Source organism: Cottoperca gobio, chromosome 15 (assembly GCF_900634415.1).
Source record: "Cottoperca gobio chromosome 15, fCotGob3.1, whole genome shotgun sequence".
Classification (NCBI taxonomy): domain Eukaryota; kingdom Metazoa; phylum Chordata; class Actinopteri; order Perciformes; family Bovichtidae; genus Cottoperca; species Cottoperca gobio.
In genome coordinates, this window is record NC_041369.1 from 21,571,011 (window position 1) to 21,643,099 (window position 72,089).

A 72,089-nucleotide genomic window follows, 5' to 3' on the forward strand; every position below is an offset into this window, starting at 1 on the left:
AGTGGACAAGGTGGATGTTGGGTTTGGTAAATCTGCATGAAATGTTTCTTGTTGCTCAGTGGGAGAGAGATTACAGAATGAAATAGCATGCTCAAAGTGTCGTAATGGCACTTGGTGAAAGGGCTTATGGACTTAATATGTCTGATGTAATGAGTCATGTATTCAGAAGAGCTCATAATGAATGTCTGATAAGATACCAGAGAGGCGATACGGTGGCTAAATCTCACTTTTATGTCAGTTTGAGCTTTTATGTCTGTTTCATAGGCAGTGCTGGACCAGAGAGGCACATATGAAAACTAAATGTGGTGAATGAGTCCCTTGCTTCTCTTCAATAACTTCCACTGAGATGCTATTGAGCAAAGCACTTACATTATATGTTGCAATGGAAAGCACTAACTGCTCGTTTTAGGGTGAGGGGGGCTCATTTTAATTTCACAGCCACTTATACATTAATTTAAAAGTTGAATTTCAGGCATTAAAGCCAGATGAAGCCAGATTTGTCAAAGGGAAGCGAATATGAACACATGTAAGGTATTTTCTTTATTGTAGCTCAGCAGAGAGAGATTTACTTTAGCTGGAGATGTGGCGGCTCTTTTACTGGAGAAGGAGCTCGAAGTGTGTCATCATGGCACATGGTGTAACAATTAAAACGCTTGTGTGTAAGAATTAAAGTGTATAGAGGCGTCAGACATACAGCTATTGTTCAGCAGAGCCCTCTCCATCATAATGCATCATTCAGCTCAGCACCAAGAGCATTTCTAATTGGTATTTGACCTTGTTAATATCTTAGGTATATGCTTGTAATGGACTGGGAAAAGTGGCATGAGTATAAATACGAGCCGTGTATATTTAGTTAAAAACCATGAATCAATGGAGGCCACCGCAGTTTGTAAATCCACGTCTCAGAACTTCACAAGCCACCGAGGGTAGAATAATGGCAGTTGGTCACCTGCCAACGTTGGCAAACAAGCCACCAGCTTCTTGATTACAAGCCACCAGCCGCAGTGCAAACGTGACCAGCATTGGGAAGGTGGTTGATGGCAATTCCCGAACTTGCCCTGGACCTCAGATTAAGATTGCAATGCATGAAAGCACATGGCCCTGAGGGCAAGTCTAAAAATTCTCATTTAGATCCCGTTGAAATACATTTATGATGGTCTCCAGTCCCTGGAGATGTTTATGATTCAGCATCTGTCGTCGGCCGGCCAGTAAAAAGCACCGAAGGCGATATATCCAAGGTTTAAATTAGAGGCAATCTGCAATTTCACCAAATGTGACTGATATCATGTAGTTGGTATTGTTTTGCTTAGGTACATATTAAATAAAGGGTCAAATATATTATGTATTGATTTTTATCCCACTCTATTTATCAACGTCCCTGCTCTAGTGAAGGCAACATTATCATCTATCCTGTGTTTCCATTCCCTCACCTCATGTCTTTATTCACCAACGGTAATATATTATAAGGAATATCGTTGACATTTACTTGTACATATTATTCAGGAGGGGCTGTGCATGTGTAGTCACTGTAGGTTTTGGCCTGGGTGCCAGAGGGGTAGCCTGTTTCCTCGCCCCGGGCAGTTTTCTGCTGTTTACATTTACTAAACTCCCATGGCCGTTTGGAAACTCTGCTCTCAACCATTTGTTTGCGAAAGCAAAAAGCTTTGGTTTCATGGAGTTACAGACTAAACACAGAATAGTTTTAAAGCTGAGCTACACATTGAATGTTAACCTTTTGAAAGGGTTTGGTTGAGTAATGAAACTGCATCTATCTGCACATTAAAGCACAAACTCTATTCAGTCCAGGACTATTAATCCATGCCTTGACTAAAAAGGACTTTGACCTAAAACTTTCATGTTTCACAATGATTCCAGCCTAAACTCTGCTGCTGAATGGGGGTTTGAATACTGGAATCATTAGCTTACACCTTCTGAATGGGTTCCTTAGCTCTGAACTTTGGCGGACTCCTTTTAGAGGCAACAACAACAACGGAGTGATGTTTCTCTTTTTGAAAGAGCATTCTTCTTTAAGAATGTAGCCTAGCTGCCATCAGGTCGCGAGAGGGTCAATCAGAAGCGTTGACCGCTGGTTCACCGTTTCATTAGTCCTCGCGCTGGACAGGGCCAGGCAGGGGCTCGCGCTAGGGACCATCCAGAGTTCACGCGGCCTGCGGGAGTCGCGAGCCCATTGTCTCGCGGGTCTCTCCCTCTCTCTGGATGGATTATTGTTGTGTAAAGGCAGTTTGAAATTAAAGGGTTAACGTGGGTGAAAATGGGGAATCAAAATAAAGTCCAGGGATTTCATTTGAACAGATGCGATTGTCCGAATTTGAATAGATTTATGTAAAATAAATCCTCATATATCCATTTTCAATTATTGGTAGTGTAGCCTATTGATTAACAGCCAATATGTAGTAGCTGAGGATTCGTCCTAATCGTCCTAGTCTCCTGTTAATGCTGTCTTTGTGAATATTGTCTATGCAGGCCTGATGTTAGCTCGTAGATTAGTGAATGTATATGTTGGATCCCAGTTCTGAGGGCTAACAGTTCAGTGAAGCAGCGTTTTTATACAAACAGCCTTTTAGACCAACTCTCGTATAAGTTCACCTCTCATCCCGAGTTGGGTCTGCGACATAAAGCCATTCAGATGTGGCTTTTCTTTCTTGGGGTCGTTTCACTTTTTCATCTTAGACAGGCTGACCGCCGGCTCACCCCTCCGCCCCCAGCCCGCTGCCGGGTCAAAGCCGAGCTGAGAGCAGCTTTAACCCGGTTTAGACATTAACTGCGACCTCCAGCCCCGCATGGGAACACATGCACCGTCTCGACTGTCCGGTGCGAACACGGAGAAGCTGCTCGGTGTTACTGTAAACTCGGATAACAGATGAGAATGAAACACTGATCTCACATTTGTTCAATCAAAATTGCAGGACTTTTGTTTTTCATCGGGTTTTTTATTCAGGAATTTTTTCTTTCGTTTAATCACAACTCTATAATAACTCTAGAATTAAAAGCAATTAACTAAATCATATAACAGCAAATTGTATTATTTACGAATGAAAATAAAATCTGTTTTATTCACTAAAATAACCTACATTTAAAACATCGTAACATTAAAGTCATGAAGTATAAGAAGTCCAGTTATTTATTTATTTCCAAATGTCCAACATATTGTAGACTATACTAACAGATTATACTATACTACTATTACTATACTGAGATTATATATATTGCACACATCGTATCTATAGCTGTATGTATGTTATCGTGCATGTATCACAGAGCCGGCTGCAGAATATTACCTTGTATTTTCTGCTTAATTATATAATATTGCTTTACTGTATAACATTAAATAAATCGTTCTTCCTTTAGTGGAAACCTACAGAACATTTAGCTCCGTGTGTGAGCAACACGATATAAATTGCCCATACGGAAATATCTGCAAGCAATTAAAAAACCCTGAACATCATTTGGTTAAAGGTTGTTTCACTGTTTTCATTTACCTTTGCGCTTATGGAAGCTGGTGTCCAGCTGTAACTTAAATCAAAAGTTTCTCCTTGTCATAACCTGCTGTTGTATGTATCCCCTCTGCTCCTGTTTACTGCCTGCAGAGCAGTGAGGCTGGCTGTGAGCACAGATCCTCGTAAAGTGCCATAAATCCTGATAACTCAAACTGTGTCTCCATATTCACACACACACCAGCAGGATAGGAAATCATTGTATAACGTCTGACGACACGTTGTATTGCTGAAGTTGCTAAAGTGAAAACTTGCAACCCTCCAGTCTGCAGACAACTAAATCTAAAATGTGCTTTCTGATGCAATACGGTTAAAGCTTCATTTCAATGGCGATTATTGACTATTTAGCCTCATTTAAAATGACTATTATTCATTTTAAGTCGTCCCTAAATGGGAGATTATGATGTCTAAATCGTGAACCCGGTAATCCTCAACATATGGGATACGGTGGTGCCGCTTCAGGAAGTAAAGGATGTACTGTACGCTCACTTAGGAACACATGCTGCTGAAATCATTCTGTTTTATGCTAAAGTCTTCCTACGAAATGTGTTAAAACACAGATATGTTAACTTAAAAAATATATTTAAATAGAATATTTGTTATGACCTATTTCTCCTTCAAAAAACTTGAATATATGTTTAAAAAAAAAAGATGTTTAAACAGCGTTTGATAACCTCAAGTGTGGACAATTTTAGGATTTTATAACAGCACGAACACTAATACCCCCGCATCCCTGAGGAGGTGCATCTTGTATTGAATAGTTGTTTTAATTTAGCAGCAATTTTTTAAAATGATCATCTGATTTTAAAAGCTGAAGATATTAAAACAACAACATCAAAACAAATATATATAATGTGAACCAATGTCTTAACACTGAAACACGCCTTGAATCTCACCACAACGTGTTTAAATGTCCAAATGTTGGAGAGAACGTGAATGTGAAGCCAAAAGTATACCCTCTGAGAGAGGTAATTAGATTATATGTTGGATTACAGGTGGATCTCTGGACACCCCTCACTCACTAAAGCAAAGGCCCTTAGGGAGCCTCCCGAACCACAGCTTTAATTCGGGGAAACACCACCACCACCACCACCTCCTCTACCCCTCCATCTGCCCCCCTGCCCCTTACAGTCATAACTTCATATGTGCCAAATATGGAAACAAAACACACTTACTTGTTCTGTTCTAATCTCGCGTTAAAACACGGATGTTCGTTACTGTAAAATCCCGTTGGAGCGGATCGAAGCCGCACACCGGATCCGTCTCCGGTGTTCCTCTCTGCGACACAAAGAGCATTCTGTTGATTTCGGACAAATATCTGCTACCAATCCCATCTGGCCGCCTGTCGGCTATTCTCTCTGAGTTATATTTTGGGACTTGTCAAACCACCGGCAATAAAACACACTTTATTACCATCACGTGCTCATTTCTTTTTTTTTTTTTTTTCCTGCTCCCACGCGGGTTCATAAATTATTCGGTCCTGCACCGAGAGCCACTTTATTCCATAATGGCGCCAAAGAAAAAACACTTTACTCTCTGGGGTTTGGTGCTGTTGGAGATTAATAAAGTATACGTGTTGTGGTCATTTTAATTTACGCAGAGTGGTTGCATTGTGTTTTATTCCTCTTTTTAATTCTACTTTAAGCCTATTTTTGAAAATTCTCCTTTTTTGATACCAAAGAAAAATCATTTTCTTTGTGTTTCTGGTGTTTTCATTTGAAGGATTTGCCTTCTTGGTATAATTGGGGCTATTGGTTGCTATAGTAATTGACGAAACCTACATTTCTTTCATTTCTAATTGGTGTAAATGTACGTAGATATTATATTTCGTTTGCGTAAAACGGAAAGCCTGCATGCTGTCACCTTGTTGAGACCTCCCTGTGGTTCTCACTGCAGCCCTTTCCTCCAAAACAAGCAGAGACTTAACGCTGTTCGCATTTTCCCGGATGTTTCTGGAATGCTGTTTGGAGCATTTGTTTCCTGCTTTGATTTCCGTAAATGGGGAGCCATAAAACCATAAAGTGGCTCTGTGAAAACACACCGCGGGTCTGTGTGTGTCCTCTGCAGCTCTGCAGGCTGCTCACGTGTCAAAACAATACATTTAACCAAAGGTTACACATAAAGAATAGTCCTACTTCAAATAACTTCATTATAAATGACTAATAAAAGGCACTAGTAATAATAATAATAGTATTATAAATAATGCCAAAAAACGTTTGGAATGTAACTGAATGAAGACTTATTGATTCAGCCATCTGTCTACAAGAGAATACCACGTAAATAACGCACATGTCACTTGTATTCTTCATCATATATAGCTTTTTTACAATGGTTTTTAGTTTTGATGTATTTGTCTCGTTTTCATAAATGTTATAAAATATCCCCAAAATGCTCAGCAGTTAATTTAATTAAGTAATAAATAATAATGCAAAGATTGAGCCGAGTGTTTATCTTTCCTTTCATTAACAAAGTGTCACCGCTGGTTTTAAACCTCAGCCCACTTGGATCCGTGATTTATAACTCTGCTTGGCGTCCTGCCCAATAACGCCTCCGAGCAGCTGGAGCATAAAATCACGTCCAGACCAAATAGAACTGTCCCGGGACAGCAGAGCACGTGAAGCCGGCCCTGTTCGGGGTGCATTCAAGGTAACTGGGAGAAGATAGATCTCATGACCTCCAAGTTGAATGAACTGGAGGGTGAGGGGAGGATGGGGACAAGTCTGCACACTGGGATGAAGCTGAAACACTGATGCTGTTGGACTTTAATCTGTGGCGCCATCTACTGTTTAAAAGATACAGAGCAGCGCGAGCTCCGGCCCGTGTAAAGACCTGCAGCAGGTCCACACTGCACGAGGATCTTCTGAAGATGTTATCACTACTAAAGATGGTGGTAGCAGCATTTGCACGAGGAGCTTTCATCAGCTATGTTTCTATATTGATCGATAGTATTTGGAAATAATTTATTTTATTGTGAAATTTCCTGCTGGGATTAATAAAGTTTCAGTTTCATGCAGAACTGTGATCATGATGCAACTTCTAATCATTAAAAAAAAAAAGAGAGAGAGAGGAGAGAGAGAGAGAGAGAGAGAGAGAGAGAGGGGGAGAGAGAGAGAGAGAGAGAGAGAGACGAGAGAGTGAGAGAGAGAAGAGAGAGGAGAGAGAGAGAGGAGAGAGAGAGGAGAGGAGAGAGAGAGAGAGAGAGAGAGAGAGAGAAGGTGCCGCTTTGATGGAGGTTTTGCTTTTCTGCTGCACTGTGTATCCAGACTGGTGCCGCCCCCTGGTGGCTCATAATAGCAATAGCACTCTTGGCATATATACATTTTTAAATAGGATACAATCACCTAAACAGTTTAACCATTTTACCACTTCAAATTCAAAGCCACAAAATCTAAATGTGACACAAAATACTTATTACATCATATGTTAAATTTGTTATATTCTAATATATTGTAATCCAATAGAAAACTGATTGAAACAGGCTGTATGTGGAACAACAGTCATTAGCAAATTCAAATGTCCTCACATCTTTTGTTGCTTTGTTTTGTTACCTGTATCAGATGATGATGATGGCCAACTGCGTCACTTTAGATAAACTGTGTGAATTCTGGAAAAAAGAAACATGTTATCAGTGAAATGCAATGAAAGAGATCCTAAAATGTGAAAGTTTGTGGATAAACATCAGAGACGAGCCGTTGCTGAAAGACCCTTAATGATTGGTTCAGTAAAAACAGTGAAATCATGCTCTCTGACAAACCTGCACGTTGTTTTCTTCTTTGTAAATGTGCAGCTGCATCTCAAGTCTTTGCACCATCCTGCAGAGACGGAGAGACGGGCGTGTTTTGTAATTTACTGACAGACACAAACGTCTAACTGTCTCTCTCTCAAGCTCCGTTTCTGTCTGTCTGTCTTGTGTCTTTCTGCCTCTGTCTTTTAATTTAATGTTTGTCTCATTCTCTGCGTCACTGTCGCCTTTTGTCTCTTTGTTTCTCTCTCTCTCCCACACATTGACACATAAACACACACACACACACACACACACACACTCTCCCTGCTGCATTGCAGTAGGTTGTAAATACTGAGTGCCAGCTGAGCTTGACTGAGCAGCACCAGTGAAATACTGTCTTTGTTTCTCTCTATCTCTCACACCACGCCTGCTGCCCTTAAAGGGGGGGGGAGAAGAAATGTAAAATTCAAAAAAGGCAGAAAATACTGTGTCTTTGTCTCTCTGACACTTAGACTGCCCTCGTAAAAAAGAGACCGTCAATGAAAACAAAAAACCCAGAGGAAGGGGTTCCCTCTGTCTTCGTGTGTCCATCTGTCCGGCTACGTTTTATGGACGAGAACGAGAAATTTGGTTTCTTTCACAGAGGCCTCGAATGATTTCTAAGATAAAGAAAGCTCAAATGCAAAAGCAAGACATTTTCTTTTCTCACCTCTCTTCTCAGAGGGCAGAGGGTTCGTCATGGCATCTAAATGTCTAAAGTTTGTTGGTGTGGAATCAGAAAAAACACCCTAGTTGTCCTTTTTATTCTTCAGCTAAAGGACACACATGAAGCCACTTTGTGATAAACAATGTGTTGGTGGAATAAACGCCTGCATGGCTATGAAGATACGCACGATAAATACATGCACATGGATGTGTACGTGTCTTCCATTGAGGACTGCTAAGAGCTGCACATTATCAGCATCATACAGACATGAACATTTCTCCACACTGAAGTGTCTGCTTTAGTTTTGCAAACACCTTTAAATGCAGATATGAAGTTGTCTGCTTCAGGCCTGCTGATTGTAACCAAATGCACTTGTGTTATTATACAGAACGAATCATAAAGGCTGGTGTATAATCTGGTAACTCTTTCCAGTTATGACTTAGTTGCAGTATTTGGAAATACAGCAACAGTTAAACAAGAGTCTTGTATCTTCAAATATGCAATATAGTCCTATAGGAATCATGAACATATGCAACTAATGCATCATTACAGTTATAAACTCAGATGTTCTGTATATTTTTTAATCTTGCTTAGTTAGTTAAACATATCTAATATGAACATACAGTTAAATGTTATGTATTCCATGTACATAAATAATGTATTAACTAACTTGAAAAACACATGCATAGTGGAGCAATGGTTGGAAATATCTTCGTTGTAACATCAAAGTGTGTTTGAAAAGTCAAAGCTGAGTGTTGGTACCTGATGGAAGCAGTCTGCTGGACTCCATTTCCTCTGCAGCATCCTGAGAACACAAACAGACAATACATAATAATACATTACACATCAATGCAGATAAAAAGCAAAGTTCACTCAGAAACTGCTGATAAATGCATTTGTCCAAAGAAGTTTGACACAGTCTGCGTAGACAGTCGGAACAGTAAAGAGAAAACATGCAAGAACAAATGTACGTACGCATCTTGCTCCGTCTGAACAGCCATCTTTCTTTCTGTCGGTAATAAACGTTGTTTTGTGTCTAACGTGTGAAATCAAGGGACGTTTGTTCTGCACGTTTAAACATCACAACGTAGCTTCTAACGAATAAATGACATCATGTCTTTATAAATGTTGCAGAAGGATTCAAAAGAATGTAGAGAGACGCCGTCCGGGTGCAGAGGAGCAGCTCTGGGCTACCGAGAGCGCGCGAGGTAAGGAGGCTGCCCGCACGCGCACACATGACCGTCAGCGGCCAATGGCGGGGGGTGTCGGCTCGTAAAATAGTTTTATGACCTGTGTGTGTGTGTGTGTGTGTGTGTGTGTGTGTGTGTGTGTGTGTGTGTGTGTGTGTGTGTGTGTGTGTGTGTGTGTAAATCATGCAGACAGAAATGAAAATGTGTGGCAGCTGCATTCTAGAGAACATTTTATTTCCAAATAAAGCATCACACACTTCTACACAACACACACGCACGCACACACACACACACACACACACACACACACACACACCTTGGTGAATAGATCCTCGGGCTTCTCTCTTGTTTGAAGGCCTCTGATCCACTTTACTGCGCATTTATGTTGCGTGTTTATTTGGTGACTATTTTGTGGACAACGACGAATAAAAGCACTGAAGTCAGAAATGTGTTGGAAGGTACAAACATCACCGTGATGTGTGTCTGATGTGAAGGCTTCAAAGGCAGGAAAGCAAAAGCTTAACCCCTAAACCTTTAAACAACAGAACTAACACAGAAAGAAAAGGTGGGGGGAACATTTGTGCACCAATTAAACAAAAATGCAGTCGACAATTTAAACCACAAATACTCATGTGCGTAATGTAGAAATGGATTCATTACTTTTTATTCTGGATAATAACACATTTTTGTGAGAACCTTTTTTAAATGAATGTAAATTCACAAGACATGCAGTGTATGTCTGCTGCTTCTTTGTTCAGTTCCACACTATCAATAGTATGATTCACATTATTCAGGAGAATAACTTGAAATATTCACAGATTTTAACCCTTTTCCTGGCGAAATTCTCAAATATTTTATTAACAATTATCGAAATAATTACAATTGTTTGGATAGTTTAGGAGCTTATCTCTTATTGTTTGCAGGGATTATTTTCTTACAGCTTTCCTCCTCACTGAGCCGCTTTAATCCGTGTGTGACCACGTGGGGGCAGCGGAAACCTGCTGATATCACTGAGCTACATTATCATCCATCTATAGTCTGTTGCTGTTCCCCTTATGAATACAAGAACGATAAAGAAGTCCAATGTGACATTGTTTTGTCACTTTAACTTTTGATACAGAACATATTGGTTAAAGAAGAATAAGCTTCACAACGATCTGAGGAAGAATAACTCCTGGTTCTCCACATGTTCTATAACTTACTTAAAACCTTTTGTAGAAATAAATACAAACTGTGTTTTTATCACTGAGCTCATCACATGAGTCTTTTATTTGCAGCCTCTGATGGAGGCAAAGCACTAATACATGTGTATGTTGTAGTCCTTTAATAAAAGCTGTTCATTATTCTCTGTCTCTTTACATCTTACTTCTAAAAGAGGTCCGAAAAAGAATATATAAGTATATATTATATATATATATATATATATATATATTCTCTTACATATCTTCACGTCTCATATTCTTTCTGCACGACGGGAAGATTGCCGCAACAACAAAAGGAAATGAAATACGTGTTAAATGAGTGGTGAGAGCATTTCCATGGCTATGATCCCACCAGACACTTAAATAAATGTAGCTTATAGTGATCAGAGCATGCTCAGAAAATCATATTCATTTTATGCACACCTTGAATAAATCACCATTCATTAAGTCCGAATGGTGTTTTGCACTGCATCTTCCTTCTGCACATTAAAGGAGCTGACGTAAAATATTGTAGTGATCACTCATTTCCATTGTTATGACTAGTGGCAGCCATTTTATTTAAACTACCACGATCCACCTGTGCATGTCTGCTGTTTCAGTTAAAGGGAGTCGAATAGGAAGAAGCTTGAAAACAGAAAATCCGAAAGCTTGCTGTGAGATTGTGACTCCTGCATGTGTCACCTGGAAACACACAGAAGCTGTAAAAACCTCTAAAATAAAATGTGTTTCCCCCACTGAAGGTGACACTCAGAGCTCAGCGTGCACGTGCTTTGATATTTTCAAGGATTACTGCATAAAACCAAACCTGGTGTTGGTCGCGGTAATATATCTTCTTTGTTTTTGTTTAGGTCTATGATTTATGATTTGTTTTTTATAGCCATGCAAATCTGTGAGAACAGGAGCAGAAAGATGTGTTGACAACATTTTAATGCCTACATTTGTTAGAAAACTATAATTTATGTTATAGGCTACTTAATCAGCGGTGAAAGAACGTGAGCCTTTTCAACACGCAGGAGTGTTAATGCTTGTTGACAGAACTATTGTCATGCTTTTCTAATTCTGTTATGAGATATTTGTATTTTTAATAAGAAAATGGATAAAATACCTTTTTATATTTAAATACTCTGAGAGAAGAAGGGGTACGTTTTTAATCCAGTTAAACAGAGATTAGACAGATTGTGTCAGTGTGCCGGTGACTGCGGAGAAAGCTTTATTTTGAAGGGGAGAGTGGAAGTAGAATAACACACCCATCTGACTGCGGTAAGATGCAAGATGCAGCATTTATATCCAATGTTTCCACATGTGAACGATTGTGGATTTGTTTCTTATTCATTTAACTTGCTGTCTAATATTAAAACAGGAACATGAGCATCACCTCAAATCAAAGTTAATATTACTGAACGTCCCTTTCCCTTTATATATTTCCCAATATCTCCAAACAAGGGAAATGTCTTTCTTTAATAATTGTATAAACATCTTTAGATGTAGGCTAAATACCAAAAGATATTTCCTGAGTATAAATGCCTCAGAAAAGCCTGAGAATTCAGTTTAATTACACAACTTTAGTGAGCAGGATGAATCAGTTTCACACTGAGACATGCTGAGATTCAGAGTCCGGGGTGCGCATCATTACATCACCTCTGCCGCTCAGACAGAACAACAGCTCCACCTAGCGGACACATCCAGTCACTGCACATGCAGGCAAGAGTGTTTTTATATGATTAAAACACGCTATATAAATATATAATAACATAATAATTAGTCAGTTTGAATCCTCACTTAAAATAATATAATATTATTCACAGTAGGCTGCATATTGTCCCTCCTAAGAATACTTCAGATCCTCCGCATAAAGCTGCAGGAATCGTTTTTCTAAATAATCATTTTACATGTACCTGACTTTAGTTTTTATAGTCTAATGTTATTGTACCATCGTGGATTAATTTTATGTTATTACAGATATTGTGTTGGGAACGACATTTAATCGGGAGCAATAATTTGAACATTACTTGCCGTCCTATTTAATTTCTGCAGCACAATAAGGATTCCCTTTGTTGTAGTTGACTGTTAATGCGGGTGTTTCTTTTTTATGACTCCATTAAAGTAAGCCCTATACATGAAGGGATTTCTAACCAATTATCGTTTTTGTAATTCTATATTTTTGCCTGTATTGCACACTATTTATATTGTATTTGTTTGCCGTGAGATTGGGTAGTTTAATAGATGTTTTATTTTGTTATTATGGAATTTTAACTGCAATTTGAAGGTTTTATTTGCAAAAACTGAAAATGGTCATTCTTTAAAAACAAAACATCATTTAAGAAAATTAATAAAAACAGAGTGGACGTTTTTGCAAGTGTTCCTGTCTTTCTCAGCTTTCCTCTATTTCATTATATATATATATATATATATATATATATATATATATATATATATATATATATATATATATATATATATATATATATATATATCAGCGCTCAATCGACATATGGAATTCCTCTATTTCATTCTTTATATATATATATATATATATATATATATATATATATATATATATATATATATATATATATATATATATATATATATATATATATATATATATATCAGCGCTCAATCGACATATGGAATTCCTCTATTTCATTCTTTATATATATATATATATATATATATATATATATATATATATATATATATATATATATATATATATATATATATCAGCGCTCAATCGACATATGGAAATAACTCACACACTGCGTGCGTGAAATTTTAATTTAGAAAATGAGACAAGAAGGTTATTATCTCCCACTTCTTATTCATTGCAAGAAAACCCAGAAATAGAATTAAAATCCGGTCATTTATTAAAGCAAAGCATTAAAGCTGTTTCTTTTGTTGGCTTTAGAAAGCTACGTTGAAGAGTAAAATCATGTTAAAACTTTATAAACATCACCGACAACACAGATCCAGACTCAAACGCTACTCGGACATTTACGCCTTTTTCCCCAGATGTGTCTTGTCATGTGCCATGCGTTTTGTGGTCTTGTGGTCTGTACAAATGTGATGGAGGCTGTCTGTGCTCATCTGCAGACAATGACTTTAACATTTAGAAGGACATATGAGGCTCCAGGGCAGGAAAGGGTGTCCAATAAAACCATATAGTCACGATGACTGTCTGGGATAAATGACTTTATGGTGGCTCACTCTGCGCGTCTCTGTGTCTCCAGTTGGGGGGAAAGTCACGTTTATTCTCCAAATGCATGCTGTTGGTTTATGACCCTGCAGTAGGATGAGCTGAGCGCATTATATGGCCGCAATAAATGAGGCAAACCACGAGGCGCTGCACTGACTTTGACAAAACAAGGAGGCAGAAATGTCTCTCTGTGGACTGAAACTCAGACTCCATACATGAGAGCAGTGAGACACCTTGACGTTGGAATAATATAATCATAATAAAAAACGTAATTAATCGTATTATTGGTCTATAATCCGATGAGACATCAAACACGAGATATTGCTTTTGTAGTCTCGTGTAGGATTACACCATAATAATAAAGAATAATACGATGTGAACAAGACTCGTTTTACTATTACAGCGTCGAAGCAGTCACTTTTACTGCAGTACTTTAGCAGGATGTTGTGTGTATCTCACTGTTTCATACAGAAATATAAACACTAAGTTTATTACAGCTGCAATAACCAAATGTACTGCTAGTATTGTGTGTGTTTCATATACAGAAATATATAAACATTTAATACAAACATTTTAAATTACAATACAACTGTGATTTTGTTTCAGCTATAATTAAATTGGCTACAAAAATAGTAGGTAGAAGTAAAAGAAGAAGAAGAAAGAAATTACGTTTAATGCAAATATTATATAATTATTAATTTAATTAGGCTGCATGGTCCTATATAGTAATCTAACCAAACGATTGCATACATACAATATTATTATTATTATTATTATTATTATTATTATTATTAATATTATGACTAGTAATAGTTGTAGTAGTATTTTGTTTGTTTGTTTCTCTATTTCATAGAAACATTATTAATTACAATACAACTGTAATTGTATTACAGCTAATCTAACACAATATTAAATGGGCTTTATTATCATAATGAGTATCGTTATTATTATTATCATGAGTAGTATTAGTATTGTGTGTGTGTTTCTCTATTTCATAGAAACTTCATTATTACAATAAGCTACAACCATCATTTTATTAAAGTTAATTTAACCAAGTGATCGGATACAAAACTATTAATGATATTTAAATAATCGTTATCGTGATTATTATTATTATTATTATTATTATTATTGTTATTGTTAGTATTATTACTACTAGTAGTAGTATTAGCAGCAGATATTATGTCCGTAATTATGGTAAGTATTATTATTAATAGTATTATTATTATTATTATTATTATTATTATTATTATTATTAATAATAATAGAGGTATTAGTATTATTATTAGTAGTAGTAGTAGTGTTAATAGTATTAATAATAATAATAATAATAGAAGTAATATTATTATTAGTAGTATTAATAATAATAATAATAATAATAGAAGTAATATTAATATTGGTAGTATTATTATTAGTAGAATTAGCAGCAGGTATTATCTCCGTAATTATGGTAAGTATTATTATTATTATTGTTATTGTTAGTATTATTACTACTAGTAGTAGTATTAGCAGCAGATATTATGTCCGTAATTATGGTAAGTATTATTATTAATAGTATTATTATTATTATTATTAGTAGTAGTAGTAGTAGTAGTGTTAATATTATTATTATTAATAATAATAATAATAATAATAATAATAGTAGTAGAAGTAATATTATTATTAGTAGTATTCATATTAATAATAATAATAATAATAGAAGTAATATTAATATTGGTAGTATTATTATTAGTAGAATTAGCAGCAGGTATTATCTCCGTAATTATGGTAAGTATTATTAGTATTATTATTATTATTATTAATATAATTATTATAATTATTAATAATAATAATTGTGGTATTAGTATTATTATTATTATTATTATAATAATAATAATAATAATAATAATTAGTAGCAGTAGAAGTAATAATATTAGTGGTAGTATTAGCAGCAGGTACTTTGTCCGTAATTATGGCCAGCCTAAAACCAACCCAAATGACCAATGAAAAGAAAAGAAGAATAAAAACAACAGGGAAAGCACATAATTAACAATGATGATGTCATCCATCTTTTATTTCACTTTTAAAAAATCCCCACGAGCAGCACATGAGAGCAGATGAAGGTTCGCGTCATCACAGCGCAGGCCGGCCGCTGTAGGCTAACATAGCCTGTTGTGTTTCTCCCACAGAGAATGTGTTTAGAGTCTCATCCTCGTGAAAAAACCCACTAAAATACTGGTATTCCTATAATATTCCTCTAATATTTGAACTAGATGTTATCGTACATTCTAAACTTAAAAATAGGTTGTGCGTTGTTTCTGTCTGTAACACGTGGAACATGAAGTGTAGCTGTTTATTCTTACAGCAGGTAACAGAAAGCAAACCATCACACTGCTGTCACACCATGTAGCTTAGCATGACTGGTGCGTGTGTGTGTGTGTGTGTGTGTGTGTGTGTGTGTGTGTGTGTGTGTGTGTGTGTGTGTGTGTGTGTGTGTAGGAACATAGGCATGATCTGCATTAGACTCATATTAACAGATATACACAGCAACAACACAGCAACGACAGCAACAACAACAAATTCGTCCATTCAGCTATACATGCACAGTTTATAAAAAAAACGGAAAGACAAACAGGGACGCTTGTTCTGTTTTGAGGAACAAAATATTCCCTTCTTGATATTATTTTTAGGGGAGACTGGGGAAGGTTGTAACACAGAGAATTGCTCCAATCAGCAGCAAGATTAAAAAAGCACATGATTATCTTCGACAGCATTACTCACCTGGACACATGAATACAACGTGAGTTATTTTGGTATTACAGTTTTTTTATTGTATGTATTATTATTATTATAAGTTGCTTGTTTGTTTATTTTAGAGTTAACATGTTACAAACTTGAGTACGTTCCTGTTCCAGTATTCATCTTACGTACAATACAGTACGTAAAGTTATTTTATGCGTTTTCACTTCACTATTTCAAGAACCTGCTCCGCAACAAAACTTAATGTCAAGGAAAGGATTGTGGTTAAAAAGAAGTCGCCTACGTTTGTTACGTAACTTACGTACGTTAAATTAGGTAGATTTTTGGTTTCACATGGGACACAAGCAGTGGTCTCCTCTCTTGGATAACATGGGTTACAAACAAATTGATTATGTGGGTTGTATACGAATTATAGTGTAGCCTACTTAACCCTTTTCATATGTGCGGAAGTAGGAACAGTGAATATGAATGTCTATAAGGTTTATATTCCAGCATGTTAAAAATAACCTCATAATGATCTCGTGGTGATTTTAGTGCATCAGTTCTTCTGTGACACGTCTGCTTCAAACACATGTGAAATAATCACACTTCTCTTGTTCATCTCATGAGGATTATCTCACATTCATTCACGCTTTTGTTTCATGAAAACTGCATGTTTGCATGTAACATGTTGACATGTTATACATCCACGTGTCTGTAAAGGTGTGAGACTGAGACTGAAGAGCAACACATTGACAGTAAATGTGCTTTGTGTGTTCGATAACACTGGACCATGCAAACCACTTCAAATGTCAGTATTTTAAACCAATAATTAAAGCTAACAAATAGATCAATTAAATCATTATTTATATCATTTATCACAGAAACTGTGTTTTAGGCAGTTAGTCTATTATTATTATTATTATTATTATTATTATTATTATTATTATTATTATTATTATTATTATTATTATTATTATTATTATTATTATTATTATTATTATTATTATTAGTGTTTGGCTCCTGTTTTGTTTAGCTTTCTTTTCCACAAGTATTTTTATTCTAATGCCAAATAAGCTCTTTATTTAAGGCCTGAACAGACGAAGTCATGTCTGGCACAAGGAACGCACTTTTTATGAGGACAATAGTTTAAGCGTTAAATCATAAAACGCAATTTGCATTTTGGCAGAAAGCACAGACAATTTATGTGAAGTCAAGTGTGTGTCAAGTAGTTTCAGTTTGGGACATGTGAGATATATAACCTTATCAAAAACAGATGTGTTTTAAAAAAGAGCAAAGTGTTTGATATCAACTAATATGTTTGTGTTGTTTCTTTTTGTTTCAATGTGCGGATCTGTTGCGCGTTATTTACAAGTACCCGGGGGGGTTATGGGTTCACTGTCTTCATTGTGTAACATGCAGATGGATTTTCACCAGAGTTCAGGAGGTTTGGACTTAAAAAGAACAAAAGAAACGTTGAAAGGAAGATTTTTGCAGTGAAGTGTTACAACACATCCGGGTCTCCCCTGCAGAGCGCCACCGCTGCAGTTCTCCAAGGCAGCCATGTTAGCTTCACCATCCGTTGCTTAGTAACAGCCAGTGCCAGCTGATGTTATTAAAGATGTGTTGGCATCTTGGAGCACTGCGTTTCTTTTATCAGCTATAACATCATCCCCTCCTCCCCTATCCTGGAAGACAGAAAAACATCCCCAGCCTCGTCTCTCCAAGTCCATCATTCATTCCCACCCCTCCTCTCCCGGATCATCAGCTTCTTCATCTTCATCCGTCTGTTCTGGAACCAGATCTTGACCTGTCTCTCTGTTAAATTTAAGAGTCCTGCAACCTCCAGGCGCCGGTCCCTGGTCAGGTACATGTTGAAGAGGAACTCCTTCTCCAGCTCCAGGGTCTGGTATTTGGAGTATGGACACCTTTTCTTCCGGGTCGACTTGGCGTAGATCCAACTAGCTGCTGGATTCGCTGCAGAAGGAGACACAGGGGGGCATAGCTTTATACTTGTGTGTGTGTGTGTGTGTGTGTGTGTGTGTGTGTGTGTGTGTGTGTGTGTGTGTGTGTGTGTGTGTGTGTGTGTGTGTGTGTGTGTGTGTGTGTGAGTTCAAAGAAAATATTTTCAGGAACACATTTTATGAGCCTGCAACTTTTGGCTCATTAGAAAAAGTAACAAACACATGTTCCTACCACAGCTCCATAAATAAAGTTTCTGTTTCCTCCTTTAACATTACACCGTTTTATTAGCACCAGGGTTGTTTATGTCCTCGTTTTACCCTTCTTTCTTTAATTTCAATAATTTAACATAATGTGACATTTTGTAAGATTATATTTGACCCCGGACCTTTTAAGATGAAAATGCTTCTGGGAGGACACTAAGCAACAATAAATACAGCAGAGTACCCAATAAAGTCTAAATCTCTGCGTGAGTGCAGGCAGGGGGGGTAAAAAAAAAAGCACAACTGAGCCTCATTTTTAGAATTATTAAACTGCAGTCAGGGAGGGATGTTTGAACCTTCGGCTCATCTGAAATGCTTTATTGGCCACTTTAAAATAACAAAAGTGAAGCAGCCACTGAGTGCAGTGAAAGATTAACAGACAGCAAGGGAGCAACAAGTATTTTGGCTTTACACTCTTCAGAGAAGACATCTTTGCTCACTTTGCTCTAAATTATTTATTTGATTGGCACAGATCTGCTCAAAACTTTTATTTCCCAATAAGTAGAACTCTTAGATGAATCCTGGCGATTTAAAATGTTTAAAATCCTAAGTTTAGACACAAAAAAGTGTATAAAATAGCGTTTTATTCAATTGAACAATAGACTACATTTACAGAAAGTTACAATGCCAGGGGTAAAAAATACACTTAGCAAAGAAAAGCCAACATAATTTATAATGATTGTTATTATCATTATCATTATTTGTATTTGTATTTTTATAAGCCCTGTCATATTGTTTTGCTTCACGAGATGTTTTTTGGTGTTCCTCTGTCATTTTTGTTTATTGTATTCAAACTTTAAAAAAATAATTGTGTGGATTTCAAGTTAATAATACTAATAATAATAATTATTATTATTATTATAAAGGGGATTTGTTTGCTGCTTGAGGCATGTTGCATTCTGAAGTTACTCCTGTGCACGCTACACACAGTAAAGGACCTGTTGAGGTCGTTTTGGATAGACATTACAATTTATTAGCTACAGAGGTCTTCAGACTGTTTTTCGTGCATTAATTGCAGAAAAATGAAATAACTTATCAGTCTACTTCCTGCACAAATCCGAGCAGAGAAATGCACTGGAAGCCTACCTGTGTTTTCTCTTTAGTGACAAATTGTTAAATAACAGCAATAGCATCTTAATTATTTTAATGGACTATAAAGTTTTATATTTGACCGTTTACAAGACATTTATAGGGCTATAAAAGTCACACACACTTACTTGCTTACTTAGGCCACATTCACACACACACACACACACACACACACACACACACACACACACACACACACACACACACACACACACACCTGTGCGTTGCCACTTCTAAAATGCTAATAAACATTCCTGAGTTTGCTATATCTGTTTTTACCCGGGTCAAACGGTTCCTTTGTTTTTCTCTCCTCGTCCTCTGTTTTGGGCTCCGGCTTCCTCCTCAGCTCCTCCACGGTCCCAAGCCGCTCGAGGACCACCTCAGTCGGGCTCGCGAAGCTGGAATCTCCGGGGCTCTCGTGTGACGGCGGTGAACTCTCCGGTTTAACCGCCTCATACCTGGGGCTCGGATTGGAGAGGTCACCCTGAGCGGGGACACACCCGGGAAAACCGACCGACACATGTGACAGAGAGGTCTCCGAGGTGGGAGTCACCCCCTCCCAACAGCGGACGAACCTGCTCTCGGAAGCGGCCGCGGATGCGAGGTGTTCGGTGTGAGTCTGCGGCTGCGGGCCGTAGTATGGGTGGTGGTGGCCCAGGAGGTGATGTGGATGAAAAAGACCGGGGGTGGACTGCAGCTGCGGAGAGGAGGGCGAAGAGGAAGTCGAGGTGTTAGCCCAGGGAGAAAAGCCATTTAAGCTCGTTTGTTTGTTGGAAAAATGTGAAAAATCCGGAATGTGTGAGCCGGGGGTCCCCTCCTCCTCCTCCTCCGCTCTCCGGGCAGGCTTTGCGCAACCGGCCGTCGAACCCGGCAAACCTCCCGGGATGAAATGTGCACCGTACGGCTCCTCAGTCTGGAGCCCCATCATGGAATAATAATTCGTTAGCGACATGTTTATTTTATTATTTCAATAAAAAGACACTTAAGTGCGACTGTAAAACGTTAGATGGGCTGGTATAGTGGCTTACATCCTCCCCTAAAATGGTAGTATTTTTTTTTCCTGCCCTTACCTTCTTCTCGGCTGCCCATTGGTTAATAACGTGGATCACATGGTTAGACTGTATTTACCCAGTATAGGAAATAAATCTAATCATTCTTTTGTGCTCAGAAATGTGATAGTAGAGCCTTCAGTCTGCTGCCAGATGGGCCTGAATGTAACGTTATAGCTTTATAAAAAGCTCTGTTCTTAAAACACCGTTTAACAAGCAGAATAAAAAAGTAACAGGGAGTCGTTTACAAGCGTGTGTGTGTGTGTGTGTGTGTGTGTGTGTGTGTGTGGGGTATTATATAGGCCTACTTTCTATAGATGCTTCTGCCAAACCACTTTCTTAATGGAAGCTTACTGTATTTATATGTAGTGATAAAACACCTCTTTGTCACTTCAACGTGTAACGGGCTTTAGATCCTCGCAGGAGGGATGGGCTCTGGCTTTCTTTGTTTGGACAAGTGGTTTCTTTAATCTTGATCTTAAAATGAAAATATTGTGCTTCTTGGAACTGAAACTCTCCCTCGAAGTTCACGTTGGAGTTTTATTGTTCGTGTATTAAGCTCCTACCCACGATGACAGCTCGTGGACTCGTTTTAAAGATGTCATTTATTACATTACTCACTGAGTCGTCTGCTTACTATTAATTGACTAATATCATACCTACAATTCCGTTGCGTTCTTGAAATACACATATTTTTCTTTGGATGTTTTTTTTATTGGGACCTGATTCTGAGTTTGAATTTTTCTTAAATAACTGAGGAGTGCGCCAACAACAGACATGACCCCCCATTACAATATCTGCAAACATGCATGATCACAACGGTGCAAAGAGGGCGACTTTCTTGGGAAACACCTCTGTCTCTCTGTCTCTTTGTCTCTCTCTCTCTCTCTGTCTCTTTGTCTCTCTGTCTCTTTGTCTCTCTCTCTCTGTCTCTTTGTCTCTCTGTCTCTTTGTCTCTCTGTCTCTTTGTCTCTCTATGAAACATATTTAGCTTACTGAAAACCATATTTGGGCTCATGCCAAACGAGTTTAACGACTTTGTCCATTCACCATCACTGTGCCCATGTTTGAGTATGAAAGTGAAGTCTCATTGGCTGCCGAGGATGACGGGCAGGGCGAGGGGCGTGGCCTAAAGACACAAACGAACCTATTAACATAGACCTTGATCGCTCGTCTGGTTCTTCTGCACGTTTAGCGCCATCTGCTGGCCGGATGAGTTCAAACAATGTACCAAACTTTATCACGCGGGGGGGGGCACTTTAATACATTCTTTTTTTATTTGGCATTTTATCAACTTAGTATAAACCTTGTCAACTGGTCCCATAATAAAAATGAAAACACATGAATCAGCGCTTATAATTTCATTTAGCTGGACCCTTGAGGATTCATGTTACTGCAGTAAGTACCTCTAGGTGGCAGCATGACTGGAGGTGGAGGTGGGGGTCAAGCTCAACCTACTGCCACAAAAGTTGCCCTCAATTATCTGATAGCGAAATATTACTTTTTCTATAAGTAGTAGGACTTCTTTGTTATTGCTGTTATCGGTTGTATACAAACATTTATTAAGTGTTTTAATGTATTAATATTTATATTTATTATCACAACTGCGCTTTATTATTATTCATTATTTGTGATTAATAAACACTGCTACATTATGGTGTGTTTTAAACCATTTATACATTTTTACATTTATTTTTACTATTGTTTCTATTTCTAGTTTCAATACTGCTATTATTGCAACTACTACAACTGCTATTACTGCTACTGGCACTATTACTACTGATACAAATCTTACTTCAACTAATAATACTGCGTGTCCTCCTTCCAACCACACATGCTGCTATAACTATATATATATATATATATATATATATATATATATATATATATATATATATATTCACTGCTTCTACTCTCAGGCTTCTGCTCCTGATGCTGACACACATGCACGAATCATTTCTGTCTTTCGTCTCCTTCTTTTCTTTTAATGCCATCAACCTGCCAGCGACTCAGGATGAAATACAGCCTGTGTGGTTAAGTCTGGCACATTTGCATTATTGACTAAAGTGTTTATTTTAATTAATGTTCAATGTTGGTTTGTGTCCCTTCTTAAATCAAATAGAATAAACATAATACTTCAAATACTCCTATTATTACTATTACTATTTGTACTTGTGTACGATTGCCGTTACTACATTATCAGTTTCTTTAGGACTGTAACAAATATAAAAAGTAAAAAGATTAAAACAACACAATTCTTAGCAGCTTATAAATTAAAGTGTTTAAATTTGCTTGTGTTGGTAAAAAAGAAAAAGCTCCAGAGGTGCAGTTTATTGTGGGTCATTAGGTTGAAAGCCTTTAGTTCCAACCAGAAACACAATCTCTCCTTTCATCTCCTTGTCTCTTTCGTCACACACACACACACACACACACACACACACACACACACACACACACACACACACACACACAGACACACACACACACTCGCAGCCGTACTCACACACAGACTGAGTGAATGAGTGAGACAAGAGGAAGAAAGAGAGGGACAGCAGACCGTCTGTATTGCCCCAATAAAAGTCATTAAGTTGAGGAAATGGTGTGTGTGTGTCGGTGTGTGTTGTGTTGTGTCGTGGTGCTTTTGCGGTTCAAGGTTCCTCTGCAGCCTTGGACTCACTGTGTGTTTCCAGTGTTGTTCAAAGTCTGGGTCGGGACCCCAGCGTGGAAAGAAGAGAACACGAAGACGCCGTTTTGTTCCTTTTTTCTTTTATAGTTGGACAATAACATTTTATATTAGTGTCACCTGGAGCAGCAATGATCTGCTTAACAACCTGTTTTACTTACTATGCTTTTGTTTATCATCCAACTGAAATGTGAGCCTATTTAATAGTGCTGCTGGGTATACTTTCTGCTGCAGGAGTGATCACACATGATGTTCATTTCATTTTATTACTATGTAGAAACATTCACACAACTTCCTGTGAACGGCCTCAAACAGCAATAAACAAGCATTTAAAATAAACAATGTTTGTGTGGTTATTTTCTTATTTTATAAGACAATTTATAATATATAACACGTTTTAAAAGTGTCTTGTTCGTGCCACCAAATCTGACATGAAGGCATTGAATCGTTTGTAAATTACAAATACATTTAATAAAAATGAAATCGTATCGTAAAACTTAACTCAAGGTTTTAACATCAAATGAAGGATTACACACTTCCTCTTCCTCTTCTTCTTCTTCTTGTTTTAATAAGTTAAGAAAAACAAACTCAGCCATTTTAAAACAGAGATATTGTATGAAATATTTTATTACATACTATAGAAACATAATACATGAATATATATAATTAAATCCAAATTGCATGTTGCAATAAAAGCATCAAAGATACATAAATATGATTACACTAATATTTAGCTAAAAACACAGAAGCAAAATGGCAACAATAATGATATGAAATGTCACAGATAATAAGAAGAATTAATTAATTTAGATTGTCTTCGCTTGTGATTATATTAATATGCTAAATAGATGGTTAAATTAGATTTTATGAGGTATAAGTATAGGCTATTGCCATTAGTTATATACCTTTAATTATATACAAATGCACATGAACAGCAAGAGGATTTATAATTCATAATCGGGACATCAATTCAGATAAATATAGAATTTAAACACATATGATTGTCAACATCAAAGCACACAGGAAGAGAAATCAGTCAAACAGACGTGTGGAGTCCAAAACACGAGACGCCATGGCCGAGCGTATAAAGAGCTTCTGTGTTGATGCTTCTCCAGATTTAGTTTTTTGAATGTATTTGCATTCCTCAGTATTTATAGGACACGGAGGTCCGAGGCCGAGAGCGTTCATTTCTTCACACTCAGCCACGTGACCTCACAGGGAAGTCAGGTTTAAGGCAAGAGGAGCATTCTGGGTGTTTTCCAGGTGAACATCAGGAGCGATGCAGGATATTCAACAGAGCAGGTGTTTGTTTTAACGCTCAGGATGTTCGAGTTCTCCTTTTAATGGCAGGAAGGATCTGCATTTATCCTTTTATCTGTTCGCTTTTACCTTCATGGATGTCTCACTTAACCTGTGACGTGGTTTGCAGAGTTGTCACACACTTTGTGTATGCCGTCATTCATCAGAAGAACAGGTGATATCCTGCGTGGTACAGCGTTCTCTCTCTCTTCAGCTTCTTCTCCTTCATTCTTCTGTTCTGGAACCAGATTTTCACCTGTCTGGATCAACAAGGGAGAACATAGCAACATGTTTTTACTGTTTCTTCGTGCTGTTCTACCTCAGATGAAGATCTTTTCAAAATGAAAGCAACATATCAGACCAACACACCAACCCTTCTAACAACTAACAGTTGTATGTAGTGTAGTGTTGTAGTGTGTTACTTAATTACTTAACCCTGAGCTGAAGGTGACATCTTCACTTGTCTTGTCTGAAGATATTCTTTCATAATGATATCAAACAGAACGACGAAGCAAATAAGTTCTGCACTGTTGACTGTAGGATTATTAAAGGTTCAAATCCAACGTCTATGTTGTAATTTTATAATGTTGTTTATTCTGTTCACACGACATCTACTGCACGTCTCCCCCCCTGGGAGAGGGATCCGTCCTCAGTCGCTCTCCCTGAGCTTTTATTGAGGGTCTAAGGACAGAGGGTGTCGTAAACTGTGCAGCCTGTAAAGCCCTGAGACAAATGTGTGATATTGGGCGATATAAATAACATTTGATTTGATATAAACAATGTATTCATGCTTAGCATACTTCCATAGCAATTTGCTAACAAGTGGAACAAGACACCAGCATGGTGATTAAGATAGGATTAGATAACATAAACTAAATGTTGTTGTCCCCCAGTGGATATTTGACTTATTATACATACAATCAACAACACATGTCCAACAAGGCAGTGCAGTGGTACACCAAACACAGCAGCAGCTTGTATTCTTCTACAGATCTTTCATATGTGAGTCAGTGAATCAGGACTTGGGTGCAGACAGTCCTGGCGTATGAAATGTAATGAAAGAAATACTGCAGCATGCACGCACCGATCTGTCAGGTGCAGACGATGGGACAGCCACAAGCGTCTGTCCCTGTTGATGTAGATGTTGAATAGGAACTCTCTCTCCAGCTCTCGGATCTGCAGCTTGGAGTAAGGACACCGCTTCTTCCTCCTCACACAGGGCTCTGCTGGAGACAGAGGGACAACACAGAACAGGGTTATTACAACCAAATGACCTTATACTTGTCACAGTTTGGTAGAAGACAATAACAGAATTATAATCATTTAGAATAGGTCCAGTGTGTTTACAATGAAGAATAGTGGAAGCATATTTTAAACCACAAGATTAATTTAATTTGAATAATAATTGTAACTTTTAATCTAAGGTTAATGTCAAGGTCTTAGTCAAAACAGTGAGTTCAAGAAGTTAACATGACCTTCATGCTGTGTGGCTGTGAGTTCTCTCACTACACTCGTGTTCATATTAGGTTCATTGTTTACATTTCTAGATCTGCAAATGTGTACATTTAGGCCCACATGGATCACATGAACACTAAATAACTTTAGTGTGTACATTGATAAATAATCACATTTGTCAGCGCATATAAAATAGACTCGTAGGGAAATTAAATAATAATTAAATAATTATAAAAGTACGATTTTAAACGCATATTCATTTTGAGAGATATTCTATGGTTATATGTTGGGACATGAAATACATTGCTTAGGTTTTAGACATGTATTATAGAAAGAAACACGTGGATAATAACGTTACATTCAGTCCTGCAATAGCTTCATTCTAAAAAGAAATAATAAAAAAAAGACGAACCTATTCTAAATAAATATAAGTATATTATATTGAATAAACACAAAATAGCAACATATACAACAAATACATATATATAAAAGAGGTATTAGTATTTATTTTACCAAGCCAAAAGGTCTTTAAATGATCTCTGCTGCCCAGTTTGGGCCTATTCCGGCTCGTGACAGAATTTCACGTGCCGCCATTTTCAGGCAGTTTTCTCAGTTTATAGCCGAACGAGTTGCTTATTATATTTAAGAACATGGAAGGAGTCGCCGGAAGATATAGAAATGATAATACCTATTAGTAATATTTGTATTCAAACACGTGGGATATTAAATATCTTATATATTAACTGCACGTGGGCATGGTGACTCCAGAAACAGCTGTAGGAGATGCTAAAGGTCTCCACGTGGTCTGAATTAGGAATTTATATCGTTATCTACATTTTCTCATCGGAATCCTGGAAGTCTATTGTGTGTCTTCCACTTACTCGGGGCAGGACTGCAGTCTCCTCCACTGCCGCTGGATAAGGGTGCATCCTCCTCGTCTTCCTTCCCAGGATGGGGGGACTCTGACCCCGCCCTCACCTTGCTCTCCCCGGTGTGACAGCTCGTGCATTCGGCCCGGTTCGTCTCTTTCTGCTCTTTGCTCTCATGTTTAATCTGCGCTCTCGGGTCCACTCCCTCTTCGGCACCGTCGAAAAACTGGTCGAAAACCGGCGGCAGGACCCTGCTTTGACCTGCCGGGAAGAGGAGTTGTGAGTCCGGGTTGAACGCCGTGTATCTACCCGGGAAACTCTGCGGGTCTCCAGCAAAATCCTGTGCGTGACAACGGGGACCAGAGCCGCCGTAAAGCGCTCCGCCGTACAGGACGCGGTCTTTACCGGCGGTGAAGACCGTCTCCGCTGAGGACGGCACGCCCTGGTACTCGTGGTAAACAGCTTCGGACGGCGGCGCGGAGGTGAAGGCACGGTTCGCCTGGTGCACAGTCCATTTCCACGGAGGAGGAAACTGCTGTCGTGGCTCGTGGTGACCGCAGCCCCGGTCCTCCGACACTCTCCCCGGAGCGGAGCCATGGTCCAGCCGAGCTGCGCCGCTCTCCGTCAAAAACGGTGAAGGGATGGAGCCAAAGTCAGACTTTGACGGATATGGGCAGCTTGGTAAATACATGGACAATTAAAAATACTTTAAATTCTAACAGGCTGTTTGACCACTACTCTAACAACACCTATAGAAAGAGTCAGACACTGGACGTCTTTCTCCTAAACCCTAAATGTATAATCAATATTTAATATAAACTTAGCTCTGCATCGTGACATAACCCCAGCAAGACAAATAAATATTATTTAAATATAAACCCTATCACCACAACTCTTCATTACCCCCAATGAAACAACCTCTATTGGGAAGTGAAGAAAACACAGTCTTTGACCTTGAGCCGGCCCAAAACGGGTCTGCTGAGTACAATTAAAAAGGCAGGACATGTCACACACACACACACACACACACACACACACACACACACACACACACACACACACACACACATATAAAATATAAATACATTGCCAGGAGGTTAAATTTAAGCATGTAGTAAGTGTTATGTCTGTAGCCTATAAGCAAAGACCCTTTTGCATGCACACACTGATTGTCATAAGACTTCTTGGATATGTCCGACTTGTAATACCACACCACAATGTGCAGAATACAATTCTTGCATGAAATCCAGCCTTTTTAGACGTCCATAAACAAGGCTTAGTTTGAGCTAAATGTACTTTAGAGCCCTTTAAATGGGGTTTTATCGTCTGGGATCAACCTTCCTGTCTTTTGTTCCAGTTAGAAGAACACACTCACACTCAGCTGAGATGATAAATTGTTTACCTTCATCATCTTTTTTTCACTGAAATATTGTAGCTGCGTGATTGACGAGTATAAAGTAGGGCAACAACCCATACTTGTATTTGTAAAACTGTGTTTAATGACAGTGTTGAACATCTTCAGATCTGTGTAGCCTATTTACACACCAAAACATTGTTAGCAGAAATATTGGTGTTTTTTTGCATCACAAGTTCAGACTTCCATTTTCAGAACTGTTAAATTATGGAATTTAGTACAACAACTCACTAAAGAATATTACGGCAGTGAGATTGATATCATCACCCCGCTTGTGTTGCATTGCCAGTAGGTTTGTATGTGCACATGCAGATGATAATGTATGACGTGGGGACACATCACTGCCCTTAGATAACTACTCATACTTATTTAATATAGCAGCAGTAACTCAACTGGTAGCAGACAAGTGGTCGGCCTGCAGTCACAGTATTATTTAAAGAGTTTTCCTCAGGTTACATTTAGGTAATTCCCTTATTAAATAGGCCACAAGCTATAAAAGCTCTGTGAAAGGAAACCCTTGTGATGTTTGGGGATTTTCACATTTATTGCTCAATAAATCTGTGGATACAATCAAACGATATTTGTCACTCATCATGAGAACATCTCACTGAAGCACATCAGTGTGTTGTGTGAAGAAAGGAAGTTGTTTCTTAAATGTTTTTATGTAGCTGACTATCGAGTGCATAATAGGTTGGATTATGTCACGCCTTTTAATCAGCCTGTAGGCACTGCTGATTAAAGTGCTGCTGAATAGATGCATGTGACACAACAATGTCTCAATGATGCAGATTAAGGCTTCTTCAACACACACACACACACACACACACACACACACACACACACACACACACACACACACACACACACACACACACTCAAGTAAAGACCATTAAATGGCACTTCAGTTTAATATTTTAGTGATAAAAAAGATTGTTTAAAGCAGTCCTTCACCAACCTCAGATAAACCTGAGAACAGACCTACCTAAATACAAATGAACTATATTAGCTATAACATAAGAAAGGGATGGGCTCTCTGTCCTCTCCATCTTCCCCAGCCTGTGGACATATAATCAGCTCAAGTTCATGACTTCATTAAGCTCTGGAGAGATAAAACGATGGGCAGATGGTGAGGGAACGCCGCTCACTACCTTTCTGTTTGCGTCCCTGTGGAAAGACAAGGCCCTGAGTGTGTATGAGATGTAAATCATGGGCTAGAGTGGCTTTTTGATACGTGCACGTCATTCTCATGAAATATAATGCGAATTACAAGCATGTATGTTAGTTTTGCATGATGCTTATGATATACAATATACATGTGTGTTCCCCTGCCAAAATCAACAGGCCTTTGTTCTCCCCAGAAGACATTTAGACGGCTGTACGTAATAAAGTGGAAGCTGCATTTCAGTCAGTAATGTTATTAATAACACCTGTTTTTCCTGCTGTGAAAAATACCAATAGTTTTTGTTTAACAATCCTTTGGGTAGTGTATGAGTGCTGATGTTTAGTTTCCATATGAACTCAGCCGATGTCTACAGCAGTCACCAGAGGATGTGTTTCTCTCACTGCAGGTGTTTATGGATGCTTCTCTGATGCACACACTCATAGGACTACAGTGACTCCAGGTGATTGATATGCACTCTTTACACCAACAGATTCGTAGGTGGGGTTTTATTCCTGGTTACATCCCATAAAGGTGGATGACTTATACCTTTGTTGCAGCCAGAGTGAAGTTTTCTGTAACATTTTGTACTAAATTAGCAAACCAGATGTTGCCCTTAAATGTGCATTATGGCTCTATTTAGATCATCACATATCATCTGCTGAAACACCAGAAACCCCTGAAGCAATATAAATACCTTAAAGGTGTTTAGTGCAATATAAATATTATGTCTAATTGACTATTTAATGCTCAGCAGAAGAACAGTGTCGTTATCTCTTTCAACCCATTTTCAGCAACGTTTTGATCTTATTATATCCTTCAACATGTTGGTGGAGTACAACGCTGTCGCTCTCATGTTTAACACAACACGTGTTTACGTACACAGCGAAATGAAAGTAAACGCAACACTATGGGAATAAAACAGCAAACCAATTATTTCCAGTTAGCTTTGTGCTTTAATGTTTAGTTACCAGCGTTATTGTGACAAACAGCATCTAACACATCAATAATTAATTAGGTTAATAATGCTTATATAGTAAAATCCCGTGAACTACAGTCTTTAGGATCGGATCTAAAACGAATACAATAATAATAATAATAATAATATTGTTGTTATTGCTATTATTATTATTATTATTATTATTATTATTATTATTATTATTATTATTATTATTATTATAAATAATGTTATTAAAGTGTGACGTCCTGAAAGTCATTGTTCCCCTTTTCACATGAAACAAATTAATTATTAAAGTAACATCCCTTAACCCATATCACTGCGCGCTATCGTGTAAGTAAATACATAATGGGAAAATAATTAAAATGATGTGCATATGTTGAAAAGGCAGGCCTAGCATTTAAACTATTTAGCACAGTATTTCCCTCCTTAAACACTGTTTTAGGTCGTGCTCATATAATGTATTACAGGCTTGTAACATTAAACCTTTGTAGTCTACAAACTAAACAAAGGAAGATGAAGAAATATAAAGAAGGATCACATGTTTTTAATAGAGATGGAATGTGATCTGAAAATCAACCTTGCGACTGTACCCAGCAGAATAATGGAGACTTACCTTGTGAGGCCGCGCAGCAGCAAATCCAGCCCAACGTCACGCGCTGTGCGTCGGCATGGACGTTTGTCCTCGAGCAGGTGTCTCCTTTTTCTGACAGACACTCACTGACTGCCAAGTGCAATAAATGTTCAACCCCCCCAAACTGAAGTGTCTTTGTGCCATGGGCCACTATTAAACACCTCTATTATATATAAACCAGGGTCTTACAGCCGCACCAGTTGAGTGCCACAATCGCACCACAGCATAACGTAAAAGCATGTTAGAGCTTTTTTTAATTAAGATTACAACGCGGATTAATTACGTCTTTAGCCAATTTAGCACGTGGTCTCCCCCTGCATTTATTATAGGCCTACTCTTACTCTTTCCCCTTGTAAAGCACGTTGTAACTTTAAATCAAAAGGTGTTATAAATTAAATCGTACTTACTTTTAGAGTTTTACTTTTGCCACATTCAAATGATAAATAATTAAAAGCTGCCGGTATTACAGTTATAGACTACATATATTGAGGCATATCTGTTCAGAGTGTCATGTAAAGTTGACTACTGTTCAATAAATAAATACAACCAGCTTATAATAAAACAAAAATATTTACGATAACATTTTTTAATAAAAACACTTTTCAATCTCTACTCTAATGTGATTACTGTTGCAAAATGTATTTGTCCCACTCACAGACACTCTGTGTAAACAGGGTAGCCTTCCGGAGAGTTGTAACCTATGCTTAAAATACAAATAAATAAAAATAAAGAGTCCCCCCTTTTCATTTTAATTCTGTGTTTAATTCATTATGGGTTAATGAAACGGAAATAACATCAGTATTAAGATGGCTATAATATACATCAGCATTGTGTGTGTGTGTGTGTGTGTGTGTGTGTGTGTGTGTGTGTGTGTGTGTGTGTGTGTGTGTGTGTGTGTGTGTGTGTGTGTGTGTGTGGGTGTGTGACTGAGTGAGAGAGAGTGAGACAGAGGAGTAAAAAGAGAGAGAGTTTTATTAGGCCCATAACTCTTCAGACTCCAGGGTAAGCTGTACGCATTAAAACTGAAGGCCAAATCTCTGCACACTGCAGCCTAATCTGAAACAGCTCAACTGGGAGTTGAGAAAATGTTGCTGAATATTAGACTTCACAACATTTTCTTCAATGTGATAACGTTGGAAACACTATGGGAACATATGAGGAACTGAGCTGGGACCTGATTTGTTTGCGCGTGTGACATTCAGGCAGAAAGATTTGTTTAGCACAATAAATCCCTTTTACTAAAAGGAAAAGTATAAAATAATCTGCTACCTAAACCATGTGCAGGTAGTCCGTGGTCTCAAAACACTGCACCAGGAGGGTATTATTGTAAGAATAACTACAATAATAACTGTATTTAATGCATATGTGTAGTTGTTTTTTTCAGGTGATTGTATTAAAAAAAGAAATACATGGTGACATGTCAACATTTCCTTTCATTCTTTAATTATAAAATATGATATCATTAGAATTTAATGACAACCCAATAAAGATATACAATTATCTGCCCCACTGATCTGCTCACATTGAATACTGCACTGCATAATGAAAGCCCATGAAATTATAAAATGTGTGCGACATCTAGAGGCGAAAAATGTGACTCACATCTTAACACACACTAGACATCTAGGTGTTTATTGATGATTTTTTTATAGCCTATTATTCCTCATCTACAGCCTAGATGTTTGGCTTTTTATTATTTTCTGTGGATATTTATTATTTGATGATACGTGGTACATATTTAATAACTGTTGTTGATTAATTGCCGGACACTAGCATGCATTCAACTCTATATACAAGTCCATACGGTAAAATAAATCACTTAAGTGTTTGGAACAGTGGTGTTTAGGGAAATAGGACTATTTTACTTTTTTATTTATTTAGAAAACTCTGTCAAGTTGTTTCTGAATGCAGTCCTTTTAATCTTAACGCTTAAACACTCCCAAAAGGGTGAACATTTCATGATTTGAGCAAAGGGCCAGAAAAGACTACAACGCAAAGAACTCTGGGAAACACATCAACCACTGCTCCGGCATTACGTCATCCGTGGGTCACGTAGGTTACGTTCCCACGCCGCGCCGACTCACGCTTGGTAGTTGAGATGTCAGTTAAAGTAACAGCGAAAGTCTGCTGTTTGCTAGTTTCTGCGCTAATTTGACTAAATGGCCGATTAACAGAAACATACGTAATGTAAGTATTTATTTAAAGTAAAGGTTTAATGAAGATGAACAACCTTAAACACAGCGTGTTGCTGGTGACGGTTGGTCTGTTATTGTTATTGTTCCAGTAGCTAGCCTGTGGAGCGGTTAACATATGCTAACAATTAACGTAACGTTACACTTTAGGTGTAATATTATTTAGCGTTAATTCAAAACAAAGAAAGTTAAAGCCTAAGTTACGAACGGTCTCTCCTTCTGGTACCGTGATGGTTATATAACGTTACTGTTGCTGGCGGGGTGAAAGCTAATGGTAGCTGTGACTCCATAAGTTAACGCTAGCTGTAAACGTGCATTATATGAAGTAACTTCCGCTTTAACTGTCTCGTGGGAAAGGAGAAAGCTAAATAACGTCTTTGCCTGCAAACAGATATAAGCTGTACATGGGAGGTCTTAACGAAAAAGCAGTTAACTTTGTAACATTACTATCATGTATGTCTGGTGACCACCCTGAGGCTATTGCTAGCTACAAGTATTTTACCATTTTAGGCTTGAAAGATTACAAAACTAGTTTGAACTTTTTAAAATCCAAGTCTAGAAAGCTTTGAAAGCTATACATGAAGCCCAGGATTGTATGCTGTTGTCTGTTATTCTCTCTGCTTAATGGTAAACTCACACCTTTTCTCTTGCTTTAATGACAGCCATGATAAAACACTGTCATGATCAGTCTTATCTAATTTACCTGTTATAGGTAAATCACACCTGTCATCGTTTGTATTGGTCATGTAGAATGAACACTTTGTCCGTGTTGAAGATATGACAGAATATGTTATATGTACTACATCTTTCTGGTATTCTAAGTTATATCACAAGCTAAGATTTCCTTAGTAAATCCACAACAACAAAGACAACCATTGTGTTGCTAAATCCTGCAAGGATGTAAGTTTTGTGTAAATGTAACAGCAGGGCTGACATGTTTGTGTTTAACATCATTATAATGTGCTAACAGAGACTTTCTGTTCCACAGTGAAACAAAGGAATACAAGAAGAGACTACTGTGATTATCAGATATGGGGGCCTTGATATCCCGATGGAAGGTAAGTGGAGTCAAAAACACTTCAGGTTTAAGTAAAAAAATATACAAGCAAGTGAAATAGAGGAAAAATATTGACGTTACCGGTTTAGCATCAAACCTTAATGTTGGCCTGAACTCTTCAGGGGGAGAGATCTGGGATCAGCATCACAGAACATTTAATATATAGGGCTGATAAATAACATAGGTTCAAGTCATGCAGGACGTCGGCCAGTATTAGTAAAATCTTGATATCAGTTCCAAAATATACAGGCAACACTTGTAGACAGACAGAACTGGATAAGACGGACTCTCTGCTCTGACCAGCCAAGTTCTTAAAATAGTGACATTTAAAGGTCTCCGTTTTATTCAGTGTTTGTTCTGTAGCAGTTATCACACTTCTCAACATGTGCTACTCTTTGATTAAAGTGACACAAAATACCATTTCAAATAGGCGAGGTACTTCACAGGCCTTGACAAGTGCCAAACACATATATTTCTGAGCAACTAATTCATAATGGATGGTTTAAAATTATTTTGTGTTCTACTTTCTTGATGACAGTATGTGAGATAATTGGAGCGTGTTAGCTGTCGACACAGTGAACCCTGCGCCCGAGCTAGATGAAATTCATATAGACCTACTATTTTTAGACATACTGGAGAAGTCACAGAGCGAGACGCCGAGAGAGAGAGCGGGCATTAGAAAGTGCTGCCCTTGGTTTTAGAATACATTCATTCTTCAGAAAAAGAAGAGGAAGTATAAATATACACATGTACAGATTTAAAGATGAGCTTTTTATTTATCCGAGATATTTAAATGAAGCAGAAACTGACTTCTTGATGAGTCATAAGTAAGCATGTGATTACTGGAACGGGGCTTATTGTTTACTGTCAAATCAAACAGTTCTGAATCTGCAGGCTGTGAGCAACGCTGTGAGGCCCAGTGGTAATATGTCTGATGATCATCTTTTTTTATCTTTTGATCCTCAATCCAGACAAAGCCCACCACAGTTGAGCAGCTGGAGAACCATGACAAGGTACTGGTTGCACAGTGTATCTGATTGTATGCACTCACACAATGCTTAGGAGCACAGGAAATGTTTGCCATGTCTTTCTTAGTCGCTCCGTTTCCCTGAGTTCTTCCATACAGCATGAGTGCATTCTAATAAAGCATGCTTAGTTTGTTTATAATGAAGATAAACGTACAGCACAATCAACTGAGGCCCGTCTCAAAAGCAGGATTATTGAATTATTGGATGATCACACAGATTCGATGTTTGACATGGTTATCCAGCTGATGTCATCAATCCTGGTTGGTGTGAAAGGTCACTTTTTTAAATAGAAGATGGCACGTGGTGTTTACTTGTACAACCTGAACAAAGTAACTAACATTCGAGTATGCCGAATGGAATCGGAGAACAAATAGAACATGACTCACAATTGTTGAACTTTAACATTTGATTCTTTGAGAGTCTTTGCACTTAAATAACCTTTAACCTCCATGTTTCCGTTGTAGGAGATTAAAGAGCTGGAGGACTTCAGAGCCAAAAACCAACGTTTACAAAAGGTAAAGAGTCGGCAAACGTGCGGTCATATTCTCCAACTGTTGCTTCTTTTCTCATCACTGTTTGTGTGTTGATCCGTCTCCAGCTGTGGGTCGGCCGGCTGCTGCTCTACTCGTCGGTCCTGTACCTGTTGATCTCTCTGGTCGTGTACTGTCTCTACCTACCTGAACAATGGTTGCAGAGACTAGTCATGGCTATGCCCTTCTTCTTGTACCCTGTGCTGTGAGTGCTCATGTTGTTTCACCACCATGTGCAGAGTGCAGACGTGTCCTCTTCAAACATTACTTTCATAATGTTTCTTCCTTGTCCTCAGGGTGTGGTTCATCAGGAAGTTGTTGGTTTTTCTTTTTTCCAAACGCACTGAGAGAAACAGTAAGTTGTCCGTCTAACATATCTCGTTCACACCTTTGTTAATTTTAGGATTCATCAAACGACACTTTGACTGCACATTCTTACATCATATTGATTACCTGCGTTTCCCTCATCGAAACTCATCGCACTGTTATTGTAACTCGTGTGTTGTTTCCAGTAGTAAACCTGTCTGCTGTTACACACAGGGCGAAGATTAAACTGATTTAAGATAAAGTGAACTGTCTAAAGTTTTGCTTCTTTTCTGTTTTTAAGATGATAAACTTGAAGATTTAAAGGCTTCCAAAAAGAAGATAGTAAGTGTCCAATTCTCCGCTGTTCACATTTCATTCATCTGTGTTTTACCCACTTGTTTAAAGAGAGTTTGAATGTTATGGGGTCTTTTTTTCTTCAATATGCAAAGAAGTATTTCTTGCCACAGCGACTCGTCTAACAAAATCTAGCTGCTCATTCATTGCAGCTGCGTCCTAATGTTTTATTTACTGTTTCTTTTAGTAAGAGCTCATTTCAACAAGCTTAGAAAACGGCTACTTTTAGTCATTTATTTTATATGTAACAACGTTTAGGTCTCGCTACCTCAAGATAAATCATTATAATAATAATACATTTTATTTATAGAGCGCTTTTAAAAGACGCTTGACATGTACATATAACATTAGAAATGACATTAAGAGAAACGGGACATTTAAAATGCATAAATGAAACATTAAAAGCAGATCTGAAGAGCTGGGTTTGGATTTGAGATTTGCTTTATCCCCACTTTAACTGAGGGCCCACAGTTCAGGGTGGGGGTTAAAATGAAAGATTCCCTTCTTTGTGTTTCCAGCTGGAAGAAGTGATGGAAACAGAGACGTACAAAAACGCCAAACTCATCCTGGAACGATTTGATCCCGATGCTAAGAAAAAAGCTGTGAGTGCCGTATTTTATTTTTATTTGCTGTATCTGTGTGTTTGTTTAGTTTTGATCTTTTATTGTATCTTGGTTTTGTTTGCTGTTCTGTTGTAGGAGCTGGAGTCAACTCCGATGCGTCCTCAGATGACTCCCAGGCCAGGGCAAGGTACGGCACGCATCAATAACAGAAAGATAAAGCGTCACGTTTACAGTTTGCTGAGCGGTGTTAGTGATGGAGCTCAGGCCACAGGTGTACAGAGACCACGATGTAATGATTAAAAACAATTCTGTTAATAGTTCTCCTCTTCTGTGCAGAGCTTCGACAGAGAGGGGTAACAATGAGACCCATGCCGATGATGGGAACCCCGGTTGCCATGGTAATGACTCCACCACCTGGAGCACGGCTCCAATTGGGACCAGGGGGCACACCTGTGGGTAAGGGTGCACACGGCGATACTTAACATGAAGTGCGGTGAAGTATCACAGTTTGTAAGCGCAACACTTTATTGCTGGGCCAACACGGCACCGTGACCCGTCAGTACCCGAGTGTCTGTGCTGATCCTCAGGCGTCCAGGTCATGGATGAAGTACTGAGTCAAAGGCAACTGGAGCATCAAGCCCAGTTGCCTTTGACTTGGTTGCTTCAGACATCTGTATGTTCCTTTATACCATGTTGCTCTCCCTACAGAACATGTCCCTCTCTCAGCTCCAGGAGGACCACCGGAGAGATCTGCTCTGTCTGCCTCTGTCCTCCATGGTGCACTCCCCAGGACCCCCTGCTCTCCTATACCAGGAGTAGGTAGGTTGTAAGGCCTTTGAATGCAGCTTGGCATAAACGCTCCTCTGTGTGCATTAAGCCTCTGCTGTAGCTGGTTTCTACATTCTGCGTTGTAAAAGCTTCAGTGCCCAGGACGGCTTAAAGGAAATGTGAAACCCTGAATCTGTCGCTGTAACATTTCTACATTTTAAGAAAGCAATGCTTTCTGCTCTGTGTTTGTGTATACATTTCCATTTGTGTTGACTTTCTTTAAAGGCATGCACCCACCCGGTCCTCCATTAGCAAGACCCATTCTGCCCAAAGACAGGGGAGCCATGGACCGAGTCATTGAATACCTGGTAGGGGACGGACCACAGAACAGGTAAAGACCCTTTTGTTGGTTGTACAACTCCTCGTGGAAGTAGCTTTTGACTCACATTCTCATGGTCACTAAAGGCAACATTACAATTAATAATGTTACAAACACAAAAGCAAAACACATAACAACTTAAAATACAAACAAAGAACAAATTACAGAATCATAAAATATCAAAAACATCACAAGTCATCCACATGAGGGACCAATTATTAAAAGCATCTCCAGCCAGAGGTGCTTTTCAAAAGTCTTCTGGGAAACAGGAGGCTGAACAGACTGCAGGCAGATTACTGCAGAGGAACGTTCACTAAGTTACTCCTGGAATGCATCGATCATCACCAAAGTATTCTATTAAACGCTCTCTTCCCCTCCGTCTGTCCTTCCTTCCTTCCTTCCTTCCTTCCTTCCTTCCTTCCTTCCTTCCTTCCTATAGATACGCTTTGGTCTGCCAACAGTGTTTTTGCCATAACGGCATGGCTCTGAAAGAAGAGTTTGAATATCTAGGTAAGAACAGAAACACACAGCTGTACATTGGGTACTTACTTGTGTTTATACAACATTATACAATCTCTTATCTCTTCTCCTTCCCTCTTTCTATCTCCAACCACCAGCGTTCCGTTGTGCGTATTGCTACTTCCTGAATCCGGCCAGGAAGACACGCCCTCAGGCTCCCAGGCTCCCAGAGTTCAGCTATGAGAGGAGGCTGCGAGCAGAATCACCTTCCCCTGGACCAACGCCACGTTCTGGGACAGACGCAGAAGAGAGCGCGCCCCCTTCTGGAGGTACTGAGAAACACAGAAACACAGATGAGCAGCAAGAAAGACGAGCCCTGCGTTCCAATACCAGCACACACACACACACACACACACACACACACACACACACACACACACACACACACACACACACACACACACACACACACACACACACACACACACACACACACACACTCTCTCTCACACGTTCTGTGCATCTTAATGTTACTTACTTCATGTCCTAACCTCTCGTATTGAATGCTTTTTAGAACATCGCTCCAGTTCTTCATGAGTTTGTGTTTTGATTCTTTTCCAACATTAGTGATCTGTAGTTGTTGTTGATCCGAGGTGAGACACTACCACCTACCAATATATCCATCCTCAGAGGGTTTAAGACATTTCATTTTAGAATTGAGAAATTAAACTGGCATTAGATGTTCTCTCAGTCTCTTTCATACATAATGTTTACCAGATTAAATCTCAGGATGAGCGTGCAACACTCACATGTTTCCTTCCAGGAACACAGAACCTTCTTGTTTGTTGTCAATCACACTAGTAACCAGAACAGATGCACATTTCTTTGCTCCCTTTGGAAGTACTGCAGGGTGGCATGCTAATGTGAGATCACATAGAACTTTATTAATCCTAAAATAGATTCTTGTGCCAGATTTTGCTCAAAACGTGAAATATACAAACAATGGAGTAATAAACATAAAGTCTATAACCAGTTACTCTTAACACCCGTGCCTAATAATAGAATAAGAATAGAAGTACGATACATTTAGTATCTTTTAGCATTTGAAGTGTACATGTTGTGTAAGTGTTTGTGTTACCCAGGTTGGTTGTGCTCCTGTGGCAGTAATCAGAAACCTTCCTCAGCACATGTTCCTTCCTGTCCGACCTGTGAGCTCACTAACGTGTTGCGTGATAGTGACCAGTGGGGTTAACCGTGTGATCTTGCCTCTAGCCAAGGCTCCGGCTCCGTGGAATTTGGTCCACAGTTTCCAGATCCAGCCGAGTCCAAAGAACCCTCAGACCCCACCTCTGCAGAGTCCAGGTTCCCCTCCTCTCTCTGCACTGTCTGATCTGGCTTCATTTAAACCCGGTTTCCCCAGAATGGATCGATTGTTCTTCGCTGTAGAATCCATAACATTGTAGAATGCAGATGTTAATCTCTAATCTCACTAAATTAAGCCGTTACTGTATGTCTTCACCAGACCCGGGTCAAGCAGTGTTCGGAAATGCATCATATTCTATCCTGCAAAGTTTATCACAGAAGCTGAACAGCTGATCGAGTATTGTCTGAATTGTCCTGATGGATTAATCCAAAAACTAATTCTAATAAAAGATATTCCTGTTTGACCCAGATCTGGTCGGTGTACAACATATTTAGACAGATTGCCTAATTAACTGATTTGCGCTCCAATCTACATAATTTATTGTCTAAATTGTGAATTATTTTGTGCGTAAAGTGTGAGAGTGTGTGTCTGATCATTTAACACTTCTTCAGGGGAGCGTGGGAGATTTGAATATTATGCTTTTAATCCTACACTGAGCACATTTTACTCAATCCCAGGTATAATCCCATGTTGTTCATCCCAAAGCCCATCTTTCATTCTAAAGATGGATCCTTTAGAGTATATCTGAGTGTTAACACATTCAGAGGGCCACAATGCACTGCAGGTCAGTTCATATCTGAACAACAATAAACTTCATGATGCATGTTTTCTGCTAGTTCAATAAATAAATAGTGGATATGAAAGCACCACATAGGAAGGCCTGTTTCACAGTCTGGAGTTAGGATTATTTCCTGTGTAAAGGGATTTCCATTGTGAATCCTGTTAGATTTTTAGATTGAAACTAAGCGTTTGATAAAGAATGATTGTGATTATGTAATTGTATGATGTTCCATGTGTAACAGCGGAGCCTCGTGTGTGTTTGTGTTTGAGTTGAGCAGGGAGATTTTATGGGATGTTAGTAAAGCCTCTTACGTTCTCCGCTTCTTCCAGCTCTTGTTTAATTTATGTTAATCCTAACAAAGGGAATGTTGCAAATTTTCTTTGATTCACTGCTGATTTTGACTCCCAACAGCCAATCATGTCTTGCATTGCAAACTATTCACATGATCTGAAATGCTCTTTTTCTCTCACCCTTCCGTATTGTTCTGTCTCTTCTGGGTCATACGCACGTCTAACTTACATGTCTTCTCCTCAGATGAGAGAGAGTCGGGGGCAGACGAAAGACCCACTAAAGAAGAAGAGAGTGAGAGCCAATCAGAGGATCAGCAGCCGCAGCAGCAGCAGCAGCAGCAGCAGGAGGAGGAGGTGGGGGAGGAGAAGGAAGGAGCAGAAGTGGTTCAGGAGGAGGAAGAGGTGGAAGCCGAGTCACAGCGCCCCCTGTGAGACAGAGTCTCAGCCGTCGTAGTTGCAGAGCGTCCAGAGGAGGACCAGGGACGCCGGATCATTCGGTCCAAACAAAAGGTGTTATTGGCCGTGACAGACAGGTGGCATTTTACAGCAATATACGTGGACACGGATTGTCATCATCAGTAGTTTAATGATATATACATTTACGCAGCACGCTGGAGTTTCAGCTTCTGTCTCAATTCCACTTTGCATTGTTCCCCCTCAAAACACCGTCTCACTAAAACAAAGCACACAGAGGAGATTATGTAGAGGATGTGTTTCGTAATGAAAAGCATACGTTATAGTAAAACTGTCCATCGATATTGGCTGAAAGGATGCCCCTGACTGTGATTGGCTCACTGAAGGTGTCAGATTGATGATTGTAGTTTTAATCTTAAGGCTGTTTCTCCACCGAGCGGTCGGCTGCTGACGGTGCTCTACATGTGGTGGCTGACGTAGTTCTATCATTTACTCTATAAGGTTCTTTTAGGTTTGAAGTAGTCGGCTGCTGTATGAGTTGTTAATGAAAAGTTATGTTGGATACAAACAGCTGGCTCACGACAGGTTTGTCCTCCAGCAAAAATGTAAACATGCTTAAATCTTAATTTCTTCACTGACCCAACTCGGCGTGGCGTCTGTATCTATAGATCAACATCACAGTTAACTATGATGCACATTTAGTACCTGTGTGTGCAAAGTGCATCTGAAGACAAACCTGCGGTGAATCACTAACTGTTCACGGTATGCTCTTAAGTTTCAAGGTACTGCTATAGCTTTCTTCTTCTCCTCTTTTTAATCCCCCACACGAGCTCTTAGTCTACAATAATCTTGGTGTTTTACCCAGAGACACGTGTACACATTTTATCCTGCTCAATTTTATGTTTTTTTTAAATGCTTTTTTAGCAGCAGACATGAGGTCTCTGAGATACGAAGGAATAAGATATGAAATGTTTCCAAAGAAGTGAAGCACACAAACAGAAAGCAGCTGCTGCAACCCTGAAGCCTAAAGCCTGACTGTTGTGACCGTTCTGCCTTTGTTGGAGAGGAAGTAACATGAAGTCTAACTTTCTTCACAGGCCAACTTCTCCCAGCAACTTATTATTATTATTATTATTATTATTATTATTATCATTATCATTATCATTATTATTATTATTATTATTATTATTATTATTATTATTATTATTATCAGTGTTGATGAGCAACAATAAAGCAGCTTCTGAATAAACTGAACCTTTCAAACATTTTGAAGGTGAAATGAGCAGACTGGTGATTGACAGCATCGTTATAATAGGAATATCATTTGCCAATTATATTTCCTGACTTGATTTGCACTGAGTTTCTCTTTTGTATTTATTTGGCCATATTGTGTTTTAATCTCTCCAGGTATTGCTGCACTGTTTGGTTTGAAATATTTAGAGATGTAATCTTCAATTTAACCACTATTGAAAGGTTTAGGTTTGTATAAATACTTTGTTCCTTTGTTTCTTCCTTTTGCTCATTTGAATTGTTTTTAACGTGTGCACTGTGTAGACACAGGGTGTGTGTGCCCTGGGTGTGTGTGCCCTGGTTGTGTGTGCCCTGGTTGTGTGTGCCCTGGTTGTGTGTGCCCTGGTTGTGTGTGCCCTGGTTGTGTGTGCCCTGGTTGTGTGTGCCCTGGTTGTGTGTGCCCTGGTTGTGTGTGCCCTGGGTGTGTGTGCCCTGGTTGTGTGTGCCCTGGTTGTGTGTGCCCCTGGGTGTGTGTGCCCACCTGGGTGTGCGTGCCCACCTGGGTGTGTGTGCCACCTGGGTGTGCGTGCCCACCTGGGTGCTGCTGTTCTCATGAGTTTACAGTCTGTGTGTTTCTGGTTAGTTGAACTCCTATAACCTCACGACAGCCCAGAATCCTTTGGCAGAAGTTGGCCTTCTGAAAGCAGAAGTGCTTTTGGACGACGCTCTTTGAATGTTGAGAACAGAAAGATGAATTTATTGTTGTCTGACTCCAAACTTTGACCTCAGCGTGACACTTACCTGTCTGTTAGTTCGCTGAATGGTACCAGTGTTAACAACCTTTTTTTAAATCTCAAATCACCTGCTGGTGATCAAAATGTGGTAAAAATGACTATATTTAAAAACAAACAAAGTCAGATCCTGCTTTGTGTTACGCACGGAGTGTAACGCCTGTTTACTTCGTATTTGTAGTTTTGTTTTCCTCCTGCTAAACTGATCAAATACCTTCCTGCCAGCGCTGGTTGTCATGACGTGCGCGCGCGGCACGCTGAATAAAGGTTTTTCAACAAGTGAAGGTTCTGTTGTGGTTCTTACATGCTGTCCATGTGCACGTCACAGGTTAGTGCACGTCACAGGTTAGTGCACGTCACAGGTTAGTGCACGTCACAGGTTAGTGAAGTCAATAAATCACGTATATAAAATACTTTATAACACAACCAAGAAAGATAAAATGGTAGGAAGTAATCCAATATATGTGCATATAATATGTATTTTATTTGTTACTCTTTCACATTACACAACCAAATATATATTAAAAGACAATAAATGATCAGGACAATATGACAGCAGAAGTTTTATTGTATTATTAAAGAAGTGAATGGACGGTCGCAGCTGTGGTAACACTCACTCACTTTAATATGTTAGTTATTGTACAACACGCACAGTTCCTATTAGCTTTAATATCATGTTCTCTAAATGAGAGAATTGTTTGACCTCATTTATTAAAATGATACCTTTGATGTCAGGTATTGTAGCGTAACAAGTCTTTGTTGGCTCTACATTTACCTGCAACACATCTCTGAGCTGTGACAGATTTAAAAGCAGATAATTTATCGAACAATTATACTAAAAACTAATAAGCGCTTAACAAACTGTACAACAGGTTAAAGAGGAATTTATACGTGTCGGTGACGAAGCAAACCGTGTCGCTAACCCATGAATATTTACACAATTCACAACCGTGAGCCATAAATATAAATGAGAAGCTCAGAAGTCCAGTGTCAGGCAAAACAAACAATAAAACCTCCAGGCAGAAATATGTATTGCCTGCACTCGACGACCAAGACTGTCATTACTCATTTACACCTGGCAATAAAGTTAGATTGAAATAGAATTAAACATCTCCATCGACGTGAAAAGGTTCTCATGTTAAAGGTTTGAACATTTCCGAACGTCCTCTGACTCAGACCTTAAATCAAGCTGCCACTAAAGACAAAACAAAATCACTTGTGCTGTTCGCAGCAATAAAACACTGCACAAAGAACCGACCGCTTCAAGTAGATCGCGAGACTCGTGCCTTTAAGATGCGACCTCATCTGCAGCCTCCTGGAGTTCAGTAGATACCCAGACGTGTACATTTGAAAGGGTTAAAGAAACAACCTGAACCGATCTATTAACAGGACGCACGTCGAAGTGTGACGTCGACTCTGACGACACATCGGGTCAGTGCCTCTACAGCGTGTTGAGCTCGATGAGTCTCCCGCCAAAGACTGCGAGCGTGCCGATGATGCACACGGCCATGAACACGCAGAGCAGGATGTGGTCCAACACCATGGCGACGAACTTCCACTCCTCTGATGCCTGGGATGAGACGAGAAGAGGAAGCGAGGGAGACAAGTTGGAGGATCTCTGACTTTAGACGAATGTAAATGTGTTTACTAATTGATAAGTGACACTGATTTCCCCTGTTGCCAGGCAACCTCACGATGGTGCGATGGTGACATCACTATTTCATTGTCTATATTTAGAATACAACATCTAGACTTGGTAAAGGGTTTGGAGTTAAACATTTGTGTCTTACATTGTTAGATTCCTCGTCTGATTTCATGGTCTCGGCGATGTACTTCACCCCTTCAATGGCGCTGCGGACATCCGGGTTTTTAGCGAAGGGAGACTGGTAGGTGACACTGGTGGGTGTGGGGTTACCTGCAGGGGAGACACAGAGACATAAAACAAGCAGATCACGAGACTCGTGCCTTCAAGATGCGACCTTAACTGTCTCCTCAATACCCAAACGTGTGCATCTGAAGGTGACACATTTGAAGAGACCTCCTGGTATCCTGCCACTGACTTATTTCTGGGACTCACATTATCTAAGAACGTTCAACTGCATGCAACTCGAGCATGCTCACTGTCTGGCTCCCTGCCCAGAACATGTCCCACTTGTCAAAAATGTTTGTGTCATTTCTGTGGAGCCTTGCCTGAGATGTCAGAGATGTCCATGTCAGTGGGGAACGACCTCTTCTGCCGGATCTCCTGACTGGGACGCTTCATTGTTGAGAAGAACATCATGTTGGGAATGGTATCGATGAAGACCTGAGACACAAGCGGATGATATCAGTCACATGCCACGTTTCTCCCGTCGTCACAGGTAGATAGTAAAAGCATCAACCTTGCGGATCCAGGCGGGCATGGTGTGCGTGCTGGGCGAGCGGTGATGCGTGTTGATGACGATGACGGTGATGATGATGGAGGCGATGACGAACACCATAGTGAAGAGCATGTATTTCCCTATGAGAGGAACAGCGCTGGAGGTGGAGGGGATCAGCTCCACAATAACCAGCAGGAAGACGGTCAGAGACAGCAGGACAGAGATGGAGAGAGTCATCTTCTCACCTGGAGACAGAGAGGTGGACGCAGAGACAGACATTCAGGCTGCTTTTACACGCCATGGTGCCGATTATCTCTGACATGTATTGCACAGCGCTGACATGATTTTGAGCTGAATTGTTAATGCATTTGATTTTTTACCATTATTACCTGTACCAAGGGGGTCACAATGCAGATCTGATATAAGCCACATGTGAGCAAATACATTTCAAATGGGTCAAATGTGCCAACTCCAGAACCCGCCCAGAGCTACGTACCGGAGTCAGTAGGCAGGTAGAAGACCAGTCCGGTGAGAAAAGAGAACAGCATGCAGGGAATGATGACGTTGACGATGAAATAGAGAGGCAGCCGCAGCATCAGGAAGTGGTAGGTGATGTCGAGGTATGGCGTGTTGGGACAGCAGGTGTAGTAAACCCAATGTTTCCAGCTCCTGTAGTCCTTTAACACCCATTCACCCGACTCCATGAAGTTACTGAGGTCAGGCCGATCGTTGTCCTAAAACACAAGAAAGCCCAACAATATAAAAGGGATAACGAGTGACATCAGTATAACCCTATGCATGTATAAGTTCCACTCACCGGGTTGATGATGACCAGCAGTCCATCGTACGTCCAGGTTCCCAGTTTCATGCTGCAGTTCTGCAGGTCAAACGGGAAATGCAGGACGATGATCTCACAGTAACTCTTAAAGATGGCCGGAGGGTTCCACGTGATCTTCCCGGTGTGCTCCAGCAGGCCTTTGGTTAAATGGATGATGGCAAAGTCACCGTCGGCACTGCAGAGGAGAGGAGCAGCGACGTGTTTAAGGGAAATGTAAGAGTGTGTTTGAGAATATAAAAAGACAGAGAGTGTGTGTTTACTTGTTGTATAGCACCAGGTCAGGTTTCCATATGTCGGTTGAAGGGATTCTTATCTTCCTGATGCCTCCGTAGTCATCCGGATTCCAATTCAGGTTCACGTCTAACCATTGCTGGGGTGAACATAGGAACACTTTAGATCATTTAGTCACTAACGCACTGATCGAGGAGGACTTTAGTTGTTATTTACAGCTGAGGGTTAAAATCCTATTCACTGTATACATTTCATGACGTTATTTAAATTAAGTTAAAATAGCAAAAATCATTAATTTGTGATTATATTTACCAGGTAAATACAGATCATTTAAATATATGATAGAACAAATATACTTGTTGCACATGCAGCTATATATAATTCTACAGCAGATACATTTTGATAACTAGTTTATGATAATGACAGTTCTGAGCAAAGCTTAGCATTATTTAAATAATCTAAATAATCTTGACTGACTGACTATAAAAGTAGCTTCTTTTCTTTTTAAACAAATATAACCATTGTTATTGGGAGTTCTAAAAGAACGGTTTGCCTTTTTGTTTTGCAGAATCCAACGTCACATTTACCTGTTTGAGACGAACGTTACTCGTCACGATCTGGTTCACTTCATCCTGAGAGAAGAACAAGACGAACACTTTAGAAACACGTTGCCTTCAGATCTAAATTTGCTTTGTTTGCTTGTAGTAATTTATTTTGTGTTGTATTGGAATCTGTGTCATTTTAATTAGTTCAGAATAAACAATTAAAAGCACATTGAGAGGCAACGTTTTCCTTTTGAATCATTAATATGAAGATTAACAAACCAGAGCTAGAGCAGGAGAGGGGGGGGGACCTTTTTCCTATGAAGAGCCATTTCAATCTTTACAAACTCCTTCATGGACCGTACTAATTATTGAACTCATAACCTCTGCACATTGTTTTTAAGACACTCGTCCTTTGAGCTCGTGCAGTTTGACATGTTTAGTGCTGTATTGACGCTCGAGAGCCTTTTTCATCACAGCTAGCGCGTCGGCACAAACTCGACACACTGGCCTTTAACTTCCACACAGAAATAATCCTTCGTCCATTTCTCCTGGAAAGTGCAACATTCTGCATCCACCTTTCTCTTGTTTACACTCACCATGCTGCGTTCACTGACGTCACTGACCGTCTCCTTTAATTAGTTTTTTGACATGACATGACGTTCCGCTCGTGTTGTGTTCAAGGACCCTGACCTTGGCCAGGAAAAACAGTGAGTCAAACGTTTTATTCTATTGCTGTCTAGTTTTTGGGTTTTGTTTTCTAGTTGATTTGTTTGCGTGTGTTTATGAATTACCTCGAGGGCCGGAGGTCCCCCACCCCTGCTCTACACTATGTGGCATATGTTGAAGGGACTCTGGTGTCCATATTTAAACTTTTAATTTGTTTTACTATTCACTCCAAACAGTGCGATAGTCTCCATATTTACAGCCAGTGGGAGCAACTCGTTTTTATTTGCATCACATGTGTCCGCTGTGCCACGACTGAGCCTGTGTGTTTGTTATTGTGGCTCTATATATACTGTAGTATTGGTGGCATACACCTAAAAACATACATAGCTTTAAGGGACTCTGGTGCTCCACATGCTTCCACTTCAGGTTCACATTTAACCATTGCTTGGGTCAAAATTGGAAGACTTTAGATCATTTGGTGTACTAATTCACTGCATATATTATGAAGTACTCCGGTGTGTTGCTGCTGCTGTGCCATGGCATGAGACAATATGGGTGGTCTGGTGGTACACCTTCCCAACCCGAAGGTCGTGAGTTCAATACCAGGGCAAGGTACTTAACCCTGAGTGTTTTTAATTGTTATTCACTTCATACATTCAGTGCCATGGAAGTGTCCCCCTCTTTACAGCCCGGACGCAGAAGGAGAGCTACAAGGGCATTTTATTTTTATTCGGCGTTGTGCTTGTTTTATGCTGCTTGTGTTTTATGGCCGCCGTGCCATCACCGAGACGAGCTTGTTATGACCCTGGTGCTACGTTATGGGTGGCATGCCTGTTGTCTTTAGGTCTCCATCACCTTGTTGCATTGTGTTCTCAATTACAGCGTGGCTGGATTTATGCGAGCAGTAGCCTTGGGTTTTAACAGTGTGCCCAAATTCATGATTGTTTTACAATATGTTTGTATTTTCTTGGCTGCCATTCCATCATAGAGTGTAAAGGCTGTCTGTATGTGACAGAAACATGGTTCCTTGAGTATTGAAAATGGTAATTGAATATTGTCTGTTCACATAATTCTGCCTGTGTTCACTGACAAGGTGTTTTCAGACCTGCTTTGTTTATTTCAGTGCCAAGTACAGTGTGACAGCTCTCAGCTGTGACTGTTTGCTTATGTTTGGATGTTAGTAATTGAATAAATCCCATATTTAACTTAACCTTTAAGGTATTAAAGTAACCTAGCATCATTGAGTTAACAACAATCGAGAAGTGAAACCATGCTGCCAATATGTCTGCTCGTAAATCCTGACTGCAACTGCAACTGCATGAAGAGCGGAGCCAAGTCTACTGCCTTTAACCTTGTAATGCAATTACAACATTTCTAGTAAATTAATACAAATTGCTGTCTTTAAAAAAAAATAAGACGCAGTTTTAATTTGTGCAGTTTAATAAGATGTGTATTTAATTTGTGCAATACATGTCCCAGGGATTGAAAGTACTTGCTTGAGAGTACGATGCTTACTGCCAAAGTGGATCTATAATTACAGTTGCATTGAAGGTACAAGAGCCATAAAAGAGTTAATCTACTGTACGCTCTTTATTTCTTTCTTTATGTAAAATGCAGAAATGAAGTCAGTCACAAACACAACTCTTAAGTATTTGGAGTAAACCTCAAGTGAAAGATGTTGTGAGCAATAACTTCTTGTCACTTAAATCTTTCTGTATTTTGCTTTGGCCCATACGAACTCTTCCCCTCTCCCTTACCACACTGATGAGCTGTATCAGCTGCAGTCCCACGGTGACCTCCACGGCGTCACTGAAGTGGTTCACGGGACGCACCACCTTGTTGTAGCCAGTAAACAAGTCTTTCACCAGACGAGTCTCATCCTCGGAGCACAACAGCGACACCTAGGACACACAGACGTACACAAAACATCATCTTTTGTTACACACTCTTTACGTGAGTCTCATCTTCTGAAGAGATTTAAATCTTTTCAATGTGTGCCTCCACAAACTCTGATTCACACATTCACAACACATTTTATTTTGGGCTCACTTTGGCTGAGGTGCACAGCATGACATATTGCCATACCCAGCTGGCGCCCATGTCCCCCACACATGTTTTACCAAGGGAACTAAAGTCACAGCTGAAGCGAGCGGGAGGCCAGCAGATTGCTTTTAACTGTGATTCACACAGCAAACATTTCCCAGGCTTACAACCAACCAGCAACCTGAAACCTTTCAACGTGGCTGAGAGAGCTGCACGGGAGGAGACGAGAAGATAGAGGAAATATCAGATGAGAGCGGCAGGGACACGCACATGCAGACAGATCAACAGCAACAGCAGTGACTGGCATGCCATGTTGGTGAAAAGCCTCCGCACTGAATGTCCCATGAGCTGTCTAAGCTCTGCGATCAAGTATGTTTGTGTTTAAACCCTCGGAGCGGAACCTAATCTGAGTGTTAGCAGGGTGTTCGGGAAAAGCAGCCCTGGCCTATCCACTTGACATTAAGTCTGAATCAGTTAGAGTTCAGGACAGTTAACCGGCATTTAACACCTCTGCATATAAAAAGGGCTTTCAAGCAAACAGACGTACAGTTGTTGTTTTTTAAAAAGCATTACTTTATAAGAGCCAGGTTGTGACCCAAGTTACATCCTTTGCATGTTATTTCTGGAATCTGCCGGCAATCCACACTCAGCCTCAACTGTGCAGGCGAGGATCTCGTTTCATTTCGCCAGTAAGAGCAGTGGACACACACACACACACACACACACACACACACACACACACACACACACACACACACACACACACACACACACACACACAGGGCATTTGTTGGTCTTTGGTTTCCTTTCATGGCTTCTTTTGGCATCTTTCTCAATGATGTGTGGATGAGGAGTGTGGTGCACAGCGCCGATGTTCATGTCCCTGGCTGTCTGCCATCGTCTCTGTGTGTCACCTGCTGCCTGCTCCCCGGTCTGTTGTCCTGCTAGCACGCTTTGATCTGGCCACATACAGAAATAGACTGCAGGGAAGGTGGAGACAGAGGAGCCACTTGGAGCTGTCAATCATCAACAACTCTCAACCCCAATTTCCGCGTTATGCTGAACTGCTGTTGCAATATAAAACTGCTCCGGCTTTATCTGTTCTCCGACACTTTCTAGCTGAGAAGTAACAAAAGTGTGGATGTGGAGATAATCTCGAGTGACGTTTGAGTCCATGATGATGTCGGAGGCGTAATGAAAACTTGAAATGTCTTGTGACAGGCTGGGAAAAAGCTGTTGAGGAAAGAGAATCGGTCCAACATTGCATTTGAGCAATGCGTCATGTGTCTGCTCTCCTAGTGCACTTCTGTAATCCCCAGAGAATGAGCATGAAGCGTTGCATTCAGTCAGACATGGTTGAGCTGACTATATCAGTGTATTGTGTCTGTGATGACTAAAATAAACCTCTCGCTGCATTGCATTCTTGTCTATTAAAGTTATTGACTGTGAATTATTTCTATTCTTTAATTAAATTCTTGCATATGATAGACAAACATGCAAAGATACTTTGTGTTTCTGGCTGATGCACCAAAAGGGAAATGTGTCGTTCATATCTGAAACTGTTCTGCTTGTATAGATTACATCACTAAATGCAACCTAAAATAAATAGCGCTAACTGGATCGTTATAAAGATTGCACATATATCTAACATAACATAGCACACATTAAACAAATATGGCAGTAACTCCTCCAAACGAGTGGCATGAAGTTATTGTATCTGAAGATCTTGATTTATTTAACATGAGACTAAACCGTCATGTCTGTCGGCTGGAATAATCTGTCTGATCTAGGCTGCTGACAAACAAGCTCAAGCTCGTAAATATGTTTCAAAGTGGACGTGCAGCACGAATAAAGACCTTCAAATGATTTAGTGAGTGAGCTCCATCTTTTATTGCACATCTGCAGCGATGCAGATAATGTCCAACTGGTGGCTTCCAGGCTGCATCCATTCATCCTGACACCACCTCTATCTGGCCTCCACATCCATTTGTCACCAGTGTGTTTCATGATATGTGCCAGTAGCCACATCACTCAACTGGAAAGGATAAATACAAATAATTCCTATTGATATTTATAGGCTGTTAATCTCACTGGTGCAGACATGCTTCATTTTAATAGATGGAACTGAAAAACCCCAGGTAAAATCAGTGTATTGAATGCACCGTGTTAATGAAAAGTAGTATAAGAATAATGTAAAACACTTTTCTATTTGGACCTGATCATAACTCTGTGCGAGACATTTCAGGTTGATTCATGACGCAGCTCATTCAATCCAACTCTATATTCTGATACATATTTAAGCATTTCTCAGCCGTTATTAATCTTTGTGAAGGTACTTTTATTGTAATGGTGATGCGATCAACAGAGGACACTGGGAATGTGTTCTGCTCTTGTTCCATCTGCATAATTTCATTCACGGTTAATCTTAAATCACACGTTCTCTGTAATAATTACTGACTTTCTTTCAAAGCTTTTGAAATACAAGAGTATGAGCATTTAATTAATGTGTGATAGGATGACTCTCTAATCTGTAAAGTGATCCATGATGCGGGGAGGCATGGGGACGCCTGGTCCAGTATTTGAATGTCTACCGGTTTAATCCCCCCCCCCCCCCCCCAAGAGACAGAGTGTGCATCAACAAGCATGTGTCCTTGAACAAAGACTCCCAGTACCTACTCACTGATAATATAAATCTCTCTTGAAGAGGACAGCAGCTACAGTAAATGCCTTAAATATGAATGCAGCGAGGAATACTAACAACGCTGAGCTGCTTCCTTTAGGGAAGCTGAAGGACACATGCTCACATTTCTACAAGTGCTTTGCACAGAAAGTAACAGTCAGAATGTCAAATGCAAAGATTCCTAGTAAACTGTTTCGCTATTTCTTCGGATATGCACGTAGTACGGTGGGAGATATCATGATATATTGTGCCTTCCCTTAGTGTCCACAGTGGCTTTTCTTCTGGTCCTCTGGCCATGTGTCATTAAGCTGTGTCCTGTTTCTGAGCACTGCTCGATACACCAGAACTAAATACGTATAACACACACAATCTCCACTTAATGGGTTTCATAAAAAGTTCTAAATAGTTGAAGCTGGTGAGATTTGGAGCTGTAGAAACAAGCCAGTCCTTCTTTAGAGTTAGAGTTGGTGGCATTGTTCAGCTTTGGTCCCTGGGAGCAGGATACATTTACCTCTTCATTCAAATGTTTTCAGGACCTGCACTGCGACAGTAAGACACTCACACACACACACACACAACACACAGGTAGACTTACCGGCAAGCACCCCGAGGATCCACGGCAGCAAGATCTGGAGCTTAGAGAGGTTCATATCTCCACCAGATGTTTATGAAAACAGCCCTGAAGTCTACAGCATCTGTTGTAATAACGTGTTCACCAGTTAGCTTGAGGTTAGCGTGAGACTTGCTAACTGACTCTACACAGAAGCTGACAGCACTAAAGCTGTGGCCGACACGTTGGAGTTAAAGTGAGTAGTGGGAAGGTGGGATCGCCCAGTAAGTGAACCCTGAGCTCTGGTTTCTCTAGTCCACCTCCCCCACCCATCCCATGGGAGACAGCTGTGTGTGTGTGTGTGTGTGTGTGTGTGTGTGTGTGTGTGTGTGTGTGTGTGTGTGTGGTGTGTGTGTGCGCTCACGTTTTTCTTACGGTAATGACTCCAGTATAGCAGAGATAGAGAAGCAGAGGGCAGTGATAGGCATGATGACAGACAGCACAGAGGAAATGAGGAAATGAGGAAAGACGGACAGATGGACGATGTGAGAAGAGACAGAGACAGAGAGAGAGAGACAGAGACAGAGAGAGAGACAGAGAGAGAGAGAGAGAGAGAGAGAGAGAGACAGAGACAGAGACAGAGAGAGAGAGAGAGAGAGAGAGAGAGAGAGAGAGAGAGACAGAGACAGAGAGAGAGACAGAGAGAGAGAGAGAGAGAGAGAGACACAGAGACAGAGACAGAGAGAGAGAGAGAGAGAGAGAGAGAGAGACAGAGACAGAGAGAGAGACAGAGAGAGAGACAGAGAGACAGAGAGAGAGACAGGGAGAGAGAGACAGAGAGAGAGAGAGAGAGAGAGAGAGAGAGAGAGAGAGAGAGAGACAGAGACAGGGAGAGAGAGAGAGAGAGACAGAGAGAGAGAGAGATAGAAGATAGACAGAGACAGAGAGGAGAGAGATAGAGAGAACAGAGAGAGAGAGAGGAGAGAGAAGAGAGAGATACATAGACCGGATAGAGACTAGAGACAGAGAGAGAGAGAGACAGAGAGAGAGACAGAGCGATAACAGAGACCGAGAGACAGAGAGAGAGAGAGAGAGATCAGAGAGAGACAGAGACAGAGAGGAGAGATAGAGATAGAGAGAGAGAGAGATGATGAGACAGATCGAGACAGAGAGAGAGAGACAGAGACAGAGAGAGAGAGAGAGAGAGATAGAAGAGAGAGAGCGAGATATGAGAGAGAGAGAGAGAGAGAGAGAGAGAGAGACAGGACAGAGACAGGACAGGAGAGAGAGAGGAGAGGAGAGAGAGAGAGAGAGAGAGAGAGAATGAGGGGAGAGAGAGGAGAGAGAGAGAAGAAGAGAGAAGGAGAGAGAGAGAAGAGACAGACGAGAGAGAGAGAGAGAGCGAGACAGGGACAGAGACAGGGAAGAGAGAGAGAGAGAGGAGAGAGAGCGAAGAGAGCCAGAGACGGAGAGAGAGGAGAGAGAGAGACAGGAGACGGAGAGAGACAGGACAGGAGAGAGAGACAGAGAGAGAGAGAGACAGAGAGAGAGAGAGAGAGAGACAGAGACAGAGAGAGAGACAGAGAGAGAGAGACAGGGACAGGGAGAGAGAGACAGAGAGAGAGAGAGAGACAGAGAGAGAGAGACAGGGAGGCAGACGGAGGACAGCTGAGAGCTGTCACTGATGAAATGAGAAGCATGTCCACATGCTCTTCACACACACACACGCACACACACACACACATGCACGCACGCACGCATGCACGCACACACACACACACACACACACACACACACACACACACACACACACACACACACACACACACACACATACACACGCTGGACCCACCACCCTGCCAGCGTGCATACCATGACAGGACACTTTGTATTGGAGGGTTATTCAATTAAAATTAAAAATAACCTCGAGCAAAAGGTCGAGCACATCATAATGTCTCACTTGTGTTGGAGGTCATTTATTATATTTGTTATGATTTCATATATAGTGAAGTAACCAGTCGTTGTACCAACAAATGGAAAAAAGGGGAATTCAATAATGTTTCATCAATATTTATTATTTATTGTCAGTTTTTACATTGATATAAATAAATAAATGTTCTCATCTCATGTAAAATAAGGGCTGCACTTAACAATACAACCCAGAGCAGGGAGTTCCTGAAATAATGTAAGTCTACATTCTTAAAAAAAGTTCCTAATTTTTTCGTTTTTGGTGACTTCATTTCACATTTTAACAGTCTCAACAAATGAAATAATAAATAATCTCAATTACACAACTTCAACACCTCCTTTTCTCTTTATTTCCCTCCGATATATCCCACGTGCTGAAGTCATTGATGCTTCGTGTAGTTGTGACGCTTCACATTAGCACTTTTAGAATTCCCACAATCTCTGAACATGTTTTATTTTTTTATTATTATTATCCCACTACCTGTGGGATAATAATAATAATAATAATAATAATAATAATAATAATAATAATAATAATAATAATAATAATAATAATAAGGATGTAAAACCATGTTTAAAGGTTTACTGTGTTTGAGATGCTGTTTTATATAAAGATTTCTTAATGTTTTCCTTAATTACACAATTTACAAATTGAAGATTTATCAGCAGTTGGTGGGATGATATAACTTTACATGACCTTTGACCCTCTTCAGCTTCTGAAGCACATTTGACATTATATTTAAAGATATTTTATATTGATTAATTGATTGGCTGACTACAAATTCTTTAGCCTAAGTTAAAATCTTAAAATCAATGTTTTTTTTTACCTTTTTTAATTTGATAATGAAAGAGAACTTTGCAAAAACTCCACTATTGAAATAAAGCAGCACCGGTCACATGTTTGTTGTCACCATGGCGATGTTGCTGTGTTGCTTTTCATCCACTGGATGGCAGGAAGCAGTTGAGGTCGGTCCAGAATGAAGCTGTGCATCTGATTAAAAGAGTAAAACCAATTTCATTCAGCATGATGTAATCATTTAGGGTAAGTCACTCAGTTAAAACAATGACTTATTCCTGTCTTTTATTACTGCACCATTATGTCTCTTGCACTATTTTCTTGTCTTGGTATGCTTCATGGTCGGAGGAGCCTGGGACTCTGTAGCCGGTAAATCTCGCTGTCACCACTAGATGGCAGTACAACACTGAGAACAGCACGTGGCACGGTGCTCTGACGTTACTGGGGTGCATGTGTAAATATAACGGTGCAGGTGTGTGTGCTCAGTCTGCATCTGTCTGTTTGCCTATTTTCCCCGTCTGTCTGGCACTCTGAGGTTTGCTTCTCTCAGTCTGTACATTTGCCACCAATTAGTTTCTCTGTCTGTCTCTGTCGGCCTGTCTCACTGTTCTCCTGCCTCTCTTCTTGTGTCCACACACACTGCCCTCCGTTCTTTCCTCTCCTCACTCACACATAGGGTGAACATCGAGACTGAATTGTGAAGGGGATATGAAAGAGCACTTTGAGATGACTAATGTAAGCCACCTGTCAGTGTCTTATAGACACCTCATATCTCAGAATTTAATGGCATGCAGAAAATCCCTCATTCCCATTCTGGTCTAAAATCATTACTCAAAGTTCATCTGTATATCTTTAATATATTGAAGATAATCCAGTGCACCAGGGTGCTGTCAATCACACTCGTGCGTTACCAAATACCCTTTAAAAAATCTCCATTTCTTAGATTAGTCAATTTCTTCACAGTAAGCGTGAGCTCTTTGAAATGGCAGATATCTCATTTTAGAATAAAACTTAATTTCCTTGTTGATGAAAAGGTTATTCAGTTGAAGAAAGAAGCGTTCTGCTGGAAGCTGACAACAAACCAGAAACAATAATTGATGCATTCAGACATTTATTTGGACGCCGCACACTTCTTGTTTGAATGTTATATACTAAAGGCAAATATGATGACAGAAAATCCTTCCAACTAAGTTTGCAACAACTTAAAAGAGTTGGTTTTCTAAACAGTTATTAAAGTAGTGGTTATTCCTCTGTTCTGTTCTATTGTTAACAGTTATTTAGCTTTAATTCAGGCCAATTTAAGGACTCGAAAGTTCCAGCATTATCTTTAAACTCCTTTGTAGTTTGGAATATATTACAGAGATTTATGTATCATTTTCTCAAGCGGAGGTGTTGATGTTCCCACAGTCATGGACTCAGATTGGACCCTGGAGGGGAGGTGTGTGTAGTATTTGACTGTCCAGGACACTTGAAGATAAACTCTGAATGTTTTCCGATTGAAAGGAGCAGAGTCGTCCAGCTGGCTGAAAGATGAAGAGCTCACATTCCAGTCGTTGGAATCTGAGAAGACCAAACAGAAGGATGTTGAATGGAAGTATCACAGTTTCAGTTGCTTGATGATCATTTAAAATGATGTATATTGGCCGTATATCCATGTGAAGGAGCTGTTTATCACATGAATATGGAAAGTTAAAGCAGACTTATTGTAGATCCTACACCAGAACAGAATTCAGGGCGAGATTTACAGAAGGAAATGTATATCAAGGCATTTTGTAAAAGGCTTTTGTTACGAGACACAGTCAGGATACTTGAAAGTGTCTTTAAAAGCACAAAAAATCAATTCCATCCCTTTATGGCATTTGAGAAAGCAGCTTTGTGTAACAAATTATTTTGTGTAATATCAGTTATTTGTAAAGATAGAAAAGTAAATATAGTGCTCTGCACTGGCAATACTAAAATACAGAATAGAATTCAAAATCCTTCTCCTGACTTACAAAGCAATTAATGGTCAGGCTCCAGCATATCTTAAAGATCTCATAGTACCTTATAAACCAACTAGAGCATTACGCTCCCAGACTGCAGGGTTACTTGTGGTTCCTAGAGTCTCTAAGAGTACAATGGGAGCCAGAGCCTTCAGCTATCAAGCTCCTCTCCAGTGGAACCAGCTTCCAGTTTGTGTTTCGGGAGGCAGACACACTCTCCACATTTAAGAGCAGGCTAAAGACTTTCCTCTCTGATAAAGCTTATAGTTAGGGCTGGCTCAGGTTTGCCCTGGATCAGCCCCTAGTTATGCTGCTATAGGCTTAGACTGCCCGGGGGACACCTCCCTGCTCTCTTCCTCCTCTTCCTCTCTCCTCCCCTCCCTCTCTTCTTCTCCCTCTCTATCTGTATGCATTTATGTAAATGTATGTTACTAACTCACCATCCGGGGTATCATCCCAGAGTGTCTGTGTCTCATGTGGCAGGTTGCCACTGATAAAGTTTACGTCAGGATCATGAATCATGGCTGCGCCTGCTGCCCTGGTCCTGCTGGACACCGGGAAGCCTTTTTGACATTTTCCTGGATTCATCCAAACTTTCTCTTTTTCAACACAACATCATTTCTGTCAAATGTTGTATTTGTACTATGTTGTTTATCCTGTACACACGACATCTATTGCACGTCTGTCCGTCCTGGGAGAGGGATCCCTCCTCAGTCTCTCCCTGAGGTTTCTAACATGTTTCCCCCTTTAATTATGGGGTTTCTTTTAGGAAATTTTTCCTTGTGCGATATGAGGGTCTAAGGACAGAGGGTCTAAGGACAGAGGGTCTGAGGACAGAGGGTCTAAGGACAGAGGGTCTAAGGACAGAGGGTCTAAGAACAGAGGGTCTAAGGACAGAGGATCTAAGGACAGAGGGTCTGAGGACAGAGGGTCTAAGAACAGAAGGCGTTGTATCCTGTACAGTCTATAAAGCACACTGAGACAAATTTAATGTAATTTGTGATATTGGGCTATACAAATACATAATACATTTTACATAAATACATTTGATTTGATTTGTTGCTAACAGAAATGAAATGATGAGATCTCTCAGTGCATATATATCTTGACTTCTACTTTTCCATCCAGATGGAACACAGTTAGAGGGTTGTGATTGGATCCATTATGAACTTGAGAATATGTTTGTTGTTGTTATGTGTTCGTATTCCAGGTAGACCGTGAACAGAATGCACTTTGATAGACAAACGTGTTCAATAACTCAACTCTCCGACTCCACAGCATGGAGTATTGACTGCACAGTTTGAAAGTAGAAGGAGACAGACGGGGAAGAGAGTTTAATTTGTTGCCGTCTGAGGGCATCCCCCCTGTTCTCCATCTCTTCCCCTTCTGTGAGCTCTGTGGTGATGAATCTCTGAAGTATCAAAAGGTCTACAGAAAGTGTTGGAGAGATGGGAATTCAAAAGACAAATGTCCCCTTGAACAGGCCCCCAGGTGAGAGATGATTACAAGTACAAGTCCCCAAATGATAAGAGTCCTAGTATATTTTAATTAGCCTGGATTCTTTTTTAAGATGCTATATTTACCTGCATTAAGTCCTCCTAAGTTCCTGTCCCTGATGGACAGGAGGTAATATGACAGCGTCCCAGGAAGTAGAACATTCACTTGATTTGGTGACAGGAAGTTTGTTTTGTTCACTTTGTAAATGTTCTAGCTGTCTAAGTAGAAAGGAAGCGGCACATGTGCAGTAGGGGAAATCAAATTTGTGACTTAAACGAAGTTGAATGGACTCTCTTCTATAGTTGTCTGGTGTTGTTACCAGTGTAATCAGGAGCACAATGAGACAGAGAGCTCACCGGTTTCCTCTGCTTCAAATCCAAAATTAATGCCATATTGGCAAAGTTTTAGTTTTCTTTGAGACTAAGCAAGTGGGGAAATTCTTTTATTTGTTCAGAGTCGACAAGGCTGGAAATAGGACCGCGACGTGAAGTGTCTCAGGGCAGGGAGTGTGCGCCTCGCCACCTACCGTGTGGGGGTTAGTACATAGCAAACAATAGGGGTGGCTGTTTTGATGAGCTGCAGTTTATTTTGGCCTTAACAATGCCATGTTTCATCTCGTCACCCCAGAACAACATGAACTTTCTAGTAAACAAACACAATGTGCACATCCTCCCCCCCTCCAGCCTCTAATGAAATGTGACCTCCTGCACGCCGCCGGCCGCGTCTCCACAGTAAACTGCCGACGGCCTGTCAGACATTAGTGCCTCCGTTAGTCAGTTCATACACACAAATATTATGTTAATCACGCTGTCATCCCGCTTATTACTAATGCAGTACAATTTGGATTTAGAGTCATGACGCCGTCGGAACAGTTTGCTGATGTTGGAGACTTTTAGAGTCAGGACGTGTCGTAATGACAAAAGCTGGTTTACATAGAATCCAGCAAAACCGGAAATCAACCGAACTCCTGTGTTTTCATCAACAACAATGATGAGAGCCTCATGACTTGCAACACTTTTATTATATATAAATGGTGTGATTACACATTTAGATGGTTTATATATATATATATATATATATATATATATAATATATATATATATATATATATATATATTAGGGCTGTCAAGCAAGTAAAACATTATTAATTATCTAATTAATTACAAGCTTTGTGATGAATTAATCTAAATTAATCGCATATATCAATATTTGCTGTGAGAAGCATTTCAAAAATATTCAAATGGTTTTGGAAGATGAATCAATGAGTAGCATTATAAACTGTCAACATGTCTTTTATTTCAATACTCTTCCTCTAATATCTTGTTTGCCACAATTCTCTTAGACAACACAGACCATCAGTTTGACATAAAGTGCAATTTAAAATCTGGCATAACATCTTTCATCGCACAATAAATAATATGTTTAAAAGTTGTGTCATGTGACGCCACGTGTGAAGCCTCCGTTAGCCCCCTGTCCTCCACCTCCTGCAGTCCATTGCAATACATCTCGTGATGGAGTTGTTAGTGTGTCTCAAGTAGACCGACTCATTCTGCGTCTGAACGCCTGATCGAGAGATGACGAGACGGGTCACTCACTTTAGCATCAGCGGCGGTGCTAGCTAGCTCCGAGCTGCTAAGTGCTCTGCGTTGAGGTGATATTTCATCTTGAAGTTCTCGATGGTTCGAACATTCTTTGCTGCATGAATCTCACAGAACGGAGCATCAACATTTACATCCGGGAGTTTATTAATGTAAACTTTCCATTCACTGGGCCAAGTAACGTTTTCTCATCCGCTTCATCACGTTGACGAGGCTGCTGTGGCCGCGCCAGGTTTAAACTGTCCTGAATGTGCCGTGGAGAGTACCGTGGTGTGAACATAAATATTCAGTTTGATTCTCTACATTATAAATGCATTAAGAGCTTTAATGTGTCTGCGACGAGACAAAGAGACTTTGCTCAGTTTGGAAGAAATATACTCTCCATTAAAACCGTTTATGAGTTCATCAACATCTGTTTGCCAGACACTTTAGTTAATTTGCTCTTTTACCTTCACCTGCGTTTAAACTAAAAAAGAAAAGTTGAATTTCGCAGTGCTTTTAAACTTGAATTAGCTAAAAGTAATTTAACTCTATTTCTTACCTGACTCACACACATACATGCACACACACACAATATATGTAATCCATAAAGTGCACAATGAGACCACACCAGAACTTTCACTCCCATAAACTACCCCGTTGGGGGTGAGTGTGTGTGACCTGTGTATAATGGGGTCGTGACCCCTCCAGCCACTGTGGAGAACTCATCATTGAGCTCTGAGCTAAGTACAACTGACAGCGCTGGTTTTTTCTCACACACACACACACACACACACACACAAAGGGTATGGTTCATATAGCCAGCAGTCCGCTGGGCACGAGGTATACTATGTAAGTTGTGTGTGTGTGTGTGTGTGTGTGTGTGTGTGTGTGTGTGTGTGTGTGTGTGTGTGTGTGTGTGTGATAATCAGTGCTGTCTGATGCGAATGATTTGCTAGAGGAGGGCAAATCAATTGTTGCCCTCCTCTAAGAAAATATCGTACAACTTGAAACAGCCAAAGTTTTACAGAAGCTGCTTATTTGTCTGCTGCTCGTGTTGATTTCACTCTGAACTTCATATTGTGGATGTTTAACTAGAATACACTGAAAGATGTTTGTGATGGTGTCATTATACAAATATACTGACCTGTCTGTCTGTCTGTCTGTCTGTCTGTCTGTCTGTCTGTCTTCTGTGACGACTGTCTTATTGTCATTAAGTTGTTTTTAGTTCATTTTATTTTGAAATGAACAGTTTTTGCTTCATTTAACAGACTTCTTCTTCTTCTTCTTCTTCTTCTTCTTCTTCTTCTTCTTCTTCTTCTTCTTCTTCTTCTTCTTCTTCTTCTTCTTCTTCTTCTTCTTCTTCTTCTCCTTGAGGCTGTGTTTGTTTTAATAACTCAGTCAGAAATAGTCCCTGACAAACTCTCCAGTAGTCCGTTACATTCACTGCGTACCTACAATAAAACAAGATCAGATGTTTATGAACATATACAAAGTTAAGGATTGCATCTCAGTAAACAGTTTGAACTTCAGCTGTTCGACGTGGTTCATGACATTAATCAGTCAAAGTGTATTTACGTTACGTTTTAGCGGTCATGTTTTCTTGGGCTGGTTGTTTTAAAGTTTAGGTGTCCTTATCAAAGGTGAAGACTTGCGGCTACATCTTACATCTTACTGAAAAATAATCTTACATTTCATCCTCGTCTGTTTGAGGTGGCTTCTGAAGCGAAGAGTTCAACTGTTGACATTTCAGTCAGTATGAAAACACACAACTAAAAATCTAAAAGTCAAATGATGCTCCATCTTTCTCTATCCCTTCCCTTAATGTAGCACTCAAAGCAGGATGGAAAAGTTCCTCCATGGGGTGAATACCACATTTCTTTCCACATTTCCATATTCCTATTTGACGGCTTTCTGCTCGCCACCTTTATCTTTGTCTTCCTCTTTTCACTTTACATCTCTATCTCTGTATCTGTCTGTGGACGCCTCTCTGTCTTGTGTTTTTTGTCCTGGCCTCGCTGTGACCTCGGATTTGGCGGAGGCATTAACATGCTGTCAAAGGGATGGAAGGCATAGAGGGCAAGAAGAGAGACGTATTGTACTACTCATACCATATGAGTTATTGTATTCTGCAATTACTTAAACAGCAGGATCTCATTCTTTACATTTTAAAAAGCCCTTCAGTGCCAGGAGCCGAGCACTGAGGAAGCTCCCTTTGCCATCTGTTGGCAGGGCTCGGCTATATGTACTGTATATAGGCGAATGCATTGGGGAAAGGTTAATTGGCTTAAATTCTTCATATGAATTCTTAACTTAAATATTGAAATAGGGAGAGAGAATTCTTTTTTAAATTGTACTGAAATAGGAAATGGTGTTTGGTGAGATATACAGTAGTTATTTGGAAGATGGTGGTGTGTTGTAGCTTTTCACTAAATCGTTTAACTTTTACTTCAGCACTCGTATGTCTCTTTCTACCCCGAATAAAAGGGAGGGAGAGAGAGAGGGAGAGAGAGACAGATAGTCAGAGAGAGGGAGAGAGACAGAGAGAGAGAGAGACAGACAGAGACAGAGAGAGAGAGAGAGACAGACAGAGACAGAGAGAGAGAGAGAGACAGAGAGACAGAGAGAGAGACAGAGACAGAGAGAGAGAGAGAGACAGACAGAGACAGAGACAGACAGAGACAGACAGAGACAGACAGAGACAGAGACAGAGAGAGAGAGAGAGGGAGACAGAGGGAGACAGAGAGAGAGAAGAGAGAGAGAGAGAGACAGAGAGAGAGACAGGGACAGAGAGAGAGAGAGAGAGAGAGAAAAAAGAGTTGTTACAGAAATCCTCTTGCTGTTTGATATGGATGTGTTGTGATGTTCTACATTGTAAAACCTCACCTAGACACAACATCTCTCTGGGGCTTCACATGTCTGCTCTCCTCTGTCGGTCTGTTGATCTATTTCTGTTCACCCGCCTGTCTGCCTGTCTGTCTGTCTGTCTGTCTGCCTGTCTGTCTGCCTGCCTGTCTGTCTGCCTGTCTGTCTGTCTGCCTGTCTGTCTGTCTGCCTGTCTGTCTTCCAGTCTGTCTGTCTGTCTGTTGTTTCTTGAAGGTGAGATTTAGAGAAAGTCTCGCCTGTTTTATGAGCATTGATCAATAACGTCATCAATGCATTTTCATGCCAAACTAGTAAAGCTCTGTTGACATGTCAATGATTTACTAACTCACATACTTTAGAAGAAGAAAGTAGATCAATATTGTATTATATAAAACATGGCTGTGTCCTCTGGGGTACATAATGAAAGAGAGTAGTAAACCTTTGTGATGACTGAGGCTGGAGGTGTGTCCGTCTGGGAACGCAACAACTAAGAAACGCCTTCAGGGAACGTCTTTAAATTTGGCACAAACATCCACTTGGACTCAAGGATGAGATGATGAACAGAATCAAAGGTCACTGTGACTTCATAAATCACGTTTTTGGCCATATTTCAACAATTCATACGCTAATTATGACCATTTTAAACACATATCTATAAATAGGACATGATTAAGACATTTTTGGACTAAATTACAACTTAACTGGTTTGCAGAGACATAGAACCGTACTTCTAGTTTAAAGATGTAATTTACAGCTTGTTCTAAATCCAGAAAGTCTGAAACTCTGAGCTGTGTTTTCTCTAAAGACTGAAAATATGTCTCATTTTTGTGCGTGTTCAAAATAACCTCGCTTTAGACGACAGTGGCTGTGCAGCAGTGGTGCAAACTGTCATTTTGCATCTTTCCTGACACCACTAGAGGCCAATGTAGGCCACCCACAGTAATGTTGGCCCTCAGTCAGTCTCATGGCCAACGCAGGCACACCGTATGACATGTGCATGTCAGTTTGGCAAAAACATGCCTCATCTTTTGTAAACAGCTGGAAGCTGTCGTGCTAAATACTGTGTAACCTTGAGGAGTTTGATGCCAGAGTTATGTATGTCTTCACCCCCGCAGTGAGCATAATTTAACTGATATCCCCGGAGCACATTAGCAATGCGAGGCGGGTCATTTCGTTTGACCCAAGCCGTCAGACTAGCAGCATGTGGCAAAGAACCAGAGGAAAAACTCTCGGAGCGAAGACAACAAACAGCAGACGAGAGCGATCTTTTCATCTCGGCGCAGAAAAACTAAAAGAGCGAGGGAGAGAACAGAGAGAGAGCAAGACAAAGCACATGAAGGAAAAAAAGAGGCGAAAGACGACCATATGATGAAAAAGGAAAAAGACGAATGTACGAAGGAGTGAAGAGAGAGCGAGGAGAGACCTGACAAAACAGAGTGAGGGAGAAATAACAACAACTATGGGACAGCAGCAGCAACAGTGAAGACAACAAACATTTCAACTGAGCTTCAAAAGAGGAAACGAGTGGAGAGAAAACACAAAGAGGAGTGACAGCAAACCAGAAGCTACAAGAAACAAAAACAGTAATACAACAAAGTTGTCGTCTCATCTGTGATTCACAAATCTTTATTTTGCAGTGCACATAGGAGAGACGGCTGACAGAGAAGGGAAGGGAAAGATGGAGTAAAGAGAGGGAACATTACGAGCATCGAGAGGAGAATTCAGACACGAAAAAGGGATTAATTTCTGTGTCCTTGTTACACTGGGTTTGTGAAGGCCTTTTACATTGGCAAAACAAATCCAGCTTACCCACAAGATGATGGTCAATGTGAGCAGGATCATGTTTACTTACTGCAAACCAACCTTTTGTGTAAGAGGGATTTCATCTGAAAGCAACCATTTGTAATTTCTCTGCAAGATGTACAGCCGCCTGTAGCTGTCATTTCCTTATGTTGTGGGGAAGAAAGCAATCAAGCCCCCAATCACGGCTACAACAGACTTACACAGTCAAACCTTGTGTTGTTACTGTAATGCTTGTTCCATCTGTTACCGGCGAATGATGTCCCAGCAGGAATAGTGTTCGCTCTCTGACGCTCACAGAAGCTATCCGCAGAAAATCCCCTTTTTGTCATGAACTGTTTGGAAAAGACCTCCCAGTGAGGAACACTCTGCTGTATCAGGACTGCATCAAAGACATCATTGAAATATGTACAGTATTAGTGTTTTTATAGTATGGTTATGAAAAGCAAAGAGGACTTATAGAGTGTGTTGCATGTTTCCTTTGAACGGTGTGCTCTCAGGATGGCTTTTAGAGGATCAGCGGAGAACAGGTACACAGGTGGGAAACCACTTCCAACATGATTATCCAACGACGGTGAAGAAAAGGGAAAAGAAGTGTAAACTGTGTCATTCCCTGCCACCAAATCTGAGCTCAGCAAGATCAATTGAGGCTTTTAAGCGAAAACTTGCCTTTTTATTTTTGCTTTTACTGAGAATTTGTTGAGACTCCACTGATATACTTTCCAAATGTAGTGTATTCAATCAGATGGTCTATCACAACCTACAAAACACTTAGCATTCAGATTCTTTATTTAAGTAAAAGTATCAATGCTAAAGTGTACAAATACTTGGTTAAAAGTAAATGGCCCAATTCAGAATTATATATATAATATATATATATATATATATATATATATATAATATATATATATGTAATATAATATATATAGTATATAATATATATATATATATATATATATATATTATATAATATAATATATATGTAATATAATATATATATATATATATATATATATATATATATATATATATTATATAATATATATATATATAATTAAATATATATGTAATATAATATATATACATTATATATACATATATATTGTAATATTATTATATATAATATATATATATATATATATATATATTATATTATATATATAATATATATATATATAATATATATATTATATATTATATATATAATATATATATTATATTATATATCATTTTTTTTACTCAATTATAATTGTGATGCTTTAATGTGTACATCAATTGCAATTTTATACTGGTGGGTAGCGGTTACCTTAGCAGTTAATGTTTTTATTTATATTTTGTATCAATCTAAATCTAAATGGTAAGTAACTAGTAACTAAAGACAAGTATGTACATACATAGGAACAATGTGTTAACCCAGGGTTGTTCCTCTTGGTGACTTCTGATGCTGTCAAATGATGTCAGAGCGTTAACAGCCGTCACCTTCTGCAGAGTAAAACTCACTGAATGGTATTTAGCTTTTCTGGGACTGTCAGTTCAGAGCTTAAGAAGAAATAAACATGTTTGCTTAAAGCCTCTTATAAAGGTGGAATGACTCTGTGTCTCATTAGGGTAAAGAGAATATGAGCTACAGCTGAACTTCTTTTTAAAAGGTAGAATAAGTCTGCAGCAGCACTAAGGCTGTCTGACGATGGAGGGACTATTGCTTTCAATAAAACATGCTATCAATGTGGCACAGGCATTTATAAAACAACTAACAATGATTCTGTGCTGAAAGCTTCTGTCCATAAGAGTAAACACAATAAGTTATATAACACGGACATTTATTCTTTGTTTAAAAACGTCCTGCACCTCATTATTTGCCAGGAGCTGGAGGCTACAGAAGCCTTTCTGCCATTACAACCACCACTGTTGTTTTTTAACAATCCTCTGCTGCACCTCTCCAGTCCAATGAATCTTTATCACATATTCTTCTGGCCGAATGTTATTGTGACTTAATAGCTTTGTAATCTGACACAAAACTCCAAAAGGGGTGAGGGTTAGGGTTAGGGTTAGGGTTAAAGTTTGTTTTCTGAACCGTTCCTCCAGCACACATGTTTAGACCGACACGTTAGCACCAGGACTCCATCTCTCCCCGTCTGCTCTGCGGATCCCTTTTTTCATCTGTCATCTCGTCTTTGTCTCTCTTCTGTATTTTCCTCTGACACTCTCTGTTTCCGTACTCTCCCCTCTGTCTGTGCTCTAATCTAGCTGTCAGTCAGCCTGTCACGCTGTTTCCAAAGTCTCATTTCCTGGGCAGGAATACATTAGCAGAGGCCCACACTGCTGTTACCTGCCGAATTACCAGGCTGTCCCTGACAATTAATCGGGAGACAGGGGACATCGGGCCGTGTTGGACAAGGCCATCCTGACAACTGGCGCCCAGACAGATGTGGGGCTTTTCTACCAAAGTGCATTACGTCTCCTTTCCCCTGAGAGTTATAAGGAAAGTTTGACATCTCGATAGAGACCTGCGATGACACCTGTGTGTGACAACATCGGAATTTCCAAAAGTAAAAGATTTTATTGCAGCCTATGAAAGGAAAGTTCCCTTTCAGCCCCAGCTGGTCGATGGTTAATCAGTCCGTTCACCCGACACTTTAAATCAGGAAAGCTTTACACTTGATGTTCACAACCCTACATCGAATATTCACTAGTCATATGGAACCACCAGGGTCAGAGTTCATCCAAAATAATAACCAATGGCGAGATTTGTCAGTATTTCGTTAGACTAGCATTGAAAATGAATCCTTTAGAACACACAAAGTAAAGCTTTGTGGCTTTATTAGGTTAGGACTGCAGGGTCGCCGGATCACTTCTCCAATATATGTAAGAAAATATCGATGAGGAAATGAAATTGGAGATAGAGTCTGATCCGGGACCTGCACTGGTACCGATGTTCGCCCCATATTATCTGGTAATGTGAGGTGTTTACTGCTAACATTAGCTAGCACACCACTGTTGAGTGATATAACATCGGACAGTTAAAATCTCACCTCCAGACACAGATCATGTGAGATGGTGCGTTGCTCCCTGTGGCGTGATAATCGTAAAGATATCCTGTCGTGCTTGAAGCTCCATTATTATTAAATCTTGTTGCAATGTTTGAGATTAGAGAGAAGAACACGTGTGGATGGTTAGTTAAGTGCATGATGCAACCTGATTTTTATTTTAAAACTGGTTAGGATTTTAAAAGTCCTGCAGTCTGAGCTTTAGTGAAGGTGGGTTATAACATGGTGGTCCTGAATCAATGCTTTAGAACCCTGCCTAGGCTAAGCAGGTTGTTGTTTTATATGAAAACAGATTGTTATAAACCCTTTTACATTTGTTGCTCATCAACTTGTGATTTAAATTCTATCTCCGTCTTGTTCTGCCAACATTTCCCGTAACCTTTGATATCAATTCTCTCAGAGTGTTGATTGCTTGTTGTCTCTGGTGTGACGTGAGGTTTTTTAGAAGCCATTGAGGTTTCCTTTTTATGTCACCTGCACAAATGAGTTTCTCGTATAGCTTTTCTTTTTTTTCCTAATTGTGGCTTTGCCATTTTATATATATTTAATCATAAAAGATTCGAAGCATCATATGTGTACAAATCAACAGCTGAGCTATCCTGGAATTAAAATCGGGGAGCATTTGAATGTCTTAAGCCAACCTTATGAAACAGGGTTCTGGATCATTTCCAACGCGTCTGTTGCTTCAGTTGTTGAAGCGTCTTTCAAGCACATGCTGTGTTTCATCCAAAGCAGCTTAGGCTACATTTTAAAGAAGCGCTTTGATTTTACACATGAAGTTCAGTTAATTTGTAATGAGATGTAAGAGGGAGCTTTCATACACTCTTTCAGATGCACGATACTCTAGACTTATGAAAAGTAGATTCTGTGCATTGACACATTGAAGGAGATTATTGTCTTGCAGCGTTTCTGTACTTTAGTATCTGATTAACATTCTAACCCAGCCGTGTTCTGTCAACATGTGACTGTTTGAAGTTGGATCAGACAAAGGGAGCAGGCTGGACATCAGACCTTTGATCTGACTGGATGTGTGTACATGAGTGTGTGTGTGTGTGTGTGTGTGTGTGTGAGAGTGTAAAAGTGAGTGTGTGTCTGTTTTATGCTGTGGTGATTCCACATTAAAGAGACACACTTGAGAGAGGAAAAGGACAGGTAGAAACTGGCCTTTTGATCTTAACCTTGGATGGAGAGAGAGAGAGAGAGAGAGTGTGTGTGTGTGTGTGTGTGTGTGTGCGTGTGTGTGTGTGTGTGTGCGTGTGTGTGTGTGTGTGTGTGTGTGTGTGTGTGTAGGCTTCAGTGTGAAGAGATCATTGAAACTGGAGCCTCAAGTCTTTTTAAGCAGCAGAAGTGCAAATGAGGTAGACCATACTTTCAGAAAGTGAAATGAAACAGTCAACTATTTGTGATAGAATCCAGGTAAAAATTGAGGTAATCAGAAACACACACACACACACACACACACACACACACACACACACACACACACACACACACACACACACACACACACACACACACACACACACAGAAACAATTCTGTCAAAACCACCCATGCAAACCTGGTTAAAGGTCAATTGACACTTTTTTCAGAGTAGACATTTTGAGTTGTGGTAGCACACAGGTGTAAACAATTACAGCAATCATGGCTACGTACCATTTAGGTGTGCAGCTTTCAGGCTCCTGGTATCCTGCATGCTCGCTCACTGGCCCGACTTACAGGAACATCTGAATGGAACGGAGCCATCGTTAATGTTATCAGTGAGACCTGCGGTTTTCCTGCTATGACGAGTCAGAAAGTCTGCTGTGATGAAGACCTATGGAGACAGAAATGTCCATCCATCCATCGTCTAACGCTTATCTGGGGTCGGGTCGCGGGGGCAGCAGCACCAGTAGTGAACGCCAAACTTCCCTTCTCCGGGCCACATCCTCCAGCTCCGACTGGAGGATCCCGAGGCGTTCCCAGTGAGGAGATATAATCCTGGGTCTTCCCCGGGGTCTCCTCCCGGCTGGACGTGCCTGGAACACCTCCCTAGGGAGGCGGCCAGGTGGCTCCTTACTAGATGAACCACCTCTGGTTGAAATGTGCCTTGCTTAAAGGCATTTAGAGGCCGGACGAGAGATTCAAAGCAGCAACTTTGTTCCACCAGCTTTCTTCAGTGAGGGGAAGTTTTTCTATTTGCATGTTCCAAAGGTACTGAGACAACCCAGGGCCTAAAATATAAGACTGCTCAGAGAGCGCTCGAGCGGAGGTCATTTTCACCCAGCCATATCCAATTGGCACTCTCAGTCAGTCGGAATCCATTCCCTTAACATCAGCTTTGAAATACATCATACTGCAGCGTGCACACACACATACTGACTCCATTTCCACTGGAAACATTGTTTGTGTGTGTGTGTGTGTGTGTGTGTGTGTGTGTGTGGCGAACATCATTTGTACTGGTTTTGTTGTCAGCAAGGGAAATAAGCATTTTCATCATGTTGTTGTCCCGTTCTGTTTTTAAAATGATATCAGGACGTCATTAAGAGCCTACCCCTTCTATTCTGTTGTATTGCATTCAATCCCCAGACATCCGGGAGATTAATGGTACAAACATTATATCCCATCTCTTCCGAATCCAAATTACACTTCAGGTAAAGCAAAGGCAATGGGGTCAACTTGTAATCTGCTAAAGCATAATCACTCTCATGCATAATAGAACGGTCCTGCGGTGTAATAATAACGCAGGCATGGAGATAGCTAGTTGCCCGGGCAATCCGTTATTTGCTGCAGACATTTCCATTCGACGTTTCAGCCGAGGTTTTTATCCACAGCTACGTACTTTGAGGACGCAGGCTGAAAACTAAAGGGAAGACCAACCTGATCTGTTACTTTCTTCTTTTTGCATTTCCTGCAGCTGATGCAGTTGTTCAAAGAAACAATAGCAGCACATGTTAAGGCACTTGTGGGTGCTTGACTATTTTTAAGGAAAGATGGTACTTGTAGTCCATAGGGTTTGAGGGTTTTCCCCTATTTCACAGTGTTTGTGGGTGTTTCCCCTCCACCCTTTATTTGACGGCCCCGCAGGAACTCACCGCACAGAGGAAAGAAGAATAAAACCACGCTGTGCTATCTCTGGCTAAGCTCGCAGGTCAGCCTCTCTGTTGGTCTCGGATGATTGAGAAGCTCACACTTGTGGTCAGAATGTCAGTGAACAGCTGCGCTTCATCCAACTG

General features: G+C 40.0%; 4 protein-coding genes across 7 annotated transcripts; 1 reads left to right on the top strand and 3 right to left on the bottom strand.

Moving 5' to 3' along the window:
* Window positions 1–17,939: 17,939 nt before the first annotated feature.
* LOC115019769 (homeobox protein Hox-D9b-like) lies at window positions 17,940–20,572 on the bottom strand. Its single transcript, XM_029449351.1, has 2 exons — window positions 19,845–20,572; window positions 17,940–18,228 (listed from the first exon to the last, which is right to left on the bottom strand). The coding sequence occupies exons 1-2, from the start codon at window positions 20,515–20,517 to the stop codon at window positions 17,984–17,986; spliced, it is 918 nt and encodes a 305-aa protein (XP_029305211.1). The 5' UTR covers window positions 20,518–20,572; the 3' UTR covers window positions 17,940–17,983.
* Window positions 20,573–24,086: 3,514 nt separating this feature from the next.
* Window positions 24,087–27,611, bottom strand: LOC115019768 (homeobox protein Hox-D11b-like). Its single transcript, XM_029449350.1, has 3 exons — window positions 26,933–27,611; window positions 25,681–25,822; window positions 24,087–24,856 (listed from the first exon to the last, which is right to left on the bottom strand). Exons 1-3 carry the CDS (start codon window positions 27,609–27,611, stop codon window positions 24,760–24,762), a joined length of 918 nt encoding a protein of 305 aa, XP_029305210.1. The 3' UTR covers window positions 24,087–24,759.
* A 5,535-nt stretch (window positions 27,612–33,146) lies between these two features.
* lnpk (lunapark, ER junction formation factor) lies at window positions 33,147–43,015 on the top strand. Of its 4 annotated transcripts, none has more exons than XM_029449346.1 (16): window positions 33,147–33,272; window positions 34,266–34,335; window positions 35,306–35,347; window positions 35,827–35,877; window positions 35,961–36,097; window positions 36,189–36,247; window positions 36,500–36,540; window positions 37,071–37,154; window positions 37,251–37,302; window positions 37,452–37,571; window positions 37,824–37,934; window positions 38,169–38,274; window positions 38,702–38,772; window positions 38,880–39,050; window positions 39,994–40,083; window positions 41,241–43,015. In XM_029449346.1, the coding sequence occupies exons 2-16, from the start codon at window positions 34,309–34,311 to the stop codon at window positions 41,426–41,428; spliced, it is 1,350 nt and encodes a 449-aa protein (XP_029305206.1). In that variant the 5' UTR covers window positions 33,147–33,272; window positions 34,266–34,308; the 3' UTR covers window positions 41,429–43,015. The 4 variants fall into 4 exon arrangements, with proteins under 4 accessions (XP_029305206.1, XP_029305208.1, XP_029305209.1 ...); XM_029449348.1 differs by having other exon boundaries at window positions 37,842–37,934; XM_029449347.1 differs by lacking the exon at window positions 33,147–33,272 and adding an exon at window positions 33,692–33,904.
* A 900-nt stretch (window positions 43,016–43,915) lies between these two features.
* On the bottom strand, window positions 43,916–53,595 carry LOC115019772 (acetylcholine receptor subunit alpha-like). Its single transcript, XM_029449355.1, has 10 exons — window positions 53,376–53,595; window positions 49,829–49,972; window positions 47,448–47,492; window positions 46,890–46,999; window positions 46,609–46,804; window positions 46,288–46,525; window positions 45,813–46,036; window positions 45,622–45,736; window positions 45,222–45,346; window positions 43,916–45,001 (listed from the first exon to the last, which is right to left on the bottom strand). The coding sequence occupies exons 1-10, from the start codon at window positions 53,442–53,444 to the stop codon at window positions 44,873–44,875; spliced, it is 1,395 nt and encodes a 464-aa protein (XP_029305215.1). The 5' UTR covers window positions 53,445–53,595; the 3' UTR covers window positions 43,916–44,872.
* Window positions 53,596–72,089: the final 18,494 nt, after the last annotated feature.

Coding starts and splice junctions, on each gene's coding strand:
- LOC115019768 (XM_029449350.1), bottom strand. CDS start 27,611: ATGTATTTACCAAGCTGCCCATATCCGTCAAAGTCTGACTTTGGCTCC. Junction 25,823..26,932: donor AGACTGCAGTCCTGCCCCGA/GTAAGTGGAAGA, acceptor CTCTGTCTCCAG/CAGAGCCCTGTGTGAGGAGG. Junction 24,857..25,680: donor CGTCTGCACCTGACAGATCG/GTGCGTGCATGC, acceptor TTGTTGATCCAG/ACAGGTGAAAATCTGGTTCC.
- LOC115019772 (XM_029449355.1), bottom strand. CDS start 53,444: ATGAACCTCTCTAAGCTCCAGATCTTGCTGCCGTGGATCCTCGGGGTG. Junction 46,526..46,608: donor TGCTGGTCATCATCAACCCG/GTGAGTGGAACT, acceptor CTTGTGTTTTAG/GACAACGATCGGCCTGACCT. Junction 45,347..45,621: donor GGACATCTCTGACATCTCAG/GCAAGGCTCCAC, acceptor TCTCCCCTGCAG/GTAACCCCACACCCACCAGT.
- lnpk (XM_029449346.1), top strand. CDS start 34,309: ATGGGGGCCTTGATATCCCGATGGAAG. Junction 35,348..35,826: donor AGCTGGAGAACCATGACAAG/GTACTGGTTGCA, acceptor TTTCCGTTGTAG/GAGATTAAAGAGCTGGAGGA. Junction 36,098..36,188: donor TTCTTCTTGTACCCTGTGCT/GTGAGTGCTCAT, acceptor CCTTGTCCTCAG/GGTGTGGTTCATCAGGAAGT.
- LOC115019769 (XM_029449351.1), bottom strand. CDS start 20,517: ATGTCGCTAACGAATTATTATTCCATGATGGGGCTCCAGACTGAGGAG. Junction 18,229..19,844: donor AAAGGAACCGTTTGACCCGG/GTAAAAACAGAT, acceptor CTCCTTCTGCAG/CGAATCCAGCAGCTAGTTGG.